The sequence below is a fragment of the Capricornis sumatraensis genome, chromosome 1 (assembly GCF_032405125.1).
Source record: "Capricornis sumatraensis isolate serow.1 chromosome 1, serow.2, whole genome shotgun sequence".
NCBI classification, from domain to species: Eukaryota; Metazoa; Chordata; class Mammalia; order Artiodactyla; family Bovidae; genus Capricornis; species Capricornis sumatraensis.
In genome coordinates this window covers 60,209,161-60,281,080 of record NC_091069.1, presented here as the reverse complement: position 1 = coordinate 60,281,080, position 71,920 = coordinate 60,209,161, and the positions used below count along the sequence as shown (strand labels likewise).

At 45.1% G+C, this 71,920-nt stretch overlaps 1 protein-coding gene, 2 non-coding genes and 1 pseudogene across 3 annotated transcripts in view; 2 read left to right on the top strand and 2 right to left on the bottom strand.

Annotated features, from left to right (window-relative positions):
• Window positions 1-37,219: 37,219 nt before the first annotated feature.
• On the bottom strand, window positions 37,220-37,491 carry LOC138088559 (large ribosomal subunit protein eL43-like; annotated as a pseudogene).
• Window positions 37,492-43,220: 5,729 nt separating this feature from the next.
• TRNAS-GGA (transfer RNA serine (anticodon GGA)) lies at window positions 43,221-43,293 on the bottom strand. Its single transcript has one exon. It is a non-coding gene; the product is annotated as a tRNA-Ser (tRNA).
• A 10,365-nt stretch (window positions 43,294-53,658) lies between these two features.
• Window positions 53,659-53,731, top strand: TRNAG-CCC (transfer RNA glycine (anticodon CCC)). Its single transcript has one exon. It is a non-coding gene; the product is annotated as a tRNA-Gly (tRNA).
• Window positions 53,732-67,333: 13,602 nt separating this feature from the next.
• Window positions 67,334-71,920, top strand: part of SLC20A1 (solute carrier family 20 member 1) — a 14,393-nt gene continuing 9,806 nt past the window's right edge. The window contains exons 1-3 of the mRNA XM_068964201.1: window positions 67,334-67,708; window positions 67,891-68,031; window positions 68,220-68,305. Coding sequence (XP_068820302.1) covers window positions 67,363-67,708; window positions 67,891-68,031; window positions 68,220-68,305 — 573 coding nt within the window. The 5' untranslated portion in view covers window positions 67,334-67,362. The remainder of the gene's footprint in view (window positions 67,709-67,890; window positions 68,032-68,219; window positions 68,306-71,920) is intronic.

The following is a 71,920-nucleotide window of genomic DNA, read 5'->3' as shown; positions in this document are numbered from 1 at the left end:
CTCTTTCATTTCCGTTTTTTTGTTTTTGTTTTTTTGGCTGCACTGCCTGGTTGTGGCATCTTAGTTCCCACCTGGGCTCTGGGTAAGATTTTTTTATGTGGACCATTTTTAAAGTCTTTATTTGTTACAATATTGCTTCTGTTTAGCCAAGATGCAGCTGGAACACACTGAGTGTGGGTTGAACCCACATCCCCTGCACTGGAAGGCAAAGTCTTAACCCCTGGACTATCAAGGATGTTCCCTTTCTGATTTCTGAATGGTTATTTATGCCCTCTTCCTTTTTTTCTTTGTCAGTCCTGACAGAAATTTATCTATTAATCTTTTCACAGAATCTACTTTGGCTTTGTTGGTGCCCACTTTCTATATTTGTTTTTAATTTAAATCTCTTCTTTATTATTAAATCCTTCTTTTCTTGGATTTAATTTTGTTTTCTACTTTTTAAATGTTTAGCTCACTGATTTTAAGCCTTTTCCATTTTCTGATATACACAGTTAAGTTTCCTCAAAGCATAGCTATTTTGCTTTTTTCACTGATATCAGATCACTTAGATGTTTAAAATTATGTTTTTAAATTTCTAAACATAGAGATTTTTCTAGTTACCTTGTCTAATTGCAGTTGAGCTGGGAACACATATGATTTCAGTCTTTTGGAAAGATGTTGGACTTTATGGCTTGGCATATGGTCTGTTTTTGTTATGTGCCATATGTACTTGAATCATAATCCTGGGTTCATGATGCATTATCTTAGCTTGGATTCCCCCAGAAACAAACTTTGGGACAAGGATTTGGGAGATGATCCCAGAAAGCACTGAAAAGAGTATGGGGAATGAAACGGATGGGAAAGCAGCTCATCAGAGGTGCATTAGCAAGCAAGTTACCACCGTGGACAACAGCTTCATCCTCTTAGAAATCTGGGAAGTGGTGGAAATAGGTTTCCCACTCAAGTGGTGAGGGTGTCTGTACACCGACCCCCACCATTTATTTGATTGAGGGCTGCTTAAAGGGATGGGCTTTGTTTTTATTTTTATCTTGGTTTGACCTGCAGAATCTTAGTTCCTCAATCAGGGATGGAACCCATGGCCCCTGGAGTGAAGTGTGGAGTCTTAACCACTGGGCCACCAACGAAGTCCCAAGGGTTGGGTTTTTAATTTCCTGCCACTTCCTGCTTGCCACACACTTGGTTGGGGTGAGCTCTGTAGAGAGTTCTCCAGCAAAGAGCTGCTGTCTTGGCTGCTTCACCCACTGAGTTCTCTTCAGTGGTCTCCACCTTGTGACCATGCACTTCTGTGGCCACAGCTGCTATCGCTCCTGTCTGTCATGGCTGCCTCATCAGCAGCTACCATTATCCTGACCACCTTTGCTGTCTGTCATTCCTGACGCCATCACCACATCACACTACAGCCTCTGTTGGTGGGAGTATTGAGATAGTAAGAATGCCTTCAAAATGCTTGACTCAGTTCACAAAGAACAGCTATAGTCAACCCAGGAGGCCAGTGAGAAATGTGGAAGAGTGTGGGGAAGGGCAGGCAACAATGTTGAGGGAACTTGTGTGGATGCTGAAGTGGTTGAGTGAGCTGACAATGCTCAGAATTCTGAGGAGGCAGAATTCCAGTCAAAGAAGTGTGAAGGTGATGAGGCAGGAGTATGTGAACCAGGAAGCAGCGTCTTCAAGGATCATTATTTTCATCTCTGATGGTTGAACTGAGCATTTTGTGCTTGTCACTGAACATACTTAGTTGATAATTATTCACTGTGTGAATGATAATAAATAGTTCAGTCAGTATTTATCTTCAAAGGATAAATACCTCATTTATACCATCAAAAACTTTCAGGAAGAATGTGTGCAAATAGAAGCCAGATCTCTCAAGAAATGGACAGTCTTGAAAGAAAGCAAGCTAGCTTTTATCATAAAATGTGCTGCTTTTCAAAAAAGTTCTGTTGCCACATCCTAGACCAGTTTAGTCGGAATCTCCTGGGGAAAGACCCAGACATTGATTTTTTTTTTTTTTTTTCTTTTTTTGGCTTCAAGGCATGTGGGATCTTAGTTCCCCAACCAGGGATCAAAGCCATACCCTGAGCATTGATAGCCTGGAGTCTTAACCACTGGACTGCCAGGAAAGTCCCTAAATAACCAATTTCAAAATTGATTTCAATACGCAATCAAGAACCACTGCTTTGGTGGAATTCCTAATTTTTGATGGACTACATTTTATGACACTAACTTGCTTGGAAATAAGGTTCTGAAAGTTTTTGACCCTATTCTGAACCCCCTGATAAAACAGAATTTGCAGATTCTGGGAGCCTATGAGTGTCACAATATGTATTTTTTTAACTTTATTTTTTTTTTGGCTGTGCTGGGTCTTTGTTGCTCTGTGGGCATTCTCTAGTTGCAGTGAGTGTGGGGATACTCTCTAGTTGTGGTGAACAGGCTTCTTTTGTTTCGGAGTGTGGGCACTAGAGCACTTAGACTTCGGTAGTTGCAGCACGTGGATTCAATAGTTGAGGCTCTCAGGCTCTAGAGCACAGGTTCGATAGTTGTGGCACATGGGCTTAATAGCGCCACAACGTGGGATCTTCCCGGATCAGGGATCAGACCCGTGTATCCTGCATTGACCGACAGATTCTTTATCACTGAGCCACCAGGGAAGCCCTCGATAGTATTTCTTTTTAACATAGTGAATATTTACCAGTGAGGTGGTGACATACAAATAAGGTCAGATTCAAATAACATCCTTTCCTCCTCCTCTGATGGGCCAGAAATTATGGGATGCAAGGTGTGTCAGTTCAACCAGTCAGAAGGAAAGGGTGTCACTCTAAAAAGCATTAAGCAGTAAAAAAGTGTCAAGAACATAGACAAGTTTGTGCAATAAGGGGAACCCACCCTCCTGAGTCTCCCAAGGGCCAAGGGCTGGACACCGTCTCTGGGCTGTGCTGGCTGCCAAGCATGGGTAGATAGCCCCAAAACAAAATCTCTGACTTCCCAGTAAGACAACACTGAGGATAAAGTGGTAACTGCGATGCAGCAGTGTGAGGTGCTTTCAAGGAAAAGGGGGAAATGCAGATGGGAAAAAGGAAAAAAAAGAACAACTCCAAAGAGTCTGTACCTGGCAGTGTGCAAGCCACAGGAAACCTGTCCCAGGGAAGCATGTGTGTTCTCAGCATATAGAAATGTGAGACTTTAAAAAAGAAGACGGCAAATAAAATAGTACTAATTGAAGTAGATATAGGACCTGCCTTATGGCACAGTGGATAAGAATCTTCATGTGAAGGCAGGGGACACGAGTTTGATCCCTGGTTCAGGAAAATCCCACATGCTGCAGGGCACCTAAGGCCATGCACCACAGCTACTGAAGCCCCTGTGCCCCGCATAAGAGAAGCCATGGCACAGCAATGAAGAGTAGCCCCCATGTGCAGCAATGAAGACCCAGCACAGCCAAAAGTAAATATTTTTTTAAAGTAGTTGTATAACCTATCAGTTCAGTTTAGTTCAGTCACTCAGTCGTGTCCGACTCTTTGCACCCCATGAATCGCAGCACGCCAGGCCTCCCTGTCCATCACCAACTCCCGGAGTTCACTCAGACTCACGTCCATCGACTCCATGATGCCATCCAGCCATCTCATCCTCTGTCGTCCCCTTCTCCTCCTGCCCCCAATCCCTCCCAGCATCAGAGTCTCTTCCAATGAGTCAACTCTTCGCATGAGGTGCCCAAAGTACTGGAGTTTCAGCTTTAGCATCATTCCTTCCAAAGAAATCCCAGGGCTGATCTCCTTCAGAATGGACTGGTTGGATCTTCTTGAAGTCCAAGGGACTCTCAAGACTCTTCTCCAACACCACAGTTCAAAAGCATCAATTCTTTGGCACTCAGCCTTCTTCACAGTCCAACTCTCTCATCCAGAAAAACCATAGCCTTGACTAGACGGACCTTAGCCGGCAAAGTAATGTCTCTGCTTTCGAATATGCTATCTAGGTTGGTCATAACTTTTCTTCCAAGGAGTAAGCATCTTTTAATTTCATGGCTGCAGTCACCATCTGCAGTAATTTTGGAGCCCAAAAAAATAAAGTCTGACACTGTTTCCACTGTTTCTCCATCTATTTCCCATGAAGTGATGAGACCGGATGCCATGATCTTCGTTCTCTGAATGTTGAGCTTTAAGCCAACTTTTTCACTCTCCTCTTTCACTTTCATCAAGAGGCTTTTTAGTTCCTCTTCACTTTCTGCCATAAGGGTGGTATCATCTGCATATCTGAGGTTATTGATATTTCTCCCGGCAATCTTGATTCCAACTTGTGTTTCTTCCAGTCCAGCATTTCTCATGATGTACTCTGCATAGAAGTTAAATAAGCAGGGTGACAATATATAGCCTTGACGTACTCCTTTTCCTATTTGGAACTAGTCTGTTGTTCCATGTCCAGTTCTACCTGTTGCTTCCTGACCTGCATACAGATTTCTCAAGAGGCAGGTTAGGTGGTCTGGTATTCCCATCTCTTTCAGAATTTTCCACAGTTTGTTGTGATCCACACAGTCAAAGGCTTTGGCATAGTCAATAAAGCAGAAATAGATGTTTTTCTGGAACTCTCTTGCTTTTTCGATGATCCAGCAGATGTTGGCAATTTGGTCTCTGGTTCCTCTGCCTTTTCTAAAACCAGCTTGAACATCAGGAATTTCATGGTTCACATATTGCTGAAGCCTGGCTTGGAGAATTTTGAGCATTGCTTTACTTTACTTTTGAGCATTACTTTACTAGCATGTGGGATGTAACCTATACAGAATAAAAATAATGACATATTCCTGTCTGATGATACAGTATTTAATAGTTTTACTTTTTCTGCTTCCTTTTCCAGTAATAATTCTGTAAACTGCCTGCAGTCTTTAGGGTATCTTGTTTTCTTTTACTGGTAAAACAGAATTCTCAAGATTCCATTTTCAAAGCTTTTGTTGAGAGAATGTTTAGCTTGATGTCATCACATTGGCCTGACACAAGGAATCAGTGTGATGTGGGCCTGTTGAGAGTAGAGTTTCGAGGCAAAGTGAATTTTATGTAATAGAAAAGTGAAAAAAAATGAAAAAAAATCATTTAATTCTTAACATTTTGAGGAAGTGGCAAAATGACAAAAATGTGCATTATGAAAGCCTTGATATCACAGGGAAGTAATCACATCTCTTTTTAGCAAAATATGTCCAGGCTACTTAGCAAGTTAACATCTTTTCATTTTCTTTGGTAAGCAGTTTATACACTGAATGGGATTTGCCAAAATTTACAATTGCATTTTCTGCCAAATATGCAGATTAACAAATAAAGTCTTGGTAGCTCAGTTGGTAAAGAATCCACCTGCAGTGCAGGAAACTGGGTTCAATCCTTGGGTTGGGAAGGTCCCCTGAAGAAGGAAATGGCAACCCACTCCAGTATTCTTGCCTGGAGAATCCCATGGACAGAGGAGCCTAGTGAGCTATAGTCCTTGGGATCCCAAGAGCTGGACATGACTTAGCAACCAAACCACCACCACCAGTTTGTATCTAATAAGAGATCAGCAATCTTTTTGTCTTCTGCAATTTCAAGGCAACCTTGGTAGAAATTAAAGAGATTATTTGAAACTCCAGTTTTCAAATCAAAGAATCTAATCACTAGGGGAACAATTGTTGTGGCTCTCCTGCCTTGGCCGAGTCTGTGTGCTACGTGGGATCATTGGGGAGAGCTGCTGGAATCAGTTTTGCACTGTAAGGATCCAGCACATCTGTTATGCTTTAGCATTTCCCCTTTTGTTCGCCCACAAGATATTTTAGTTGCAGTATCTGAATGAGGAAATGTAATTCTGCTCAGTTTCATAGAACAGCCAAGGGAACAATGCACTAATTGTGCTTGTTTGTATCAATTTAGTGGCTGCTGTTTTCAGCTGAGCTTTGATGTCTTTTGGGGAGAAAAACAAATGTACTTTTGCTAGATTTAGAAGAACTTGCCTATCTCATCTTGAACTTGTGAGTTTCAATTTCCACATGTGCTTTCATAGACTCTTTTCCACCATGTGCAATCCCAGATTCTTTTCTGTACAGTGTACAGTCTGATCTATTTTGATTAATTACTTTCCTAATTCAGTTATATGTGTCCTTCCATTTGTGCATCGTGCTTAGTCATGTCCGACTCTTTGTGACCCCATGGACTCCAGGCTCCTCTGTCCATGGGATTTCCCAGACAAGAATACTGGAATGGGTTGCCATTTCCTTCTCCAGAGAATCTTCCTGAACCAGGTATCGAACCTGTGTCTCCTGCAATGGAAGGTGGATTCTTTACCACTGAGCCACCTCAGAAGCCCACATAAACATTTAGTCTGTATTTTATGTGCTATTTGGATCATTTTGGCATTGTTGGGTTTTCTTTTCTTTTTTTTTTTTTCGGCTATGCTGTGCAGCACATGGGATCTTAGTTCCTGGATCAGGGATTGAGCCCATGCCCCCTGCAGTGGAAGAGAGGGGTCTTAAACACTGGACCACCAGGGAAGTCCATGGCATTGTTATTATGATCATCCTCATTTTCATTATCCTGACTCCTAGGAAACAAATTCACTATATTCACAATGTTAAAAATTAAACCATCACTGTCCCAGTGCAAAGCACAGCAATTAATCTGCTAAGACTGTTCACATACAACTGCAGTGTGCTGAAGTTACACGTTTAAGCTGTATTAGAGTGAGGCAGCAAAGGAGAATTCATTATTCTGAGTCACAAATTATCAATTGGGGGAGAAATAGCAACAGCAACCACTAGGGAATTTGGTCGTGGTCCAGTGGTTAAGTCTCCGTGCTTCCACTTCAGGGGGCATGAGTTCAGTCCCTGATTAGCTAAGATCCCCCAAAGAATATAGCCAAATCAAACAATGGCAGGTGGTCAACTTTTGAAATTTAATCTCCACTCAGGCATCTCTCCGAAACTCCAGACTTGCATATCCATTGCCTACCCACATTTCCATTTTATGTCTTGAAACATCTCAGTATTACAGTGTTCCGAGCTGAACCTTTGATTCTGCTCCTAAAACTGCTCTACTCCTGCTTTTCCTAAATCAGGCAGATCCATTCTTCCAGCTGCTCAGGTCAAAAGCCTTGGGAGCCTCCTTAACCCTGCTTTTGTCTCACACCCAGTGTCCGATGTGTTTGGAAATCTTGTTGACTCCTTCCTCAAAATATATCCACAATCCCACTACCTCTCAGCATCTCCTTTTCCCAAATCCAGCAGAGCCACCATCCCTCAAAGCTGGATTTCCATGTCCCTTCTACCCCAGTTTCTCCTTCCTCCTGCCCTGAGTGTGTTCTTAATACAATGGCCAGCCTGGAAAATCCCATGGACGGAGGAGCCTGGTAGGCTGCAGTCCAGGGGGTCGCTAAGAGTCAGGCACGACTGAGTGACTTCACTTTCATTTTTCACTTTAATGCATTGAAGAAGGAAATGGCAACCCACTCCAGTGTTCTTGCCTGGAGAATCCCAGGGATTGGAGGAGCCTAGTGGGCCTCCGTCTGTGGGGTCACACAGTCAGACAAGACTGAAACGACTTAGCAGCAGCAGCAGCAGCAGAGGGATCCTTTTATTTTTTACATTTTTTGGCTGTGCTGTGCATCATGTAGGGTCTTAGTCCCCCAACCAAGGACCCAACCTGTGGCCCCCTGCATTGGGAGTCTTAACCACTGGACTGCCAGGAAATCCCCAAAGGGGATCGTTTAAACATGTGAATCAGAATATCTGTCACCTCTCCATCTAAAACTGCAAATGTACATCATCTCAGAGCAAAAGCCAAAATCCAGAGTAGCCTCCGAAGCCCTGGGCCATCTGGGCACCCTTCTCCTCACTCACTCCTTCTGACCTCATTTCCTGCCAAGTTCCCAACCACAAGGTCTCTTTCCTGCTCTTGGACCGCTCTAGGCATGCCCCTGCCTCAGGGACTTTACTTCATTGTTTTACTGGGAACCTTCTCACAGAGAAACACATGACTGTCACCTCTAAGTCTCTTCTCAAATGTCACCTTCCTACCACCCTACTTAGCATGGACACCTACCTCTTGCCTTGTGCTTCAGATAACCAGCTCTTTTCCCTTTATCACCTCTTCACGTGTTTGTGCATGTGTGTGCGTGTGCTCAGTTGCTTCAGTCGTGTCCAGTTCTTTAGACCATAGCACTCCAGGCGCCTCTGTCCATGCGATTTCCCAGGCAGGAATACTGGAGTGGTTTGCCATTTTCTCCTCCAGGCGATCTTCCCAACCCAGGGATTGAACTCACGTCTCTTATGTCTCCTGCGTAGCAGACAGATTCTTTACTGCTGAGCCAATGGAGAAGCCCTATTACCTCTTCACCTATCTTACTTATTAGTGTTATTGCTTATTCTCTGTCTCTCTCACTTGAACAGGAGGGAATCTTTGTCTTACCTGTTCACTGGTATTTCGAAAAGCTTGAGAATAATATCTGGTAGATGCTCAGTAGATATTTTGGTGTGTTCTTTTTTGAAGATTTATTTGTTTTTAGCTGTGCTGGATCTTTGTTGAAGTTGCTGAGAGCAGGGGCTACTCTAGTTGCGGTGCTCCAGCTTCTCATTGCAGTGACTTCTCTTGTGGAGCACAGGCTTTAGGCACTCAGGCTTCAGTAACTGCAACACGTAGGCTCAGTAGTTGCAGCGCGTGGACTTCGTGGCCCTGTGGCATGTGGGATCTTCTCAAACCAGGAATCAAACCTGTGTCCCCTGCATTGCAGGTGGATTTTTAAGCACTGGACTGCCAGAAAAGCCCCAATATTTTACTTTTTTGATTTAATTTAATTTTAATTTTGGCCACACTGCAAGGCCTGTGGAGTCCCGCATGCACTAACCACTATGGACCTGGTGACCTCTTCTATGGAAACTTGGAGCCCTAACCACTGGACCATCAGGGAAGTCCCCCAATAAATATTTCAGAATGAATGAAGGAGGTGATCACCATGCTTTCACCTCCTTTGTTCAGGAATAGTATGCACAGATGGTGTAGGGCTTCAGAGACTACTCTAAGGACTTTAGCCTGAGAAATGTGGCCAGCGTTGTCCTGGTGAGGTACAGGGCCCCAGAGTGGTGGTGGAGTGGTGAGCTGAGGTCTTGGGGCCCAGTGTTTGACCACTGTTCTTCCTCACCTCTGCCCTAAATGGCTCCAGCCAGTTTTTCAAGGTTGCACCATCATCTAGGGAAGAAGGGTCATTGGAAGTGCAATTATCAGCTTACCTTGGAAGACAGCCATGTCCCTCAAAGTTGCTCAGATATATAGGGCAGGGGGCAGGAGGCTGAGCTAGGTTAGGTGGTGGGGAATACCCTTTGAGAAGTTCACATTTGAGCATAGACTTGGTTCTAGCTCCACGGCCTGGGATCAACTCCCAGGGAAGAGAGAGGGGAGGGGACAACAGTGAGAGATGGTAAAGTTCTTTTTAAACATTAATATATCCATAATCCCTTTTTAAATAATCATTTTTATTTATTTATTTGGCTACACCGCATCTTAGTTGCAGCATTCTTTGTTGTGATATGTGAGCTTTTAGTTGTGGCATGTGGGATCTAGTTCCTTGACCAAGGAGCCCACCTGGGACTCCTGATTGGGAGTGTGGAGGCTTAACCACTGGACCACCAGGGAAGTCCCCTGGTAAAAGTTTATTTCTCTGCTCAACCTAATGTTCTAGGGCTCGGAGAGCTCCTCACTTGAACTTCTGCACAGGTCAAGCAGATGAAGGAAGAGAGAGAGAGAAACTTGATCATGGGGAGGATTTTTAGAAGCCAGTTGTGCAAGTGCTGGTGTATATCTTTACTGCCACTAACCAGGACTCAGCCTCACCTCATGGCAAGGGATGCAGGGAAATGTGGCCTACTTGTCTGTCCTGGAGGCAAAGCAAGTGAGCACTCAGTATTGTCTTTGCCACAAAGGTACCCTGCACAACTTGTGAACAATGCACAGGGCTATAGAATAGGTACACTACTAGAAACACACTGGTGTGGAAGGGAGAGGTGTTTGGCCTGGAACAGCCTTTCTGGAAGGCAGTGTGGAAGTATCTTGTTCCATTTGTAAGCATTTATGCTTACAGGATCTTAAGTATACACAGACTTACCTGGTGGTCCAGTGGTTAAGACTCTGTGCTTCCAATGCAGGAGATGTGGGTTCAGTCCCTGGTCAGAGAACTAAGATCGATCCCACATGCCATGCAATGCAGCCAAAAAGGGGGGAAAAAAATCATGAGTGTACACATGTGAATGTACAAGAACGCATCTTGAAATCTAATTCACAATAATAAAAACTTAAAAACACTGGACAAAAAATGGGATGCATATAATTTAAAAACAAAGACAAGGACTTCCCCAGTGGTCCAGTGGTTAACACTCTGCACTTCCATTGCAGGGGGCACAGGTTCCATCCATGGTCGGGGAATTCACATCCCACAGGCCATGTAGCATGACCAAAAATAAATTAATAAATAAAAAAGGAGACAGATCTCCTTATATTGTCATCTGAACAGATGTCCAACAAAATGCAAATTGTACTATAATTATAGTATGATCTCAAGAAGAATATTTACACATTAATTTTAAATATACATAATACAAAAACTTGAAAGGTAGAAAAAGCTATCTACTGAAAAATCTCCCTTTAACCCTTGCTTCATCAAGTTCATTTCCTTAGAGGAAACCTACGCTATCAGTTTCTTGTGTATCTTTCAAGAAGCATCTTATGTATACACCAGTAAATGCGCATTCCCACACATATGTATGTGTATTTTTAAAAAATACTTGTTTGGCTGTGTGGTATTTAGGATCTAGTTCCCTGACTAGATCCCTGGTCCCCCTGCATTGAAAGCTTGGAGTCTTAGCCACTAGACCTCCAGGAAAGTCCCTGTAAGTGTATTTTGATCTTCTTTTTTTATGGAAATGCTAAATTATTAATATTATACATTTTTTTCAAAATAATTTTTATTGAAGTATACTTGATTTACAATGTTGTATTATTTTCAGTACAGCAAAGTGATTCAATTATATAAGAATATTTCAGATTCTTTTCTGTCTCAGGGTATCACAAGTTACTGAATATAGTTCCCAGTACTACACAGTAGGTCCTTGTTGTTTATGTATTTTGTATATAATAGTGTGTGTATGTTAATCCCAAACCTCTCATTTATCCCTCCCTCTCCCCCACTTTTCCCTTTGGTAACCATAAATTTGTTTTCTATGTCTGTGAGTCTATTTCTGTTTCGTAAATAAGTTTATTTGTATCATTTTTCAAGATCTACATATAAGTGATATCATGTGATATTTTGTCTTTCTCTGTCTGATTTACCTCACTTAGTATGTTAATCTCTACATCTTTTTCCACCTAAAAATTTAACTTGGTAATCATTCCATTATGAGTATCTAAATGAGAAATATCAATAACCTCAGATTTGCAGATGGCACCACCCTTATGGCAGAAAGTGAAGAGGAACTAAAAAGCCTCTTGATGAAAGTGAAAGTGGAGAGTGAAAAAGTTGGCTTAAAGCTCAACATTCAGAAAACAAAGATCATGGCATCTGCTCCCATCACTTCATGGGAAATAGATGGGGAAACAGTGTCAGATTTGATTTTTGGGGGCTCCAAGATCACTGCAGATGGTGACTGCAGACATGAAATTAAAAGACGCTTATTCCTTGGAAGAAAAGTTATGACCAACCTAGATAGCATATTCAAAAGCAGAGACATTGCTTTGCCGACTAAGGTCTGGCTAGTCAAGGCTATGGTTTTTCCTGTGGTCATGTATGGATGTGAGAGTTGGACTGTGAAGAAGGCTGAGTGCCGAAGAATTGATGCTTTTGAACTGTGGTGTTGGAGAAGGCTCTTGAGAGTCCCTTGGACTGCAAGGAGATCCAACCAGTCCATTCTGAAGGAGATCAGCCCTGGGATTTCTTTGGAAGGAATGATGCTAAAGCTGAAACTCCAGTACTTTGGGCACCTCATGCGAAGAGTTGACTCATTGGAAAAGACTCTGATGCTGGGAGGGATTGGGGGCAGGAGGAGAAGGGGACGACAGAGGATGAGATGGCTGGGTGGCATCACGGAGTCGATGGACGTGAGTCTGAGTGAACTCTGGGAGTTGGTGATGGACAGGGAGGCCTGGCATGCTGCGATTCATGGGGTCACAAAGAGTCGGACACAACTGAGTGACTGAACTGAACTGAACTGAACTGAAATGTGTGTGTGTGTGCTTAGCTGTGTCTGACTCCTTGAGACCTCATGGACTGTAGCCTGTCAGGCTCCTCTGTCCATGGGATTTTCCAGCCAAGAATACTGGAGTGGGTTCCCATTTCCTTCTCCGGGGGATCTTCCCGACCCAGGGATCAAACCTGGATCTCCCACTTTACAGGCAGATTCTTTACTGTCTGAGCCACCAGGGAAACCCAAGTATCTAAATAGTCTCTTATTCTTTTTATGGCTACATAATATTTCTTTGTATGGATATAAAAAATGACATTTAAAATTAAGTATTTTCAGTATGTATATACATATAACCATTAGAAAAATATCCCTACACTCTATACAGCTCTGGCTATGGCCACAGTGACCCCCACATGCAGTAAGTACCTTTCAGTCCTCGTCTTGGTCACTTGTGACTGGTTGTCTTCTGACAAAGACTCTCTCCTTAATCAAATTTGAGTCAGTTTCAGTTTGCATCTGCTAACCCCAAACAGGATTTCCCCTGTAGCTCAGTCGGTAAAGAATCTGCCTGCAGTGCAGGAGACCAGGATTCAATCCCTGGGTTGGGCAGATCCTCTGGAGAAGGAAATGGCAACCCACTCCAGTATCCTTGCCTGGAAAATCTAATGGACAGAGGAGCCTGGTGGGCTGCAGTCCATGGGGTTGCAAAGAGTTGGGCACGACTGAGTGACTAATACTTACTTGCTGCTGCTGCTGCTGCTAAGTCGCTTCAGTCGTGTCCGACTCTGTGTGACCCCATAGACGGCAGCCCACCAGGCTCCGCCGTCCCTGGGATTCACCAGGCAAGAACACTGGAGTGCGTTGCCATTTCCTTCTCCAATGCATGAAAGTGAAAAGTGAAAGTGAAGTCACTCAGTCATGCCCGACTTTTTAGCGACCCCGTGGACTGCAGCCTATGAGGCTCCTCAGAGGATTCTTTGCTATGAAAACCCACTGAATCAATGGGATTTTCCAAGCAAGAGTATTGGAGTGGGTTGCCATTGCCTTCTCCTTATTTACTTACTTACTTACTTAACCACAAACTCCCAGTCCAACCCTCCCCTTTTCTCTCCTCTCCCTTTGCAAACACAGGTCTGTTCTGTCTGTGAGTCTTTAGTATGGTAATTTCTAGGTCCATCCATGCAAATGGCAAAACAAAACAAAACTTAAGTCAGTTTCTCCCAGGCATTCTCTTGACTAAATCTTAACCTTGGCTGCCATCCTATGTCCATCCTGCACTGCCTAGTCTTAGCAAAGAATCCTCTGAATTAATTTAGGGAGAATTCCCTCAGGTGGTGCTAGTGGGTAAAGAATCTGCCTGCCAATGCAGGAGACTCGAGAGGCTTAGGTTCGATCCCCTGGAGAAGAGAACAGTAACCCACTGCAGTATTCTCACCTGTTAAATTCCATGGACAAAGGAGCCTGGCAGGCTACAATCTGTAGGGTCACAAAGAGTTGGGTGTGACTGAGCACTGCACTGAGCCCTCACTTTTGACAAGTGATCAACTTCCTCATCCCCCACCTTTGATACATATGTCCTTCACCTGCCTTAACAGCAAGAATTCTGCTGTCAGTTTAACAAGAATCCTTTGAAGTCTCCTCTCAGTCATTTTCTATCCACTGAGCCCTTCAAGCTGCCTTTTGGCTATAAATCCCTCTTGTCCTGGTGTGTTCAGAGTTGAGTCAGATATTTCTCCCCTATTGCAATACTGCTGTTGCAATAGTCCCGAGGAAAGTCTTTTTTTTTTTTTTTTTTACCATTTTAACAAATGTCAGAGTTAACCTTTAACCTTGCTCCTCATTCCCTGAAATTCGTATTCCCGTGTCTTTCTTTACTTCTTCTGCAGGCCTCCTCTTGCCTCTCTGGCCATCCCTTCACCTGCTTCCACCCTTGGTGATATTCTTCAAGGCTGAAACTAGGCCTCTTCTATCCTGTACTCTCTGCAAGGATGTAATTTGTTACAGAGAATTTCAAACAATTCATTAGGTCACAGATGGTTTCCTTGAGCCCAGATCTCTGCCACAGGCTTCCCCTGACTACCTGAATTTTTTTTTTAATTTATTTATTTTTTACTGTTACTGGACCTTTGATGTTCCACACGGGCTTTCTTTAGTTTCGGCGAGCTGGGGCTACTCTTTGTTTCAGTGTTTGGGCATCTCATTGCAGTGGCTTCCCTTGTTGTGAAGCACAGGTCCTAGGTGCGCAAGCTCAGTAGTTGCGGCTCGTGGGCCTTAGAGCACAGGCTCAGTAGTTGTGGCGCATGGGCTTAGTTGCTCCACAGCATGTGGAATCTTCCCAGACCAGGGGCCAAACCCGTGTCCCCTGCATTGGCAGGTGGATTCTCATCCACTGTGCTGCTAGGGAAGTCCTGGACTATATGGACTTCTCTTCAGATTTTTCAAAGGGAACCCTCGCCATCCAGAACTAAAGGCATCATCTTCCCCAGCCTGTCATTTCCTTTAGCCCCCTTGCTCTTTCTAGAGGCCATAACATTGTACCTGGGTGTGGAGCGATCTTGCTCCCAAAGGCCAGTATGTTTACTTAATTTCATCTCATCATTCATACTTGAGCTAAGCCCAGAGTCTCTTAGAGAGTCTGCTCTGTCCCCACACTCCTCAGAGTTCAGGTTCCACAACTGTATGTTTCCACAGCAGTACCATAAGCCTCTCACTCATGACCCCGCTTGAAAGAGGGAACCTCAGACAAATCCACATGGAGCATCTGCAAAACAACCATTTCAGACTCTTCAAAAATGCCAGTGTCATGAAAGACAGAAAAAGTTCAGGGACAGGTACAAAAGATGCATTGCTGGATTATCTCCAAGGCGTTACAATATTGGCGTGACTTGGAATATTTTAACATAGACTGCATGTGTGCATGCTCAGTCGATCAGTCTTGTCCAACTCTTTGTGACTCCTTGGACTGTAGCCCACCAGGCTTCTCTGTCCATGGGATTTCCCAGGTAAGAATATTGGAGTGGGTTGCCATTTCCTCCATCCAGGGGATCTTCCTGACTCAGGGATAGAACGCAGGGCTCCTTCATCTCCTGCACTGGCTAGCAGATTCTCTACTACTGAGACACTTGTATATAAGATAATAAAAATTAAATGTCTTGGATTTGATGATGATACTGAGTTAATATATGAGAATTATAGGGAATTTCCCTGTAGTCCAGTGGTTAGGACTCCAAGCTCTCACTGCCAAGGGCGTGAGTTCCATCTCTTGTCAGGAAACTAGTATTCTACATGACACATGGCTTAGCAAAAAAAAAAAAAAAAAATGTTGCTTAATATATGAGAATTATGATATATAATATATAAGAATTCTTTAGGAGAAAAACATTGAAGTACCTTGGGATAAATTCCAATAAGAAATGTAACTTATTCTCAAATAATTCAGAAAAAAAAGTCAGTGTATATATCTATATACCTATAAATATAGGTGTATACATATGCCTGTATTTATCATTCACATATATTTATACATATGTACATGTATATATTCATATTATATGTAATCAAGGGGCTTCCCTGGTGCCTTGGACAGTTAAGACCTGCCTGCAATGCAGGAGACCTGAGTTTGATCCCTGGGTTGTGAAGATCCCCTGGAGAAGGAAATGGCAGCCCACTTCAGTATTCTTGCCGGGAGAATCCCGTGGACAGAGAAGCCTGGCGGGCTACAGTCCAAGGAATTGCAAAGAGTCGGACATGACTGAGTGACTCACACAAACACACACACACACACAAACACACACACACATATCTAGCTATCTATAGAGAAAACATGTATTAAAAGCCTAAAAATAAAATCAAAGTAAAGGGTATATTGTATTATTTTTGCAACATTTATAGGTTTGAACGTTTCCAAAATAAAAAAAAATGAAGAAAATGAAGTAAAGTAATGCTCAAAATTCTCCAAGCCAGGCTTCAACAATACGTGAACCGTGAACTTCCTGATATTCACGCTGGTTTTAGGAAAGGCAGAGGAACCAGAGATCAAATTGCCAACATCCGCTGGATCATGGAAAAAGCAAGAGAGTTCCAGAAAAACATCTGTTTCTGCTTTATTGACTATGCCAAAGCTTTTGACTGTGTGGATCACAATAAACTGTGGAAAATTCTGAAAGAGATGGGAATACCAGACCACCTAACCTGCCTCTTGAGAAACCTATATGCAGGTCAGGAAGCAACAGTTACAACTGGACATGGAACAACAGACTGGTTTCAAATAGGAAAAGGAGTACGTCAAGGCTGTATATTGTCAGCCTGCTTATTTAACTTCTATGCAGAGTACATCATGAGAAACGTTGGGCTGGAAGAAGCACAAGCTGGAATCAAGATTGCCGGGAGAAATGTCAATAACCTCAGATATGCAGATGACACCACCCTTATGGCAGAAAGTGAAGAGGAACTAAAAAGCCTCTTGATGAAAGTGAAAGTGGAGAGTGAAAATGTTGGCTTAAAGCTCAATACTCAGAAGACTAAGGTCATGGCATCTGGTCCCATCACTTCATGGAAAATAGATGGGGAAACAGTGTCAGACTTTATTTTTGGGGGCTCCAAAATCACTGCAGATGGTGACTGCAGCCATGAAATTAAAAGACGCTTACTCCTTGGAAGAAAAGTTATGACCAACCTAGATAGCATATTTGAAAGCAGGGACATTACTTTGCCGACTAAGGTCCATCTAGTGAAGGCTATGGTTTTTTCTGTGGTCATGTATGGATGTGAGAGTTGGACTGTGAAGAAGGCTGAGTGCCGAAGAATTGATGCTTTTGAACTGTGGTGTTGGAGAAGACTCTTGAGAGTCCCTTGGACTGCAAGGAGATCCAACCAGTCCATTCTGAAGGAGATCAGCCCTGGGATTTCTTTGGAAGGAATGATGCTAAAGCTGAAACTCCAATACTTTGGGCACCTCATGCGAAGAGTTGACTCATTGGAAAAGACTCTGATGCTGGGAGGGATTGGGGGCAGGAGGAGAAGGGGACGACAGAGGATGAGATGGCTGGATGGCATCATGGAGTCGATGGACGTGAGTCTGGGTGAACTCCGGGAGTTGGTGATGGACAGGGAGGCCTGGCGTGCTGCGATTCATGGGGTGCAAAGAGTCGGACACGACTGAGTGACTGAACTGAACTGAAAGTGTAAAAGACTCTACACATGGACATCACCAGATGGCCAACACAGAAATCATACTGATTATATTCTTTGCAGCCAAAGATGGAGAAGCTGTATATATACCAGGAGTGGACTGTGGCTCAGATCATGAACTCCTTATTGCCAAATTCAGACTTAGATTGAAGAAAGTGGGGAAAACCACTAGACCATTCAGGTATGACCTAAATCAAATCCCTTATGATTATACAGTGGAAGTGAGAAATAGATTTAAGGGACTAGATCTGATAGAGTGCCTGATGAACTATGGATGGAGGTTCGTGACATTGTACAGGAGACAGGGATTAAGACCATCCCCAAGAAAAAGAAATGCAAAAAAGCAAAATGGCTGTCTGAGGAGGCCTTACAAATAGCTGTGAAAAGAAGAGAAGCCAAAAGCAAAGGAGAAAAGGAAAGATATAGCCATTTGAATGCAGAATTCCAAAGAATAGCAAGGAGAGATAAGAAAGCCTTTCTCAGTGATGAGTGCAAAGAAATAGAGGAAAACAACAGAATAAGAAAGACGAGATCTCTTCAAGAAAATTAGAGATACCAAAGGAACATTTCATGCAAAGATGGGTTCAATAAAGGACAGAAATGATATGGACCTAACTGAAGCAGAAGATATTAAGAAGAGGTGGCAAGAATACACAGAAGTATTATACAAAAAAGATCTTCACAACCCAGATGATCTCGATGGTGTGATCACTCACCTAGAGCCAGACATCCTGGAATGTGAAGTCAAGTGGGCCTTAGAAAGCATCACTATGAACAAAGCTAGTGGAGGTGATGGAATTCCAGTTGAACTATTTCAAATCCTGAAAGATGATGCTGTGAAAGTGCTGCACTCAATATGCCAGCATTCTGGAAACCTCAGCAGTGGCCACAGGACTGGAAAAGGTCAGTTTTCATTCCAATCCCAAAGAAAAGCAATGCCAAAGAATGCTCAAACTACCACACAATTGCACTCATCTCACACGCTAGTAAAGTAATGCTCAAAATTCTCCAAGCCAAGCTTCAGCAATATGTGAACCGTGAACTTCCTGATGTTCAGGCTGGTTTTAGAAAAGGCAGAGGAACCAGAGATCAAATTGCCAACATCCGCTGGATCATGGAAAAAGCAAGAGGGTTCCAGAAAAACATCTGTTTCTGCTTTGTTGACTATGCCAAAGCCTTTGACTGTGTGGATCACAACAAACTGTGGAAAATTCTGAAAGAGATGGGAATACCAGACCACCTAACCTGCCTCTTGAGAAACCTATATGCAGATCAGGAAGCAACAGTTAAAACTGGACATGGAACAACAGACTAGTTCCAAATAGGAAAAGGAGTATGTCAAGGCTGTATATTGTCAGCCTGCTTATTTAACTTCTGTGCAGAATACATCATGAGAAATGCTGGACTGGATGAGGCACAAACTGGAATTAAGATTGCTGGGAGAAATATCAATAACCTCAGATATGCAGATGACACCACCCTTATGGCAGAAAACAAAGAACTAAAGAGCCTCTTGATGAAAGTGAAAGTGGAGAGTGAAAAAGTTGGCTTAAAGCTCAATACTCAGAAGACTAAGATCATGGCATCTGGTCCCATCACTTCATGTCAAATAGATGGGGAAACAGGTGAAACTGGAAACAGTTTCAGACTTTATGGTTTTGGGCTCCAAAATCACTGCAGATAGTGATTGCAGCCATGAAATTAAAAGACACTTACTCCTTGGAAGAAAAGTTATGACCAACCTAGACATCATATCAAAAAGCAGAGATATTACTTTACTGACAAAGGTCCATTTGGTCAAAGCTATGGTTTTTCCAGGGTCATGTATGGATGTGAGAGTAGGACTATAAAGAAAGCTGAGTGCCAAAGAATTGATTCTTTTGAACTGTGGTGTTGGAGAAGACTCTTGAGAGTCCCTTGGACTGCAAGGAGATCCAACCAGTCCATCCTAAAGGAGATCAGTTCTGGGTGTTCATTGGAAGGACTGATGTTGAAGCTGAAACTCCAATACTTTGGCCACCTGATGGGAAGAGCAGACTCATTTGAAAAGACCCTGTTGCTGGACAAGATTGATGATAGGAGGAGAAGGGGATGACAGAGGATGAGATGGTTGGATGGCATCACCAACTCAATGGACATGAGTTTGGGTGGACTCTGGCAGTTGGCAATAGAGAGGGAGGCCTGACGTGATGCGGTTCATGGGATCGCAAAGAGTCGGCCACGACTGAGCGACTGAACTGAAAGTGTAAAAAGCTTTGGAAAAAGAAAATGAAGTTTTGGAGAAGAACTTCTTGATAACAGTCCTTCAGGCCCATGTTGTCATCCTCTTGTTTTCATATACAGTCCCAAAAGATGGACTTAAAAAAAAAAATTCTGAGATGCAATTTAATGATTTAAAATACAATCCAAAAAAATAAAGTAAAATAAAATACAATCCAATTGATAGCAATCTAATTGTTCAAAATCATAGAAATATAGCTTATTCTTTCCAGTTCTTACATTGGACATAGACTGTGCAACTGTTTGTTCTACTATATTTTATTTTTTGGCCATGTCTCACAACATGTGGGACCTTAGTTCCCCTACCAGGGATCAAACTCACACCCCCTGCTTTGAAAGTGCAGCGTTTTTACCACTGGACACTGAAGGAAGTCCCTGTATTATTTCAAAAAATAAATAAATAAAGCAGGCCATTCAAAAAATAATGATGAGAGTATAAAGGAAAAAAAGATTTAGTTTGGTCCAAGTCTGAGGTCTTGTGGTACACACACACGCACACACACAAAAGAGAGGATTAGTAAAATTAAACTCTGATGTTAATGAAACGGGAAATAAAAACAAAGCAATAAAAGGCTTAGAAGGGTTAGTCCCAAGTTGTTTCTTCAGAAGCCTGATCAAAGAAAAAGAAAGTAAAAGGTTAAAGGAGATGCATTAAAAATTAGAAAGGAAATGTAGCCAGAAATTGCCTGGAAAGTATTGTGTGCCAGTCTATTACAAAAATTTCCTGCTGAATATTTAAGGATCAAATCTGACATAAGAGGAAGAAAGCATGACTATCTCAATTACCACGGAAAAAATGGGAAAGGTGATTAAAAAGCCGTATAATAAACACCCGTATACCCTTACTCAACGGGCTTCCTAGGTGGCTCTGTGGTAAAGAATCTGCCTGCTAGGCAGGAGACTCGGGTTCAATCCCTAGATTAGGAAGATCCCCTGGAGAAGGAAATGGCATCCCACTCCAGTATTCTTGCCTGGGAAATCCTATGGAAAGAGAAGCCTGGTGGGCTACAATCCGTGGGGTCTCAAGAGTGAGACATGATTGAGTGACTAAACAAAAAAAACCGACTCAGATTTTCTTATTGCTAAGATTTTGCCTCCCTTGCCTTATTGTTTGTTCTCTCTCTATGTGTATTCTTAACATTTTTTTTCCAGAACAATTTGAGAATAAATTGCAAACATCATGGCCCTTTACTCCTTATGTGATACAAAGTGCACTTGTGGCAGTGAAAAATTCAGTGATGGGGTCCTTCATAGGCTGGGATGACAGTAAGACACGGCAACAGCGAACTGGACTCCCTGGCGTTACTGGGAATAATGAGATTCTGAAATAGCAGAGACAAGTGGGAGCACTTAACCATCAGAGGCAGGGTGGACATAATTACTGGAACAGGCAGGAGTCTTGCAGTGGCAACCAGGGTGTCTTGATATACAGAAACCTGGGGCAATGGCTAATGATCCATAATGTCTTTGGGGAAGAGATATGATGGCATCTGAATATTGTTTGGTTGTATAACCAGAAAACATGGAGAGCTGGGAAGCAAAAGACTGGTGCCCTTCACTTCAGTGGAAAATTACAAGTTTTCACCCGGTTTCTAGATGAGTCAGTTTTTAGACTGACAGACGGGCATTCCAGTTCCCTATGAGAAAGGAGCTGGTAAGGCCACTGCAAAAATGTACAATATTCCTTTAGTTTTTTTCTTAAACAGACCTGTGGCTGTTTTCTAGAGAAATTGTCTACCACAGAAAAGGGAATACAGAGGCTTCTTACAGGTGGCAAGGCCAGCAGAATACACTGACTGTCCTGCCACAGTGCTGTGTTAACTCTCCTGCTTTCTGTTACAGCATAATCCACAGGGATCTTGATCATCTTGATATTCTATGGAACATGATACTAATTGAATTTTGTTGAACAAAATATGGTAAGTACTCTGGATGCCCAGATGCCAGCTAGCAGGGGAAAAAAAAACTTTACCCAAAATTCAAAGTGTTTGCCATATTGGTGAAATTTTTATGAACCCACTGGTTTGTACCTCCATCACTATGGAAGATGCAGATAGTATTTAAAAAGAAAGAAATAGCATTTTGGGGAACTCTTTGAGACAAAATAGCACTGATTCATTTACTTTCTAATTCAAACAATGTCCAGAGCAAGGGGAAATTTCTCATAGATCCAAATACAAGGCAAATTGCCTGCCCCTTGGCCACTGAACGTAGCAGCACCTGTGGTGCCCAGGTGTCCATGATAGGTAAAGATACCATGTGGAGTCAGGAAGGGCCAGTAGGAGGTTTGCAGCACGGCCCTCTAGGGATCTGGAACAGTTGTCAATGTGTGTATGTGGGTTGGAGACCCCCTTGTTGTTCAGTCGCTCAGTCGTATCCAACTCTTTGCAATCCCATGGAATACAGCATGCTAGGCTTCCCTGTCCTTCAACATCTCCCATAGTTTGCTCAAACTCATGTCCATCGAGTCAGTGATGCCATCCAACCATCTTATCGTCTGTCATCCTCTTCTCCTCTTGCCCTCAATCTTTCCCAGCATCAGGGTATTTTCCAGTGAGTCAGCTCTTCGCATCAGGTGGCCACAGTATTGGAGTTTCAGCTTCAGCACCAGTCCTTCCAATAAATATTCAGGGTTGATTTCTGGAACTTCCCCAATGGCTCAGCAGGTAAAGAATTTGCTTGCAATGCAGGAGACCCAGGTTCAATCCCTGGGTTGGGAAGATTTCCTGGAGAAAGAAAGGGCAACCCACTCCAGTATTCTTGCCTGGGAAATCCCATGTACAGAGAGGAGTGGCAGGCTACAGTCCAAAGTGTCACAAAGAGCTGGACAGGACTGAATGGCCAAGCATACATAGTTGCTTTTATTTGGGGACCTTACTGAGGACTGTAGTATATGGGAGACAGCCTCTCAGATTCTTAGGCACTCTTCCAAAGAGGTAAAGGAGAAGACAGTATACATAGGAGTTTTTGCTGAAGAAGAACAAAACCCGTGTAGTTGAACATCAAAAGACTACTGCTAATCAAAAGAAAACCCAAACATCTCAGGTTAATAATTTTAGTGCTTTTCCATACATGAGAAGATGCAATAATCCAGGCTCATTGAAATTATTCCTTTGATATGCATCTTAATTGTCTAGGAACAGTATCTATTTTTCTCCATCCTGAAGAATTCTCCTTAGGGAACATGGGCAGTAGCTGATGGCTCTATGGAAGGCAACATTCATAGTTTACTGGAATGGCAGATGGTTTTTTTTTAAGTAGTATTTTATTCTAAGAGTATACAACATTAGAGACAAAGGGACTTTTTTTTTTAATTGGAAGACAATTGGTTTACAAAGTGTTGATTTCTGCCATATAACAACTTGAATCAATCATAGTAATATATACATCCCCTCCCTCTTGAGCCTTCCTCCATTCCCCACATCCCACTTCTCTAGGTCATAGCAGAGCTGGGATCCCTGTGTTATATAGCAGCTTCACACTAGTTATCTATTTTACACACTATAGGGTATATATGTTAATGGTACTTTCTCCACTTATCCTACCCACCTCTTCTCCCACTGTGTGCACAAATTCCTTCTCTACATCTGCGTCTCCATTTCTTCATCATAAATACATTCATCCGCAAAGGGACATTTTAACCAAATACAATTTTTTTCCCCTTGGAATAGCAGTTTTTGTCCATGTATAATTTGTATTTTGAGAGAAGAGGCCTGAAGTAGGTATGTGTATGAACTCCTGAGGTGTGGTGAGTAGCTTGGCTAGGAGGTCGGGGACCTAGAAAATGTAAGACGGGAAGATTAGAGACAAAGGGGTATGAACCTGTGTGCATGAGCACAGGATGTGTGTATCTTTGTGTTTCAAGTCAGGGCCCACCAAAAGCATCCACCTCAGAAGATACAGTCAGCAGCCATGTGAACAGGGTGACATAACAGGTGAATATCAGCTTGCCTCTGTCTTGCATAACCCTATTGTTTGTGTGATTGACAGCTGGAGAAACACTGTGGACTCCTTCTGTCCAAGATTGATCAAACAACATTTACCATTGTCACCAACTGGGCCGTGTGGTCCCATCCCTTAGGGGAAAGCAGCCAGTCCCTTGGTGGCAGATTGATTACATCTAATCTATTCTGGACATGACAGTGATTAATTTTGTTTTTAGTTGGGATATAGTTGCTTTACAATGTTGTGTTAATTCTGCTGTACAACAAAGTGAATCAGCTATAATATGCATATATACCCTCCCTCTTGAGCTTCCCTCCCATCCTCATCCTCCATCCCCCCCATTCTTTTTATTTATTATTTATTTTTTTTATTTGGGCCTCAGGTAGCTGAGTGGCACAGAATCCACCTGCTATTACAGGAGACATGGGTTTGACCCCTGGTTCAGAGAAATCATCTGGAAAAGGAAATGGCAACCCACTCCAGTGTTTTTGCTTGGGAAATCCCATGGATAGAGAAGCCTGACGGGCTACAATCCATGGGGTCACATAGAGTTGGACATGACTTAGCTACTAAACAACAACAAGAGTTCATTTATTTAATTGGCTGTGTTGGGTCTTGGTTGCAGCATGTGAGAACTGCCATCTTTGTTTCATCATGGAAACTCTTTGTTGAGGGCTGTGGAATCTAGTTCCCTGACCAGAGATTGAACCTGGTTCCCCTGCATTGTGGGGGAAGAGTCTTAGCCACTAGACCACCAAGGAAGTCCCCCAGCCATTCTTACTAAAGTTTATTCCTACTGCACACCTGGTTGTAATTCACTGCCTGCAATGAACGTCTCTACCAGCACCACTGTGAAAGGGTCATGGAAGGCTTGATTATCTTTGAGTGTGAATGAGACATAACAATGGGTACTAATTATAATAATGGGATTCAAAATAGATCCCATTTTGAATAAATACAAAAAAGATCTTCACGACCAAGATAATCATGATGGTATGATCACTCACCCAGGGCCAGATATCCTGGAATGTGAAGTCAAGTGGGCCTTAGAAAGCATCACTATGAGCAAAGCTAGTGGAGGTGATGGAATTCCAGTTGAGCTATTTCAAATCCTGAAAGATGCTGTGAAAGTGCTGTACTCAATATGCCAGCATTTTGGAAAACTCAGCAGTGGCCACAGAACTGGAAAAGGTCAGTTTTCATTCCAATCCCAAAGAATGCTCAAACTACCGCACAATTGCACTCATCTCACACGCTAGTAAAGTAATGCTCCAAATTCTCCAAGCCAGGCTTCAAGCAATATGTGAACTGTGAACTTCCTAATGTTCAAGCTGGTTTTAGAAAAGGCAGAGGAACCAGAGATCAAATTGCCGACATCTGCTGGATCATGGAAAAAGCAAGAGTTCCAGAAAAACATCTACTTCTGCTTTGTTGACTATGCCAAAGCCTTGGACTGTGTGGATCACAACAAACTGTGGAAAATTCTGAAAGAGATGGGAATACCAGACCACCTGACCTGCCTCTTGAGAAATCTGTATGCAGGTCAGGAAGCAACAGTTAGAACTGGACATGGAACAACAGACTAGTTCCAAATAGGAAAAGGAGTATGTCAAGGCTGTATATTGTCAGCCTGCTTATTTAACTTCTATGCAGAGTACATCATGAGAAACGTTGGGCTGGAAAAAGCACAAGCTGAAATCAAGATTACCGGGAGAAATGTCAATCACCTCAGATATGCAGATGACACCACCCTTATGGCAGAAAGTGAAGAGGAACTAAAGAGCCTCTTGAGGAAAGTGAAAGAGGAGAGTGAAAATGTTGGCTTAAAGCTCAACATTGAGAAAACAAAGATCATGGCATCTGCTCCCATCACTTCATGGGAAATAGATGGGAAGACAGTGGAAACAGTGTCAGACTTTATTTTGGGGGGGCTCCAAAATCACTGCAGATGGTGACTGCAACCATGAAATTAAAAGACGCTTACTCCTTGGAAGAAAAGTTATGACCAACCTAGATAGCATATTGAAAAGCAGAGACATTACTTTGCCAACAAAGGTCCATCTAGTCAAGGCTATGGTTTTTCCTGTGGTCATGTATGGATGTGAGAGTTGGACTGTGAAGAAAGATGAGTGCCGAAGAATTGATGCTTTTGAACTGTGGTGTTGGAGAAGACTCTTGAGAGTCCCTTGGACTGCAAGGAGATCCAACCAGTCCATTCTGAAGGAGATCAGCCCTGGGATTTCTTTGGAAGGAATGATGCTAAAGCTGAAACTCCAATACTTTGGGCACCTCATGCGAAGAGTTGACTCATTGGAAAAGACTCTGATGCTGGGAGGGATTGGGGGCAGGAGGAGAAGGGGACGACAGAGGATGAGATGGCTGGATGGCATCACTGACTCGATGGATGTGAGTCTGAGTTGGTGATGGACAGGGAGGCCTGGCATGCTGCGATTCATGGGGTCACAAAGAGTCCGACACGACTAAGCGACTGAACTGAACTGAACTGAACCATATACCAGATCTCCCAAAAGCAGCCAACCAGGTAAATATTTGGATGACCCATTAAAACCTCAGCCCTGGTGACATTTTAGGAACAACATTTAGAGTTAAGACATTCTTCTTTCTCCAAGGATGCAGCCTATGCATTGTATCAATGACCAGAATATGCAGGTTCTAGAATCAAGGGGAAGAATCAAGTGTGCCTTTTCTCATCTCATCTCATAATAAGCAGGTTGTCAACCTGAGGCTGTACTGGAACCAAGGGTCTGGTTTACAGAAAATGAATTCCTGTTCCAGGGGATGAAGTAAGGTTTCGACTCTTTTGGGTTTCTTTAGTCTTTTTTACAACTTCTTACATCAGATATTTCTCCAGTATTCTTGCCTGGGAAATCCCATGGACACAGGAGCCTTGCAGGCTACAGTCCATGGTATTGCAAAGAGTCAGACACAACTGAGCGACTAAGCTTTATTTACATGAGTCTCTAATTTGCAGCTTTTATTTTTCTGTAACTGGAGTATCTAAGACTATGAATATCTAAAGAGTGTTTGTGGGGACTTCCCTGGTGGTCCAGTGGCTACAACTCCTTGCTCCCAATACAGAAGGCCCAGATTCAATCCCTGGTCAGGGTACTAGATCCCACATACTGCAACTAAAGATCCTGCGTGCCTTAACTAAGACTCAGCATGTCCAAATGAGTAAATTAACTAATTAATTTTAAAAATAGTGTTGGTGATATGGTAGCATATTGTCATTATTTCTGCATACTAAGTGATTTCCACAATAGTTTCTTCTTTGACATATCAGTTATTTAGAGTTTATCTCATGAATTTCCAAATATAATATTCTTCTAATTTTCTTTCGGTTAATACTTTCTAATTTAAATGGATTACAGTGAAAGAGTGACATCAGTCTTTTAAGATTTGAGGAAATTAGCTCCATGAGATCTTTTTTCATAAAAGTTCCATGTGAGATTCCAAATAATGTGTATTCCACAACAGTTGTTCTACTTCTGCTTCAAAGCTAAACTTCCTGGCTGCAGAGTTTAGTTAATATAGTAACGTCTTGATCTAAATATTGCAGAAGGTAATGTGTAAAATATTTCATGGGTGGTAGCTCTGTAAATTTCTCCTGGTAGTTCTTTCATTTTTTATTTACATACAGTACTTTGAAGTTATTTAGGTAGGCTCACATAATTCTACACTTCGGTACTAGTTTTATGTTCCTGGTGTAATAAACCTTTTATCATAATGGAGTGATCCTTTTTATCTCTTGTAGTGCTTTTTGCCTTAAATTCTATTTTGCCTGATCATAACATGGCTGCATCTGCTTTCTTTCCCTTAGTCTGTCCGTATGCCCTGTTGTATTCCTTTGCTTTGTTAATTTTATTTTTTTTCCTTTTGGCCATGTCACATGGGGCATGTGGGATAGTTCCTGGACTAGAGATGGAACCTTTGGCCCCTGAAGTGGAAGCACTGAGTCCTAACCGCTAAATCTTCAGGGCATTCCCAATCTTTGTTTTTTTTTAAGTGAAAATGTTCAGTTATTTGTATTTTATATACTCCTTTTAAAATTATATGATAATCAGCTCTTTATTATCTCTAAAGATTATTTATAATCTCTAAAGAGATTATCATCCCTTTAGATTATTTTATCCATTTTATTTTGTGCTTTATATTTGGCTTCTTTTCTATTTTTATTCCTCTCTGGTGGCTCAGATGGTAAGAATCTGCCTATAGCACAGGAGACCCAGGTTTGATCCATGGGTTGCTAAGATCCTCTGGAGAAGAAAATGACAACCCACCCAATGTTCTTGCCTGAGAAATTCCATGGACAGAGAAGCCTGGTGGGCTATAGTCCATGGGGGTCACGAAGAGTTGAACATGACTGAACTACAATTCTTAAAGAGATGGGAATACCAGACAGCTGACCTGCCTCTTGAGAAGTCTGTATGCAGGTCAAGAAGCAACAGTGAGAACTGGCCATGGAACAACAGACTGGTTCCAAATCAAGAAGGAGTATGTCAAGGCTGCATATTGTCACCCTGCTTATTTAACCAGTATGCAGAGTACATCATGCAATATGCCAGGCTGAATGAAGCACAAACTGGAATTAGGATTGCCGGGAGAAATATCAATAACCTCAGATAGGCAGATGACACCACCCTTATCGCAGAAACTGAAGAAAAGCTAAAGAACCTCATGTTGAAAGTGAAAGAGGAGAGTGAAAAAGTTGGCTTAAAACTCAACTAAGAAAACTAAGATCATGGCTTCCGGTCCCATCACTTCATGACAAATAGATGGGGAAACAATGGAAACAGTGACTGACTTTATTTTTTGGAATCCAAAATCACTGCAGATGGTGACTGCAGCCATGAAATTAAAAAATGCTTGCTCCTTGGAAGAAAACCTATGACCAATCTAGACAGCATATTCAAAAGCAGAGACATTACTTTGCCAACAAAGATCCTTCTAGTCAAAGCTATGGTTTTTCCAGTAGTCGTGTATGGATGTGAGTGCCAAAGAACTGACGCTTTTGAACTGTGCTGTTGGAGAAGACTCTTGAGAGTCCCTTGGACTGCAAGGAGATCAAAGCAGTGAATCCTAAAGAAAATAAGTCCTGAATATTCATTGGAAGGACTGATGCTGAAGCTGAAACTCCAATACTTTGGCCACCTGATGTGAAGAACTGTCTCAATAGAAAAGACCCTGTTGCTGGGCAAGATTGAAGGCAGGAGGAGAAAGGGACAACAGAGGATGAGATGGTTGGTTGCCATCACCAATTCTATGGACATGAGTTTGAGCAAGCTCTGGGAGTTGGTGATGGACAGGGAAGCCTGGCGTGCTGCAGTCCATGGGGTCACAAATAGTCAGACACAACTGAGCGACTGAACTGAGCTGAGCTACTAACACACATTGGCTTCTTTGGAATCGATTAAGTATTTTTTCTAATTCCTTTTTAAGTTTTTACAAGTATGAGATTTATATATTTTAGCCTAATAATTTTTACCCCAGGTATTTTGACATTCATGATTAACTTGGTAAAATCTAAAATAAATAGCTTTATAGCCTTCAAACCACACAAGGATGTTTAAATACATGAACCTCAGTTCCTCCCCTGTTTACCAGTTCATTTTGCTGTTTTAAGCCCAGCAGATGATTTTCTTGTTTTACAGAATCAGTGTTCTTTATTCTTTCCTGTATTTCTGATCTTTTTTGTGGATTGCTTCCCTTCTATCTAAAGTACATTCTTTAGGGACTTCCCTTGTGGTCCAGTGGTTAAGACTCCTCACTTCCAATGCAAGGGTTAGGGTTTGATCCCTGGTCGGGGAACTATGATCCCACATGTGGTGTGGCCAAAAAATAATAAATATGTAAAGTACATTCGTTGGAATTTCCTGAAGTTCTGTTGGGGACATACCCTTTACAGCCCAATACCCATGGGGAGCATGTTCCTAGAGCTGCCGGGGGTACTCAAGTACCTTATATAAAGTGGTGTGGTACAATGAATACAGTTGGCCCTTGTATGGGCATGCTTAATCAACTGGTGATGGAAATATTTGTGCACAAGACTTCAGGTTGTTAAATAACGGGAGAGACTTTCCTGGTCAGGATAACTTGTGACCCAATTGCCTAAAAGATTACTCAGGCCTGAAAATGAGCAAGAAGCTATCTCCAGGAATAAAAGTTAAAATGTTCTTTTAGAGGAAATTGGGCAACTCTGTAGCATCTGCCTGTATCTGCTGGACTTAGATTAATGCCACAGGGCAGGTTACATGTGGGAGGCACAGGCTGAGCCTCAGAAGCTAAGGGTCAAGACATTCTGGAAGTAGGGGGAGGGAAGCTTAAGGGCCCACAGGTAGGAAGACAGGGAGGTCCCAGCTTTATTTTAAGGTGGAACAAGTTTCCCCGTTTAGAAAGGCTGGGAAGGAAGTTTTATTTTATAAACACAAATATCTGAGGTGTGCGGTCAGGCCCCAGGGCATGAGAGAGAGCTGGATCTAGAGAGAGAGGCAGAAAAGCTTGCAGAACTAACCCCTCTCGTTGCTGTCAAGGTCTTTCGTCCAGTCCATACTTCGGGAGGAGAGAGGGTACAGGAAGTGAACACAGATTCCCAGAGTTTGTTGTTCCAAAAAGGTGGCTTGGTGAATGCAATTCCTTATATGCACTTTTAGTTGTTCTGCTTGTGACATTGCAAGAATTTTTTGTTTAAACCTAACCCAGACATGCTCTCAGGGAACCTAATTCAACTCCAAGCCCTCTCTGACCAGAACCAGAGGGTGGGAGAGTTATGCATTGTGGTAAGATGATAAATGTCTGGTAGGGGTGCAAAATGGCTTCCCAGGTGGAGCTAGTGGTAAAGAATCCCCTTCCAATGTAGGAGATGCTAGAGATATGGGTTTGATCCCTTTGTCAGGAAGATCCCATGGAGGAGAAAATGGCAACCTCCTCCATATCCTTGTCTGTGAAATCCCATGGACTGAGGAGCTTTGCAGGCTACAGCCCATGGGGTTGCAAGGAGTCGGACAAGAGTGAAGTGACTTAGCATGCATTTATTATTTAGGCTGTCCCGGCTTTCAGTTGCAGCACTCAGGATCTTCACTCTTCACTGAAGTGCGTGGGATCTTTTAGCTGTGGCACAGAGGATCCAGTTCCCTGACCAGGGACTGAACTCAGGGCCCCTGTATGCGGAGCTTGAAGTCTTAGCCACTGGGCCACCAGGGAAGCCCCAAAGTAAGCTGTATTTTGTCCCATAGGAATACTAGGTTCCATCACCAGCTCTGCAATTCTCTTTGGGAGGATATTCCTCCGACTGCCATGTATTACATCTGCTCTTGTCAGGTGGTAAGGTCATCTCACCACCTTCCTTCTGGCAGTGGAGTGTTGCCCCCTGGCCCCTATTTCAGGACCCCATCAACCCCATTAGTAGAGGAGCACAGTTCTGCCTCCCCCACCAGCCCCGGTCTAGTGAGGGCAGCCATATCTGATTTTCTCACTGATGCTGCTGGCCCTTCTCACCAGTGCATCCTTTCCTTGGGTAATTAGAATGCTCTCCAGGTCCTCCTGTTGGTTTTCTGTCCTCAGTGATGTATCTATTCCAGTATGCCCACTTCCCTGAGCCTTTGAGCTCTTCACCCGCTCTTTGCCATGGTGGTTCTGGCAGTTCTACTTCACTTAGTGGAGGCCATGGCTTTTCTGAGCTTCCATGAACCAGGGAAATAGAGCATCAGCACCATCTCCAGCTCCTTGCCAGGGTGTAAGTCCTATACCATATGGCAGGGCTCCTGAATCAGCAGCGTGTTCTCCTTTACCCAGCTTTATGTTTCATCTCACCCAGTGCAGCATAAGGAGAATATAGTCCCAGATCTGTCCCCTAGCTCCTGCTGGGCACACTTGGGCCATGTCCTGCAGTTCCTTTGATAGACAGTTCTTCCTCCCCTCAGCAGACCCAGTATCATTCCGTCAAGTAGCGAGCGATCCCTAAGCAGCTGTAAAGTATCAGGTACAGGCAAGGCCTGGCTGGTAAAGAAGGAAGAGGTCACTAATAAGGACCTACTGAATACCACAGAGCTACTCAACGCTCTGTAATGACCCATATGGAAAGAGAATCTTAAAAAGAGCGGATATATGTATATAAGGGCAGGAGGAGAAGGGGGCAACAGAGGATGAGATGGTTGGATGGCATCACTGACTTAGTGGACATGAGTTTGAGCAAATTCCAGGATATAATAAACGACAAGGAAGGCTGGCATGCTGCGGCCTGTAGGGTTGCAAAGAGTCTGACATGACTTAGTGATGGAACAAAAATGTAACTGACTCACTTTGCTGTACACCTGAAACTAACACAACACTGAAAATCCATTATACTCTGATAAGCATTTTAAACGGACTTCGCTGGTTGTCCAGTGGTTAAGAATCTGCCTGCCAATGCAGGAGACCTGGGTTTGATCCCTGATCTGGGAAGATTCCATATGCTGTGGAACAACTAAGCCCATGCACCACAACTACTGAAGCCTGTATGCCGTAGAGCCTGTGCTCCGCAAAAAGACGCCACAATGAGAAGCCTGTGCACTGCAAGGAAGACCCAGTGCAGTCAAAATAAAGAAATAATTTTTAAAAAAGGAGCCCATTTTCTGATTAGGCCGTTTATTACTCACATAGAAAGTGAAGTGTGAAGGTCAGAGGTCCCAGATCACTGTGGTCCTTATGCAGGATGACAGCTAAACAAAAGGGGCCCAATGCAGTAACGTGGATGCTGCCTGGTACACAGCCTGTGTGGCAGCAAAGCAGCTTAGAGCTGCATCCATGCTCCAAGCAGGAGGAGGGATGGTGGGCAGAATTCCAAGTGGCCCCAAGAGTCCCACCCCCTGCTGTACTCGCCTTCCCTGTGTAACCTCCTCCCCTTGAGTGCGGGTGCCCCCTCTTCTTGCAGAAGTGCTCTGGGCAGGGTATGCAGAGCCCATAGAGGGTGTCTGTGTTGACTTACCCTCATTCTCCAACACTGCTGGCCTGTGACACTGAGCAGATAGGTAAGGTGAATGCAGATGTTGTAGAAATCCCTAGACTGCATCTTTCAAATCTTTTTGGAACTAATCTCTGTAATATCCCCAGGGGTACACAGTTATTTTTAGGTTACTGTCTTGGCCATGGGAGGCCCTTTCCAGGACTCTATTTGGCCATTCCTCCCAACATACACCTTATTCCTCTTGCAAAGGATGAAAGGCTGGCAAAACAGCCATAAGTTGTGTCTAGGATCCCGCTAGACACACTTGACCCTCTGTGAGATGGATGAACTCTGGCCAAGACTTATCTCCCTCCTGACCTCTCAAAGCCTCTCTCTCTCCAGAGACTCCTAGTCCTCCAGGGATTAGGCTCAGATAAGCACTAGTATCTACAAATGTGCCTTTCAGTAAAATGAGCACAGACTGAAATTAAAGAATCCAATTCCAGCTCCTCTCATCTGCTAGACATATACCAGACAAGATCCTGAAGCTTCCCAAGCCTGTTTGTTTATCTGTAAATTAAAGCCCCAAGTGTTCTTCTGATCATTTCTTGTTTGTGCTGCTGTTATAAAATTGCATACTATGTGCTTTCCACACTGCCTGGAATATAGCCTAATGACCATTACTACCGTTCACTTCTTTTGGAAAGGGCTTCCTGGGTGGTGCTAGTGGTAAAGAACCCACCTGCTAAGGCAAGAGACCTTAGAGATGCGAGTTTGATCCCTGGGTCTGGAAGATCCCCTAAGAGACTCGGGTTTGACCCTAGGTTGGGAAGATCCCCTGGAGAAGGGAATGGCAACTCACTCCAGTAGTCTTGCCTGGAGAATCCCATGGACAGAGGAGCCTGGTGGGCTACAGTCCATGGGGTTGCAAAGAGCTGGACATGACTGAAGCAACTGAGCACCCATGCAGAGAGGAATAAAAACTTATATTACTATTTATCTGTATTTTAACAACCCACATCATCAGTTTTTAGTTATTCCTCATTTATTTCCAACTTTTGTTGCTTTTTGATTACATGGGATTTAGGACTAGGTCACCCATCCAGTTGGCTTCCCTAGTGGCTCAGATGGTAAAGAATCTGGCTGCAATTTGGGAGACCCAGGTTTGATCCCTGGGTTGGGAAAATCCCCTAGAGAAGGAAATGGCAACCCAGTCCAGCATTCTTGCCTGGAGAATCCCATTTTTAGGGGAGGGCTACAGTCCATGGGGTCACAAAGTCGGACACAACTCAGTGACTAACACAAACATAAGACAGATTGGATAGATTTAAGTCCTCAGGAATCACATGAATTATTCCTCATTTTCAAATAACTGAGCTATAAGATTTATATTTTACTTATCCTATTTTTTTTTTTTTTAGAGATGTTTTTGACATGGACCATTTGTAAAGTTTTTATTGAATCTGTTACAATGTTACTTCTGTTGTTTATGTTCTGGGTTTTTAGCTGTGAGGCATGTGGAATTTTAGGGCTTTCCAGATGGCTCAAAGGTAAAGAATCCGCCTGCCAGTGCAGGAGACTCAGAAGACACAAGACATGGGTTCAGTCCCTAGGTTGAGAATCTTCTGGAGTAGGAAATGGCAACCCACTCCATGGTTCTTGTCAGGAAAATCCCATGGATAGAGGAGGCTGGCAGTCTACAGTCCATGGGGTTGCAAAGAGTCAGACACCACTGAGTGACTAAGCATGCACACACATGTGGAATCTTAGCTTTCTGACCACATCTCCTGCACTGGAAGGCGGATTCTTAACCAGCGGACTGCCAGGGACGTCTCTACTTCTGCCTTTAGTGGTTCATGGTTCTTATAGTAGAAAAGTTTAAAGTAGACTTAACTTTTACTTGTTAACATATAAGCTAGTCTAGGATTTCATCTGGGAAACATTTTTTTAACTCTACAAAATGTGTGCTTATGACCATAATTGTTAGGAATGTGAATTAGTAAAGTATTTCTGTAGAGCAGATGTGTGTGTGTGTGTTAATCACTCAGTTGTGTCTGATTCTTTGTGACCCCATGGACTGCAGCCTGCTGGGCTCCTCTGTCCAAGGAATTCCAGGCAAGAATACTAGAGTGAGTTGCCATTTCCTCCTCCAAGGGTTCTTCCTGACCCAGGGATCCAATCCAGGTCTCCTGCACTGCAGGCAGATTCTTTACCATCTGAGTCACCAGGGAATCCCAGAGCAGACCTTATAGCTAGTTAAAACAAATTTAGGGACTCCCTAGAGTCTAAGATCCAGTGGGACTGGGGGAGGGAAGTTAAGAATTTGCATTTCTAATCAAAACCACAATGAGTTACCATTTCATGCCAGTCAGAATGGCTGTGATCCAAAAGTCTACAATCAATAAATGCTGGAGAGGGTATGGAGAAAAGGGAACCCTCTAAAACTGTTGGTGGGAATGCAAACTAGTACAGCCACTATGGAAAACAGTGTAGAGATTCCTTAAAAAACTGGGAATAGAACTGCCTTATGACCCAGCAATCCCACTGCTGGGCATACACACTGAGGAAACCAGAATTGAAAGAGACACGTGTACCCCAATGTTCATTGCAGCACTGTTTATAATAGCCAGAACATGGAAGCAACCTAGATGTCCATCAGCAGATGAATGGATAAAAAGGCAGTGGTACATATACACAATAGAGTATTACTCAGCCATTAAAAAGACTACATTTGAATCAGTTCTAATGAGGTGGATGAAACTGGACCCTATACAGAGTGAAGTAAGCCAGAAAGAAAAACACCAATACGGTATACTAACGCATATATATGGAATTTAGAAAGATGGTAATGATAACCCTGTATGGGAGACAGCAAAAGAGACACAGATGTATAGAACAGTCTTTTGGACTCTATGGGAGAGGGTGAGGGTGGGATGATTTGGGAGAATGGCATTGAAACATGTATAATATCATATAAGAAACGAATCGCCAATCCAGGTTCGATGCAGGATACAGGATGCTTGGGGCTGGTGCACTGGGATGACCCAGAGGGATGGTATGGGGAGGAAGGTGGGATGGGGTTCAGGATGGGGAACATGTGTATACCCGTGGTGGATTCATGTTGGTGTATGGCAAAACCAATACAATATTGTAAAGTAATTAGCCTCCAATTAAAATAAATAAATTTAAATTAAAAATAAATAAATGAGAATTTGCATTTCTGACAGGTTCCCACATGATGCTGGTCCTGACGCTGCCAGTCCAGAGACCACTTTGAGAACTACTGATGTAGAGAATTCTAATAACATTTAATTAAAGACAGAAAAACATTCATAGGGAGTTCCCTGTAGTCCAGCTGTTAAGAATCTGCCTTCCAATACAGGGGTCACAGGTCTATTCCTGGTTGGGGAACTAAGATCTCACATGCCTCATGCCCACATGGGCAGCTAAGCCTGTGTGCCTGCACACCACAATGGAGAACCTTTGTGCCACAATTAAGATGAAATTCAGCCAAATAAATAAATAAATATGAAAAAAATATTCATGAACTCTGATCAAGGATAAATGAAGATGAGCAATCCCAATCCCAACAGCTACTTTGGAGGTTCTCCAGCTGACCCCTGAGGACCTGCTAGAGCCCCACTTGATCAGGGCAAGCACCCCAATGCCAAGGAGTGTAGTGAAAGAGTGATTTGGCCAGTGCAGCCCCAGGTTCTCAGGGTGTGGCCAGGATAGCAGAGGAAAAGTGCAGTCAGGACCAGCTCTCAGACCCTGGTTATGTTTTTTCTATAGGACTTCCCTGGTGGCTCAGATGGTAAAGAATCTGCCTGCAATACAGGAGACCCAGGTTCCATCTCTGGGTTGAGAAGATCCCCTGGAGAAGGGCATGGCAACCCATTCCAGTATTCTTGCCTGAGAATTCCATGGACAGAGGAGCCTGGCTGGTTAGAGTCCATGAGGTCACAGAGTCAGACACGATTGAGCAACTAACACTTTCATTTTTCAGTTTATCAACATATAACACACCATGGATTTGACAGATTTATCTCTTTTGTTGCCTGATCCCCTCACCTCTCATCAGAATGCAGGTTTACTAGGGTAGAACTTTTGTAAACAGTGCTTGGATCATAGCAGGTGCTCAATAAGCTTTGACTGGCAATAACCGTGTCTCTGGATGTTCGCAGCACTACTTTCAAAAGTGGCAGTCTTTCTGTGGGCAAAGGACATGGGAAAAGAAGTAGGAGAGAGCACAGCTTTCTACTGACTCACCTCAGTCCTTTGAATTTTTCCTACCAGTTGTTAAGAACAAGATGACAGGTCCAAGATGGAGTTGCTTATGCTGAACACCACGTCACCAAACTAAACCTTAATTACACTTTTGGCTCTCCCAGCAGTGGAATCTTAACCCAGCCAATCAGGGATCACCTGATTAGCACTAGTGAGGTTATCTGCCTGTGAGACCACTGCCATCCCCTAAAGTTACCTTACAATAATCAATCTGCTATTTTTTGCCCAGTATAATTTCTTGTTCCTGTTCCTCTCTGCCTATAAAAGGTTTTCAAAGGAGTTCCTTGGGGCTCCTTTCTGTTGGCCAGACTGAGTGCTGCTGGCTTTGAACAGATTTTTTTTTTGAAATTTTTGTTACATAAATTAACCCATTTACTATAGACTATCAATGTTATCAAATGGTGGCACTTTTACTTGTCCTTCAATTCCTTCCCTTTTCTGATGGCAGACTTTACTGTGACAGCAAAAAAGGCACCCCAGCTTCACCCACTACCATTTTCATGCAGGAACCACAGAGCCAAATGCCCACAGTTCATCTCTGCATCTTGGTTTTGCCTCAGAAGGAGCAAGTGTACTTGGTGCACTGGATGACTTCAGTTGTCTTCACCATTTTCCTGAGGGAGGCACTGTAACAGGTCCCGTGTTTGCCCACTATCCCAACCTTCTTGGTGCGTTTCACCATGTCACCACAACCTAGGTCTGAGCCCAGAAAGAGCTAAATTGATTTTTGCTCAAATAACTTCTTGAAATTCTTAATATGCCTCGGTTTCTTTTTTAACACCACATATGTCACCTAGCTTTAAAAAAAGTTAGATCCCTATTATTAACTAGGAAAAATAAGTTGTAAGAGAAATAGGCATAATAGGATAAAAACTTAAGAAGCACACACACATTTAAGTATGGTTTGGTTAGTTAGCACCTGAGACAGGCTTGACGAACATCTTCCCAAGTGGCCTGGACCTGAGGACCTTCCACAGGCCTCTAGGAACCTGGCCCTCTCCAGGCTGACTCCAGGGGGTCCCAGAGCTCTTTTCCAGCCCTTTCTCCTGGCCTATATTATTTACAAGTGTCAAGTAACAACAGTTAATAATCAATGGACAAAAGAAGCTCCATTAAAGGCCTGGGGCTGCTTCAGGCAGAAGAGACTATCTCAATGTCCAAATGAAGAATCCTGGTGTCCAAAACAGAGACAGAGGAAACATTTAAAGAAAGCGAGAAGGAAAGAAGCTATGAACTAGACCCAGCGTGACTGGTGGCTCAGATGGTAAAGCGTCTACCTACGATGAGGGAGACCTGGGTTCAATCCCTGGGTTGGGACGATCTCCTGGAGAAGGAAATGGCAACCCACTCCAGTATTCTTGCCTGGAAAATCCCATGCATGGAAGATCCTGTTAGGCTACAGTCCATGGGGTCGCAAAGAGTCAGACACGACTGAGCAACTTCACTTTCAATTTCACTGCTGGGAATGGAGAGCTGGATTGAGGGGATTAGAAGAGAGATGCCTGGTGTGAGTGTTTTAGTTGATCAGTCTTGTCCGACTCTTTGAGACCCTACTGTGGCCAACCAGGCTTCTTTGTCCATGGAATTCTCCAGGCAAGAATCCTGGAGTGGGTTGCCATTACCTTCTCCAGGGGATCTTCTTGACCCCCATGGCAGGCAGATTCTTTACCACTAAGCCACCGGGGAAGCCTAGAAAGATGCCTCCGGGGTCCCAAAGAAAGGAGGCAGGGTTGGATCTGCAGTAGAAGCAGCTTGAAACTGGGAGAGCTGGGTAGAAGGATCTATCTTTTAGGAATTTCAGAAAGACGGCCAATACACTGGACCTGCTCTCCTGGACAAAGCCAGGAGCAGTTTCCTTATTTTTATTTTTAAAAATATATATTTACTTATTTGGCTGCACTGGGCCTTAGTTGCAGCGCTCGGGGTCTTCGATCTTTGTTGCGGCACGTGGAGTCTAGTTCCCTGACCAGGGTTCAAATCCAGGCCCTCTGCATTGGGAGTTGGAAGTCTTGGCCACTGGATCACCAGGCAAGTCCCTCAGAAGTGGTTTCTATGGTGGGTAACTGGTGAGCTAGTTATTTATTCCATTAATGTTTAGTGGGCATATCATTGGGTCAGACCCTATGTCAAGAAAAGTCATTCTGATTAAAGGCAGAGGACTTAAGTGACTTGAGACTTTTACTAGAGATTTTTCAGGAAGCACTGATACCTTCTCCGTCTTTTCTGGGAAGGTGGTGGAAAAGCAGAATGCCTTTCCCACCTCCCAGATTCAGGGGGCTCCAGGAGAGAGGGGCACCTCTTTCTCTGGGAAGCAGCTTCTGTACTTGCCCAGCAGAGGGCGGCCAGAACCTGGACACTATGGTTCCAGCCACCAGCTTTAGGACACCAGATGGGAACCTAGCCCCCTCACTGCCCACTGCAGGTTGGGCGTGATGCCCACTTGCTGGCAGCGATACCCTAGAGAGACAGGAGGCACTGGGAGGTGTCAGAGATGCTGTTTTGAATTCTCTCTAAGCTGTGTCACTTCTGCCTTGTGTAGGCTCAGTCCTGGTGCCTTGCCAGGCTTGTCCTCTCTAGCCTGCTGAGCGAAGGATCATTTCCTTCTCATCCCAGGGCACGCTGCTCACCCTGTTTCTAGCCACCTTTGAAAAATCGTTTTGTTCCATGACACAGACTCCTAGAACCCCAGAGGTGGGAGGAACTTGCGGTGCTACTTGTTCAGGAGTTGACATTTCAAATAATTTCAGAGGCAGGTGGGGAGTGGAGCCTCAATTTGTGATGCCAGCTTAGGGTGAGATGGTGGCCATGATGAACTGGAGAGCCCAGATTTGTGCAAAGTCACTTCTATTCAAGTATTTTTCTTTTTTAAAAAAAGAAACAATTAATTGTTATTATTAATCATTTTTGGAGACACCATGTGGCATATAGGATCTTAGTTCCCAGACAAGGAATTGAAACCGTGCCCCCTGCATTGGAAGTGAAGAGTCTTAACCACAGGACCACCAGTGAAGTCCCCAAGTGTTTTTCAAATTACAAGTAAAATAAAGCATGGCTTTGGGCTGTGTCAGGATGCTGGCTGCCAGGTCTTCCCCAGCTTGGGGAAAGAAAGGTGGAACTATTTGCCCAGAACAGGGCCCGATTCCCTTTCCCAGGCAAATCCACTCTCTTCCATGATGTTTGTCCCTTGGGGGAGCAGGGTAACAATATGGAGTGGCAGCAGTTGGGGACAACTTGGGCTCCCAGCTCGGGTTGCCCCAAGGCTACTCATCAATCCTGGATTGCTTCATTTCCTTCCTTGGCCACCGCTCCCCTGTTTGGAGCAGGCAGCCTCCCCCAGAGCACAGGGCACTCCTTTTCCTTGTGGTGAGTCACAACCTCAGAGCTGACTTGGGGCCAGCCTGACTCCTCAGAGTCAGGAGCCTCTCCGCCCACTGCTTTTTCCAATGAATACCTCTAGCTGTGGGCCTCTGAGCCTCCGCTTCCTCTAGCCGCCTCCCTATGGCTGGGCCCTTTTATTTACTCAGGGTGGTTTTTTTTTCCCTCCTTTAAACGAGGTCCTATGGAGAAGTGCCTAGGAGCTTTTCAAACTTGATCCCTCAGATCCCAAGGAGAAATAAGGATTAGAAGCGTAAAGGGCTGCTTTCCCATCATGAGCAAGGGTCACTACACATGCTTGGGTGTGGATTTTTTTTAAATGCAATCATAGGGACTTCCCTGGTGAATCAGTGGTAAAGAATCTGCCTGCCAACGCAGGACACACGGGTTCAGGTTCAATCCCTGATCCGAGAAGATCCCACATGCCTCAGAGCAGCTAAGCCTGTGTGCCTACTGAAGCCTGCCTGCCCTGAAGCCCATGCTCTGCAACAAGAGAAGCCACCGTAATGAGTAACCTGTGCACTGCCACTGGAGAGTAGCTCTGGCTCTCTGCAGCTAGAAAAAAGCCTGCGTAGCAAGGAAGACCCAGCACAGCCAAAAATAAATAAATAAATAAAATTCTTTAAAGGGACTTCTCCGGTGGTGAAGAATCCACCTTGCAATGCAAGGGACACCGGTTTGATCGATCCCTGGTCTGGGAAGATCCGACGTGCGGTGGGGCAACTATGCCTGTGTGCCACGACTACTGAGCCTGTGCTCTGGAGCCCTTGAGCCACAAGTACTGAGTCGACACTCTGCAGCTACTGAAGCCCACACACCCTAGAGCCCACATTACACAAGAGAGTCAGCCCAATGAGAAGCCCACTCGCTGTAACTAGAGAGTAGCCCCAACTCTCCACAACTAGGAAAAGTTCCCTCTCTGCAACGAAGACTCAGTACAGCCATAAATAAATAATCAATTATTTTTAAAAATCCAATCATATACTTTTGAGTCAGGCCCTGCACTCTATGGGAGGATTGACAGGCCACCTGGGCTCTGTGGGAATACTCCGTTAGGGTGTGACACTTTCCCTTCAGCCTCTGGGAGTAGCAGGAACTCCCAAATAGCAGGAATGGGGCTGTGGTCCCTTCACCAGTCACAGAGATATATTAGGACCTGGGGCAAGTATTTACAACAGTCCAGTGAAGAATGTCAGCTCTTTCTCACCATGACTAATCCCTTGAGGATTAGCCCCAACTAACCCCATTGTCATGGAGTGCCTGCTTGCAACACCTCCCAAGCTGAAGTGTAAAGATGACTAGGGTCCTGAGAATCAGGTCTCAAAAGAACACAGTCTTAAGAATATCATTTGAGAGGAGGAAATAAGGACAAAAAAAAAAAAAAAAATCCCTAATGAGATTAGTTACCTGCAGGGCATAGTGGGAACAGGATAAAAGGAAGAAGGAAATTGAGAAGAATGACACTTCTCTGAAATAGCTTTTTGTTCTGACTTGCTTTTGGAACCATTGTAATTATTTTGAAAAAATAAGTAAAAATGTAATAAAACTCACAAGGATGGGGAAAACCCTAAGACTGGATAGAGAAATAAGCAAAGTCCTTTGACTTCTGTCTTACCAATTTATAGTAAATAACCTATCCTGTGCTGTGTGTTAAACATTTACCTATAGTTTTGTTTAACCTCTGAAGCATCTCTAAATTGTAGGTACTATTACCATCCTAGTTTTACAAGACAGGAAGTCATACCCCAGTGGCATTAAGGAAGCTCCCGAGGTCCCAGAGTCTTGAAATCAGATTTTGTATCAGATTTGTGACAGATCTCAGTTCTGATGTCCTATTATATATTCAGCTCCGTGCCAGGCACAGAAATATAAGTTGGTGTCTTTGGGGTTCCAGGAATGTGTGATCTCAGTGATAAACATTTAACATGACAAAGCTATAAAAATAGAGAAATGAATGAAGATTCATAAAGATTTAAAAGGATAAAAAATTTTAGGAGTGCTAAGTCCTCCTTGTGGATTGACTTCCTAGAGGAGATGGGATTTGAACGGCATTTTGGAGGCAGAATTCAAGTAGGTGTAAAACAAGGGCGAACGAATTGCAGGCAACGGAACCCACTGGGAGCAGAGGTGTGAAGAGGGACTTGGCGTGTGGAGAGCCAAGGAAAAGACCGGCCTTTGCACAAGAATAGACAACACAGAAGGGCGCTTTACGACACTCTAGGGTACCTCTTAAAAAGAGTTCAAAGTAAAAAAAAAAAAAAAAAGTTCAAAGTATAATGGAAAGAAAGTGGATTCCCAACCCCCCAAAATTAGCCCTTTGCACTGGTAATCAATTGTGTTATTATTCAATCGTGAAGTCGGGTCCGACTTAGCATCCCCATGGACTTCATGCAGCCCGACAGGCTTCCCTGTCCTCCACAGTCCATTGAGTAGGTGATGCTACAATGTTTCCCAGCATCAGGGTCATTTTGTACTCCAATATAAAATAAAACTTTCTTTTAAAAGTTAGCCCTTTGGTTACTGCATATTAATATTGCCTAGCTCCTTTCTAATTACTGGGCTCAAAGAGATGACTAGGAAACTGCTGCTAAGTCACTTCAGTTGTGTCTGACTCTTCGACCCTGTGGACTGTAGCCCACCAGGATCTTCTGTCCATTCGGGATTCTCCAGGCAAGAATATCAGAATGGGTTGCCATGCTCTTCTCTAGGGGGTCTTCTTGACCCAGGGATCAAACCAGCATCTCTTAGGTCTCCTTCATTGGCAAGCGAGTTCTGTACCAGTAGTGCCACCTGGGAAGCCCCTGACTAGGAAAAGGCACACAGTATATTCTGGATCTGCAGACAAAAACTGTTTTTGCTTTAAGGGGAAATAGAATCTTAGTCCCTTTGGTTACTTTTGCTTTTCTAGTGGTGAAGTCACTCAGTCGTGTCCAACTCTTTGCGACTCCATGGACTATAGCCTACCAGGCTCCTCCCTCCATGGGATTCTCCAGGCAAGAGTACTGGAGTGGGTTGCCACTTCCTTCTCCAGGGGATCTTCCCGACCCAGGGATCGAACCTGGGTCTCCAGCATTCCAGGCAGATGCTTTAACCTCTGAGCCACCAGGAAAGCCCATTGCTTTTCTCTTTATACTTTTTTTTTTGAAACTTTATCTTACCTTTAAATTAACTTTTATTTGTGTAAAGTTGCTTTTTCCATTTCTACTTTTACAAGCAGAAAGAGAGGCCAGTCCCTGTATGCTGAGCTGAAAATCAGACCATCAGCCCTGCTGCATTCTTCTCAGCTAGTTTGCAGGCAGCCCCCTAGGTGTGTAAGGAGGGGTGTTAGAGGGTAGGCTTGGGTTTCCCTGGGGGTTCAGATGGTAAAGAATCTGCCTGCCGTGCAGAAGACCAGGGTTCGATCCCTGGATGGGGACGATCCCCTGGAGAAGAAATGGGTACCCACTCCTATATTCTTGCCTGGAGTATTCCATGGATAGAGGAGCCTGGCAGGATACAGTCCATGGGGTTGCAGACTTGGGATTGAGTCACGACTGAGCGACTAACACATTTTTTTCCCTGAACCCATCCCCTGCTGGAGGGTTTAGTGCTCAGCAGGGATAAGAGAAGAAAGAAGCCTGGCAGGCAGACACCAATGCTGGGTCTAGCTGGACCGCAAGGCAGAAATATGAAGAAAAGCAAAATATGGATAGTCCTATCAGACTAATAAATGGTTAACTGTAGACTAAGTTTTCCTCTGGACCAATGTTCACGTAAATTTGAAAAATCCTTGAACCAGGGACAAACGCAACATCTGGTCCTCAAACTGCTGCCCCACCCCCACCCCCCAGCTCCTGCCTGGAGCCATCCCCTTCTAAACAGTAGGGATAATTTCACATCTCCCAGAGGGGAAAGTCTTCAGCTCTCCCCTCAGATCCTTCCACTCTTGCCCAGCCGCACTGACCCTGCTTCCCTCCCCACCTCCGAGCGAGCAGCCCCTGGCTCTGAGGGGCCACACCAGCCCCTGCAGGTCTGTGTTCACACACCCCCACCGCCAGTTGGGAGCACCGGGACCCTGGCAAGGCCGTGGGCTGCCTCCCCTGGGTACACCCCTCTGTCGTTGTGGTTTTTTCTCATCCTGTCCTACTGGTGTGTTTGTCTTTTCATCCCCAAATTCAGAGCTTAATTACTAGAGTCAAGTCTTGCTTTTTTTCTCTACCTAGAACAAGATTCAATTTTTGATAGTTTTTGTTTAATAGTTGATAGATGAATGCATTCCCTTAAAGCAATGGTTTCTTCAGCTTTTAAAACCACAAACCTCAGTAAGAAATGTTTTTTTACAGGGACTTCCCTCATGGTCCAGTGGCTAAGGCTCTGCATTCCCAATGCAAGGCACCAAGGTTTGATCCCTGGTCAGGGAACTGATCCCAGATGCCACAACTAAAACTTGATACAGCCAAATAAATGATCTGAAAAAAAAAAGTGTTTTTTTCATTAAAACCCAATTTACACATTCATCCACACACACAACCACAATTATGTGTATATATTAATATAACCATAAATAAGAGTTTCAAGAAATAGCACTTAACTCTTCTTGGATGAAAGTGAAAGTGAAGTCACTCAGTCGTGTCCGACTCTTTGCTACCCCATGGACTGTAGCCTACCAGGCTCCTCCGTCCATGGGATTTTCCAGGCACTAGTACTGGAGTGGGTTGCCATTTCCTTCTCTGATATTTTCTCCTTTATTCCATTTTATTCCTAAGTGCTTTGTTGGGACTTGCAGGTAGAAAGCCACAGTCTGAGAGCAGAAGAGAAGGGCTTCCCTTCCAGCCAGGATCACATTAGGATTAAGCTGTAACAAATGAGGGTCTCTGCCAACTCTGATGTGTAGATAAGGGTCTTGGCCTCATTATGAAGCAGGGGCCCGGCTTAGTGGCTGCTGCTGCTGCTGTTGCTAAGTCACTTCAGTCGTGTCCGACTCTGTGTGACCCCATAGACAGAAGCCCACCAGGCTCCCCCATCCCTGGGATTCTCCAGGCAAGAACACTGGAGTGGGTTGCCATTTCCTTCTCCAATGCATGAAAGTGAAAAGTGAAAAGGAAGTCGTTGCTCAGTCGTGTCCAACTCTTAGCGACCCCATGGACTACAGCCCACCAGGCTCCTCCAACCATGGGATTTTCCAGGCAAGAGTACTGGAGTGGGGTGCCATTGCCTTCTCCATGGGCTTAGTGGCCACATGTTGCAATCATGCTCTGGCCTGGACCTGCCCTTTGCAGCTTTCTCATCCAGTCTTTTCTATCTTCCCTTCATTCCTTTACCAGAGTCACCTCCATGGACAGAGGAGCCTGACAAGTTGCAGTCCATGGGGTGGCAAAGAGTCAGACACAGCTGAGCACAAGCATTCCAGCTCACAAAGACTTCCTCTTATGGCACTCAGGGCCTCACCTATATTTTGTGCATACCTCTGTGATTGCCTTTTATCACACGGGCTTGTGAGGCAATTCTTTTTCACATGGCTTGTTGCTCAGCTGAGTGCCTGGAGCAATGCTGGCCTAATAAAGCGGGAGCACAGGAGAGCGATGTGTGAAGGAGTTGAAGGACTGCTTTCGGGGTCCCCTGGTGTCATCTCTTCCTGATTGTTACTGGGCCAGGAGTGGCCTGAGGACTCAGGGCTGCAGTGGGGACAGGCAGGTGGGGGCAGGCTGCTATGAGTAGGTTACCAGGAGCTGCCCAGGGCAGTGAGTGGAATTCAGTGGTGAATTTTCAAAACTCAGTTATCTCCTCACTTTGCACAGAAAGCTCATAACTTGAATCAAGACATCAGCCAGGGGTGCAGAGTGAACTTTGGCACTCAGAGGCACCTCTGAGGACTGACATTCCTGCAGCCCTGATTTCAATGGTGGGTGGATGACCACCAACTCGAGGCCAGGCATCAAGAGTCTGAATGTGACCCAGGTCCCTCCCTGCTGGTATAGTCAACCCTGGGGCCTTGGAGCTTCCCTGTCTCTTGCTGGGCCTTACCCTGAGCAGATCATGAGTATAATCCTATGCAGGAGGCAGTTAGTGCTGGGTTTCCACCTCCCACTCCAAGGTACCAATATTCCCGGTAGAAAATGTTTTGGCAACTGTCGGAAATGACAGAGATCCTGAAACATAAATAGTACATAAATCACATGATGTCGGAAAATGTAAGTCATGGTTCTGCTGGTTCAGTGTTCCAGGTAACCACACAGCTTCTCTGAAGACAGAAACCACAAACACAGAGCTCCACTACACAGAGGGTCTGCCACCTCCGAAAGGAAACTGGATCAAAACATTCCAGAACATTCCAGCAGGCCGCTGCCTTCGTCTGGGCTCCACTTGCTTTGTGTCTTTTGCTCTTTCAATGTCTTTCAGGGGGAGCAGCATCATGCAGCCTGTGATGCCGGGGGTGGGGGGGGAGGGCGGGGAGGAGTTCAATTTATTTTAAATGAATTTCAGCAACAAGATAGATTATAAGCAAACACAAAACTAATGAATGTTCCTCTTAACTGTCTACCTGGCTCTGCCCTCTAGTTGTTGTTGCATTGTTTGTCACATGAAAAAGGGAACCTGCACCTCGTTCTTCAGGAGCTCATGGTGCTCATTTAAGGCAGGTCTGAGTGGGGAGGCCTCCAGGAAGGAGCATAGGAGGGTTAGCTGCTCATAAGCCCTGTAGTCTCAGGAATGGACTGCCACCTTCTGAACTCCAGTTTCTTCTTATTCGTGGGTTTAGAATTACTCCACTGTGCTCTTGGGCTTCCCAGGTGGCACTAGTGGTAAAGAACCTGCCTGCCAGTGCAGGTTGACGTAAGAGATGCAGGTTTGATCCCTGTGTTGGGACGATCCCCTGGAGGAGGGCATGGCAACCTACTCCAGTATTCTTGCCTGGAGAAACCCATGGACAGTAAACTACAGCCCATACGGTTGCAAAGAGTTGGACATAACTGAAGCGACTTAGCATGCACGCACTACTGCACCTGGTAAAGAATTCGCCTGCCAATTCAGGAGACGAGGGTTCATGGGGTCAAAAAGAGTCAGATACGACAGAGTGACTGAACACACACGCTCAGGCACACATACATACATTACTGCACCCAGGCCTTCTGGGAAGAGGGAACTGATGGGATGTAGGTGGCAGCTAACGTTTGTGAGGAAGTCAGTAACTTTCTCAAGTGACCTTTGAGGCTGCTGCCTTCAGAGCAGGGAAAGGAGGTGGTGGGAAACAGCCAGACTGGGCCGACTAGATTTTTCCCATGGTGACTCAATGGACAAGAAAGCAGGATGGACAGAGGAGAGTGCCAGGCAGCCAGAACCTTCTGGATTGTGCCCTACTGTAGGCAGCAGTCATTGAGGGAGTCTTCATGAAAGTCATGGTCTAGCTGATTACTCTGGGCACCTGTATAGCTTGGTTGGAAGAGGGGTGAGGCTAGGAGCTGGGGATGAGTGGCTAGACTTAGGGAGGAGGGAGTGAGAAAGGAGTGGGTGTGAGAGAGTGGCCACAGGAGGAGTCAAAATTGGGTTTCAGGACTTCCCTGGTCATCCAGTAGCTAAGACTCTGAGTTCCCAATGCAGGGTGCCAGGTTCAATCCCTGGTTGGGGAACTGAATCCCAGATGCCACAACTAAATACCCCATGCGCCGCAACTATGACCTGGTGCAGCCAAAGAAAAAAAAGTATTTTAGTTGGGTTTCTACACGTGCTTTGCCAAGCCCCCACCCCCACTGTGGCCCCTCCCACCCCATCTCCCACCACCTGTCTTCTTTCTGCCTTTGCCTTTCCCCTCCAGTCCTTCTGTCTGCACCCCACCCCCTCTCCCCACACCAGTCCCATATGTCCTGCCCCCTAAGTTGGGGCAGATAGGAGGCTCAGCCAAGGCTTCAGAGGATGTTCATGCCGCCTGGGAGGTGCTCCCAGGGTGCACTTGGTCAGGCTGGCTCTGATTGGGTCATGAGCAGCGGGAGGGGCAGGCGGCTCTTTCTTTAGTCTGTGAGTGAGAAAAGCTTCTGCTGCTTAGACCTCACAGGAAGCTGGAGCCAAGGGGTAGCACCTGACATCGGGTGCGGCACTATGGGCTGGGTGAGAAAGGGAGGTGACACCTCTGAGCTGTTGAGGCCGGCTGCGCCTTCTATGCCAGGCCAAGGAAATCAGGTCACCCTTCCCCTCTCTTTGCTAGATGCTGCTTCAGAGAAATAAAAGAAATATGCATAGGCTAGCTAGCTCAGGCAAGGCATCTAGGTGAGGGTCTCAAACCAGTGGACCACAGGGCCATCCCCCTGCATATGGGCTTTGCTTGGTCCACAGTGGTGGTTTAGTCGCTAAGCTGTGTCCAACTTTTGCGACGCCATGGATGGTAGCCTGCCAGGCTCCTCTGTCTATGAGATTCTCCAGGCAAGAATCCTGGAGTGAGTTGCCATTTCCTCCTTCAGGAGGTCTTTTCGACCCAGGGATTGAACCCAGGTCTCCTGCATTGCAGGCAGAATCTTTACCGACTGAGCTAAGAGGGTCCACAGGGATCCTCCTAATCTTTTACACATGTCCTTCGTCCCCTTTCTGCCTTCTTTATTTGCCTTCCTTGTCTTGCTCCTGAGTTTATGAATTTACTGGCCTCATCCTAAGTAACACGAAGATGCTCCAGGAACTTCTGACATGGCTGGGAAAACAAGACTAACACACAGGCCAAGAGGGCTGAGTGTGCCAGATCCAGATATATGGGAGTTTAGATGAGCGATCTCCCATGGAGATCACCATAGAGGAATGTGTAGGGGAGAGTTGCATACTGAGCCTCGATGGAAGAGGAATGTCAGGATGGAGGGCAGGGAGGAATGTCCCAGGACTGGGAAAGACAGGAGGGGCAGCCTGGAGAAGTTTCGCTGGGTTGGGCTTCATTCCACACACAGCAGGGGGCACCTCTGAGATGTTAGCATAAGGGATTGATGATGGAGGCACAGAAGAATCCAGGAAATGTGGGTGGGGCGGGGAGCTGAAAAGAGGTACCAATTTGTGAGAAAGTCTGAAGGAGGTAAAGACTGGGTGTTGTGGAAGCTGAAGGAGGATCCAAGAATACTAAGCTTGAGGCTTCAGAGCATCTCAGAAACAGCTGCATACTAAGTCGCTTCAGTTGTACCTGACTGTTGGCAACCCCATGGGCTGTAGCTCGCCAGGCTTCTCTGTCCCTGAGATTCTCCAGGCAAGAATACTGGTGTGGGTTGTCATTGCCTCCAGGAAATCTTGCCCACCCGGGATCGAACCCCAGTCTCTGTGTCTCCTGCATTGGCAGGCAGGTTCTTTACCAGTGCCACCTGAGAAAGCTATTGAGTCATGAAGTCGTCAGAAGGCGGCTGCTTGGGGTAGGGGTGAGAAGTTGAGAAATTGTGGTTGAAATTCATTTGATCGATGAAATGGGCAGCTGGCATTTAGATCTGTGGACCTGGAGATGGAGGTGGTGATTTAGGGGCTACACTGAGATTTCGAAGGGAGATGTTGGGAGAAGGAGGTGTGCAGAAAAGAGAGAGGCCCTGGAGAACAAGACCGATGTGGAATTGGAGAAGGAGAGGGCACACTGATGTCAGCGGAGAGGACAATCAAAAGAAAAAGGTCCACTGACATCATCAAGTACAGAGGATTCAGGGAGAGCAGAGCAGAGCAAAGGCTGGGGTTTTAGAGCTAGGGCATGGCAGAAATTTTGGCGGGCGTGGAGAAGATGACCGCATATTTCACAATTAAACAGACAGCATGGTGGAGAAGAGGCTCTTTATCTCTAGGAGCGCGTGGTAGATAGAAGTGATGTCACCGATCTGCTCACCCACAGCACAGCAAAGCCAATTTACCCAGACACAGAGTTGTGATGAAGGAAGGAACAGCATTCATTTGCAGGGCCCCAGGCTCAGTGGGTAAAGAATCTGCCTGCCATGCAGATGTAGGAGACGCGTGGGTTCAATCCATGGTTTAGGAAGATTCCCTGGAGGAGGGCATGGCAACCCACTCCCATATTCTTGGGAAAATCTCATGGACATAAGGACCTGGCAGACTACAGTCCATAGGAAGATTCAGACCTGACTGAAGTGACTGAGCGTGCACACACACACACACACACACACACACACACACACACACAGTAAGACCTGAACCCCGCATGCCACTCTACCCCATACCTGTGAATTTCAGGGAAGGATTCTCAAAGGCAACATTTGGGGTGAGGGCTGCAGGGGACATGACTTTCTTTTGATTGGTTTGTGATGAAGTAACCAGGTGATGTTTCAGGAATCTAAGTCATCTACCTTCTGGTTCCAACCGGATCTGGGGATCTAGTGCCTAGCCTCAGCTCAGCCTGTAGCTGTCATCCTCCACTTGGGTCGGGGGTGGGGGGTGGGGTCTTAGTTTCGGCAGAAAACTAAGATAGTGTCAGATTGTGATGCATATCCCTTGAGGAGGAACTAGGACCTTGTTTTTATCACTGAGCTATTGTTACTTTTCTCCTCTAACTGCTTCTCCTTTGTTTCTGCATTTCCTCACTTCCCTGCTAAGTAATGACTTGTTCCTGCTCTGGAACTCAGGGATGTTCTAGTAGACTAAAACCTTTTTCCTACAAACAAGAGAAAGAGGAGGAGATTTTGTACCCAGGAGAGCCCTGCAGGTCCTGCTTGGTGTCAGTGACAGTAAGAGCAAAAGGAGATTTACGAAAGTTTGAAGGCAGAGGGAGATGTGGTGAGAAAAGCACTGAATCTACTAAGGAGAGAGGATGAAATGAAGAAAGGACTCAGATGCGGTGGAGGGGGTGGAGATACCAAGCTTGGATTTCACAATAGGCTGCATTCCCCCATCCCTCATCTTGGGCCCTGTCCTGGGTCCCCTCCACTGTCCATGGTTCTCACTCTTGGGCTTAGGCAGCAGAGGGAAGTCAGGCGGCTGGTCAGGTGATGTTGCAAGTCCAGGCTCGTTCTGCTTGCTTCACAATAGGTCAATAAATCGGAAGGTGTTGAGGCAAGGAATAACAACTTTATTCAGAAAGTTGACAGACCGAGAAGATGGTGGACTAGGGTTCCCCAAGGGTCTCCTAAGGGCTTCCCTGGTGGCTCAGACTGTAAAGAATCTGCCTGCAATGCAGGAGAACCGTGTTCGATCCCTGGGCCGGGAAGATCCCCTGGAGAAGGAAATGGCAATCTACTCCAGTATTCTTGCCTGGAGAATCCCATGGACAGAGGAGCCTGGCTGACTACAGCCCATGGGGTCACGAAGAGTCATACACAACTGAGCAACTAACACAAACAGGGTCCCCCAAAACCATCTTACGATGTCTGAATGCCAGTTTCTTTTCTAGAACAGAGAAGGGGAGGAGGTGAGGAAGTGGAGTAAAAAGTAGAGTAAAAAGTAAAAAGGAAGTAGAGTAAAAGTCTTGCAAAATACCTCTTGGAATGGCTAGCCTCGGGGTAGGGATGTGTTCAATTCTTCTTTTCGGCAGCCATTCACAGGTAGGCAGGGTCAGGTTGCCTCTTTGTGAGCCGAACAAAGGCATTTTAATATTCAGGCAGAGGAACAGAGTTCCCTGTGACAGGCCATTCTATATGCTTACAGGTAGTGATGATCAGAACAAAAGCATTTAGAAGCAAAGGTTAAAGTGAAAGAAACATATTCAACTTGGAGTCCGAATTTGTTCTTCCCTGTCACAGTGAGGCACTCTTGGGGATAGCAGTGTGTGTTAGTCGCTCAGCCATGTCCGATTCTTTGCGACCCCATGGGCTGTAGCCCACCAGGCTCCTCTGTCCATGGGATGTCCCAGGAAAGACTACTAGAGTGGATTGCCATTTCCTCCTGCAGGGTACCTTTCCCACCCAGGGATCAAACACCCGTCTCCTGCATCACAGGCAGATTCTTTACTGTCTGAGCCACTAGGATAAGGGAGGGTGTTCTTAGTTCAGGACTGGGACCCAGAGCAGACCAGCAATGATTCCTTTTCCATCTTGCCCTGGATTCCTCCCTCCTTTCTCAGAAGCTCCCATCAAAAACAGTGCCTAGATATTGTCCAAAGGTTTGAAAACATCAGTAAAGCCCTCTGATTGGCCCCTGTTTTAGGCACCCCAGGCACAGACAAACAGGAAGTAAAAGTGGGTAACCGCGAGGAAGGTGGGGGCGAGGCCTGGGTTAATCATCAGAGTTCTTGGCAGCAAGTTCTCAGCCAGCCTGGGCTGAGGCAGCAAGTAGCTACAGTTCTAAAGTTTTCAGTGGCAGAATCTGTCTTTTCAGAGCCTGGTTACCCATACTGACCCCATAACAAGCACCATGCCAACAGGCCCCGCGGTCAAAGGAACATCAACAAGCAAGGCGGTGACTGTGAGGATGACCTCACTGGAAAAGCAAACACACATACCCTGAGGGGAAGGAGACGAGTGTGTTCACAGCTGGGCTGGGCTGGGGATGCTGTTCTGGAGAGTGCAGGGAGGGAAGGAAGGACGGACAGATGGATGGAGAGTGGACTTGGTCTAGATTGGAAGGGACAGTGTGAAGGAAAAGACAGATTTGTGCAGGAATTACAAGAGCCAGAAGGGGAAAAAAAATTTAACTGCTGAGGATGACAGTCTAAAGGTTTCATTCTTACTGCGAGTTCAGAGATGCTAAAGAGGGAGGTCGATATTGATGAAGGAGATGTAGATGGGCTATTAGGCCACTGACCACATGTAACCCGAAGGAGATCTGAAACATCCTGAACCTTGAAACTGGCATTTTCTCTTACAGGCTCACAGGTGGGTGTCTAAATGGTACAGTTTGGCAATACCATATAAATGAGAACATTCACATAGCCTATGACCCAGCTACTCCACCTGTGCTAGAATACACACACACACACACACACACACACACACACACACACATTATGATCAATTGTTACTCAGCTTTTAAAAGAATCAAGGAGTTCCATATCTAGGTGGTGCTAGTAGTAAAGAACTCGCCTGCCAAAGCAGGAGATGCAAGAAACATGGGTTCAATCCCTGGATCAGGAATATTCCCTGCAGTAGGAAATGGCAACCTACTCCAGTATTTCTCCCTGGAAAATCCCATGGACAGAGGAGCCTGGTGGGCTACAGTTCATAGGGTTGCAAAGAGTCGGACACAACTAAGCATACATACATATATGATGACATGCAGAGGTAGCTAAACATGTTAAGTGAAAAGAACCAGTTGTATAGCTGTGTGTGGTAGGATTTCATTTGATGAAAAAGAGAAAAATGGGGGAATTCCCCAGCAGTTTAGTGGTTAGGACTCTGCATTTTCACTGTTTAGGGCCTGGGATCAAACCCTTGGTTGGAGAACTAAGATCCCACATGCTGCATGGAAAAAAAAAGAAAAGAAAAAGGTATATATTTTATATCATAGAAAAACACAAATACTTTCTATGTTTGTATTACAAGGAATTTTTTAAGAAACCATCTGTTTGAGGTATGACTGACATACAAAAAGATGTATATACTTAGGAACTTCCCTGGTGGTCCAGTGGCTAAGATGCCACACTCCCAATGCAGGGGGCCCAGGTTCAATCCCTGGTCAGGGAACTAGATCCCATGTGCTACAACTAAGAGTTCAAATGACACAACTGAAGATTCCTCACGTTGCAACAAAGATCCTGGTGCAGCCAGGTAAATAAATAGGTTTTTATTTTTTAGGCTGTACATATTTAATTATATTAAATAATGTCATGAGTTCACAACAAAGTAGTTACTTTGGGGGTTAGATTAGAAAACTGAGGTTTCAAGCAGAAGCACTTTTTAACTCAAAACTCTTCTGTAGGGTGTAGTGTTTTTAATTTAATTTTTAAATTTCATGTTGGAGTATAGTTGACTAACAATATTTTAGTACAGCAAAGTGATTCATTTACACATATAAATGTATCCTTTTTCAAATTCTTTTCCTATTCAAGTTATTATAGAGTATTGAGCAGAGTTCCTTTTGCTATACAGTAGGTCCTTGTTGATATTCCTTATAAAATAAAGCAGTGTGTACACGTCCATCCCAAACTCTGTAACTATCCTTCCTCTCTACCCTCCTCCTCCCACCATAAGTTCCTTCTCTAAGTCTGTGGGTCTGTTTCTATTATGTAAATAACTTCATTTGTATCATTGTTTTTAAGATTCCACATATAAATGTCATATGATATTTGCCTTTCTCTGTGTGACTTCCTTCACTTAGTAGGATAATCTGCAGGTCCATCCACATTGCTGCAAATGGTATTAGTTCATTCTTTCCAATGGCTGAGTAATATTCCATTGTATATATGCACCACATCTTCTTCATCCATCCCTCTGTTGATGGACATTAAGGTTGATTCCATGTCTTGGCTACTGTAAACAGTGATGCAATGAACATTGGGGTGCAGGTATCTTTTTGAGCTATGGTTTTCTTTGTATATACACCCAGGAGTGGAACTGCAGGGTCACATGGTAGCTCTATTTTTAGTTTTTTCAGGAATATCCATACTGTTCTCCATAGCGACTGTACCAATTTACATTCCCACCATGTACGGTATAGTTTTTAACGTGTGTATGTATTATTTAGCCTGATCATTTCAGTGACCACAGTTTGATAATGAAAATCTGATAAACATGAATTCTCATGGGTACAGTGGAGAAGGAAATGGCAACCCATTCCAGTATTCTTGCCTGGAGAGAATCCCCATGGACAGAAGAGCCTGCTGGGCTGGACTACAGTCCATAGAGTAGCAAAGAGTTAGACGACTGAAGCGACTTAGCATGCAAATGGGAACAATGGAACAGAGTATTTCCAACTGAGGTCTCTCTTTTTGGTCTCTCTCTATTGTCTGGCCTGAAAGCTGTACCCCTAAAAGTCACTCCTCTGGTTTACATTGGAGGCAAGCCTAAGTGGTGGGAAGAACACTGGGTCTGGAGTCATTCATTCATTCCCAGCCTGCCAGGGCTTCCTGTGCCAGCCAGCATTCCAGGTTCTGCTCCCCTACTCACTGTGTGGTCATGGGCTCTCAGGTTCTCATTTCCTTGTACAGTAAGGTATTAATACTGATTCTCAGGACTTCTCTGGTGGCCAAGTAGTTAAGAATCCTCCTTCCAATGCAGGGGACTCGGGCTTGATCCCTCGTCCAGGAACAAAAATATCACATGCCGAGGGGCAATTAAGCTCTTACTCCGGAGCTTGAGAGCTGGTGCGCTGTAACTACTGAGCCAGCATTCCAGAGTATGTGAGCTGCAACTACTGAGCCCACACACCGAAACTTCTGAAGCCTGTGTGCCTAGGGCCCCAACTCTGCAACAAGGGAAGCCATGGGAATAAGAAGCCCGTGCACTGCAACTAGAGAGTAGTCCCGACTCACCACAACTAGGGAGACATCGCTGGCAGCAAGGAAGACCCAGAAAAACCAGAAATAAATCCGAAAGAAAGAAAGGCAGAAACAAAGTTTCTGAAGGTACCTGGAACCAGGAGGGTAAGAGCCCTATATACATATTCAGCTCAGTTCAGTTCAGCTCAGTCTCTGAGTCGTGTCCGACTCTTTGCGACCCCATGAACCGTAGGCCTCCCTGTCCACCACTTCTGGAGTTTACAGAAACTCATGTCCATTGAGTTGGAGATGCCATCCAACCATCTCATCCTCTGTCATCCCCTTCTCCTCCTGCCCTCAATCTTTCCCAGCATCAGGGTCTTTTCAAGTTAGTCAGCTCTTCCCGTCAGGTGGCCAAAGTATTGGAGTTTCAGCTTCAACATCAGTCCTTCCAATGAACACCCAGGACTGATCTCCTTTAGGATGGACTGGTTGGATCTCCTTGCAGTCCAAGGGACTCTCAAGAGTCTTCTCCAACACCACAGTTCAAAAGCATCAATTCTTCAGTGCTCACCTTTCTTTGTAGTCCAACTCTCACATCCATACATGACCACTGGAAAAATCATAGCCTTGACTAGACGGACCTTTGTTGACAAAGTAATGTCTCTGTTTTTGATATGCTGTCCAGGTTGTTCATAACTTTCCTTCCAAGCAGTAAACATCTTTTAATTTCATGGCTGCAATCACCATCTGTGGTGATTTTGGAGCCCCGAAAAGTAAAGTCAGCTACTGTTTCCACTGTTTTCCCATCTATTTGACATGAAGTGATGGGACCAGATGCCATGATCTTAGTTTTCTGAATGTTGAGCTTTAAGTCAACTTTTTCACTCTCCACTTTCACTTTCATCAAGAGGCTCTTTAGTTCTTCTTCACTTTCTGCCATAAGGGTGGTGTCATCTGCATATCTGAGGTTATTGATATTTCTCCTGGCAATCTTGATTCCAGATTGTGCTTCATCCAGTCCAGCATTTCTCATGATGTATTCTGCATAGAAGTTAAATAAGCAAGGTGACATTATACAGCCTTGACATACTCCTTTTCCTGTTTGGAACCAGTCTGTTGTTCCATGTTCAGTTCTAACTGTGGCTGACCTGCATACAGGTTTCTCAAGAGGCAGGTGAGGTGGTCTGATATTCCCATCTCTTTCAGAATTTTCCACAGTTTGTTGTGATCCACACAGTCAAAGGCTTTGGCATAGTCAATAAAGCAGAAATAGATGGTTTTCTGAAACTCTCTTGCTTTTTCCATGATCCAGCAGATGTTGGCAATTTGATCTCTGGTTGCTCTGCTTTTTGTAGATCCAGCTTGAACATCTGGAAGTTCACGGTTCATGTATTGCTGAAGCCTGGCTTGGAGAATCTTGAGCATTACTTTACTAGCATGTGAGATGAGTGAAATTGTGCAGTAGTTTGAGCATTCTTTGGCATTGCCTTTCTTTGGGATTGGAATGAAAACTGACCTTTTCCAGTCCTGTGGCCACTGTTGAATTTTCCAAATTTGCTGACGTATTGAGTACAGCACTTTCACAACATGATCTTTTAGGATTTGAAAGAACTCAACTGGAATTCCATCATCTCCACTAGCTTTGTTCGTAGTGATACTTCCTAAGGCCCACTTGACTTCACATTCCAGGATGTCTGGCTCTAGGTGAGTGATCACACCATCGTGATTATCTGAGTCGTAAAGATCTTTTTTGTATAGTATTTTCTGTGTATTCTTGCCACCTCTTCTTAATATCTTCTGCTTCAGTTAGGTCCATACCATTTCTGTCCTTTATTGAACTCATCTTTGCATGAAATGTTCCTTTGGTATCTCTAATTTTCTTGAAGAGATCTCTAGTCTTTCCCATTCTATTGTTTTCCTCTATTTCTTTGCACTCATCACTGAGAAAGGCTTTTTTATCTCTCCTTGCTATTCTTTGGAATTCTGCATTCAAATGGCTATATCTTTCCTTTTCTCCTTTGCTTTTGGCTTCTCTTCTTTTCACAGCTATTTGTAAGGCCTCCTCAAACAGCCATTTTGCTTTTTTGCATTTCTTTTTCTTGGGGATGGTCTTAATCCCTGTCTCCTATACAATGTCACGAACCTCCATCCATAGTTCATCAGGCACTCTATCAGATCTAGTCCCTTAAATCTATTTCTCACTTCCACTGTATAATCATAAGGGATTTGATTTAGGTCATACCTGAATGGTCTAGTGGTTTTCCCCACTTTCTTCAATTTAAGTCTGAATTTGGCAATAAGGAGTTCATGATCTGAGACACAGTCAGCTCCTGGTCTTGGTTTTGCTGACTGTGTAGAGCTTCTCCATCTTTGGCTGCAAAGAACATAATCACTCTGATTTCGGTGTTGACCATCTGGTGATGTCCATGTGTAGAGTCTTCTCTTGTGTTGTTGGAAGAGGGTGTTTGCTATGACCAGTGCGTTCTCTTGGCAAAACTCTATTAGCCTTTGCCCTGCTTCATTCCATATTCCAAGGCCAAATTTGCCTGTTACTCCAGGTGTTTCTTGATTTCCTACTTTTGCATTCCAGTCCTCTATAATGAAAAGGACATCTTTTGGGGGTGTTAGTTCTAAAAGATCTTGTAGGTCTTCAACTTCAGCTTTTTCATACACATATTCAAAGTATTCATAAATTATCATCAGAGTCATTATCCAAAGTCACAGCAGAAAAGTTCAATTCCCTGCAGATGGTAGGGATGGAATAAATGAAATGGATAGTCCTGAAATGAATATATTTGGGGGAGGGGTACCAGTAGGTTGCCTCCAGAAATAAAGTCGCTTATAGAAAACTGTGAAGCATCTTTGCATAATGGATGAGACCACCAAGTCCAGAAGCATTTCATCCTAACAGATGGTAAGTGGAGCATATAGAAAACTGGGGGACACCCAAATCCAATTAGTATCCAAGCATATTTCATGCTCGCTAAATGGCAGGTACACGCCAAGCACTTTATTTATTTAATCCTCTGTGTGTGTGTCTGTTTAGTTGCTAAATGGTATCTGAATTTTTTGTGACCCCATGGAGTGCAGTCTGCCATGGGATTCTCCAGGCAAGAATACTGGAGTAGGTTGTAATTTTCTTCTCCAGGTGATCTTCCGGACCAAGGGATCGAGCCCGTGTCTTCTTCATTGTCAGGTAGATTCTTTACCACTGAGCCAGAATGGAAGCTCATTTAATCCTGAGAACAACTCTATTATCTCCACTGTAGAGAAAAGAAATGAGAGGCAGCGAGAAGTAAGGGAATTTGCCAAAGTTCACAGCATGAAAATGGTACAGTGGGATGCTCATTCCATATAGTGTGACCCCAGAGACTATGAAGTCCTCCTTAGCTAAAATGGTCTGAGTGCTTGCTGAGGAAAATCAGGCTTATGAAACAGTGGTGGCTTTTCAACATCTGACTGAAGAAGGTACTACCATATTGTTTCCTAAACTTTCCAGATAACAAGTCATTATTCTTGTTGTAACTGCTTCTTAAAATGTAACGTGCCTATGAGTCCCACAGGGACCTTGTTAAAATGCAGATTCTACACAGAGAACAGATTTGTGGTTGCCAAGGGGGTTGTGGGTGAGGGAAGGAATGGGAGTTTGGAATTAACAGATGCATACTATTATATATAGAATGGATAAACAAGAAGGTTCTACTGTATAGCACAGGGAACTATATTCAATAACCTGTGGTAAACCATTATAGAAAATAATATGAAACATACACACATATATAACTGAGTCACTTTGCTATACAGCAGAAATCAACACATTGTAAATCAACTATTCTTTCATAAATTTCTTTTTAATATTTATTTATTTGGCTGCACCAGGTCTTAGTTGTGGCATGTGGATCTAGTTCCCTGATCAGGGATTGAACCCAGGTCCCCTGAATTGGGAGCATGACGTCTGGATGACTAGACCACCAGGGGATAAAATTTAAAGAAAAAAAAAGCAGATTATGATTCTACAGGTCTGGGAGGGTCTGAGATTCTGCCAGCTCCCTTGTTACTGGTCTGAGGACCACACTTTGAGGAGCAAGGCTCTAGCCAGAGGCCAAGAGAAATGGATTTCCCCATTGAAAAATGAACAAACTGGACTCTGTTAGAACTTCAGTCTCCTACGAAGCCGTTCCCAACAGCTGAAGCCCCTTGGAGCCCCCAGACACAGGCCCAGGCTCTTGGTTGCTCTTCCAACAGACAGCTTTTTCTCCAGCTTCACCCATGGAGCCCTGGGAGTGGAGGGGGGGGTGGGGCGGTGCTCTTCCTGGAGCAGTTTCTCTTGCTGAGCGGATCAGGTGAGTGAGGGTCCCTGAGTCGGTTTAGGGGGCGCCCATGGAGGGCAGGGGACAGCCTCCTGTGCTCTGTAAATGTTTGCTTTCAAGCAGAATGATGAATGAGAGTGACCTGGATGATGAACTAACTGTGTGGGTCAGTACAGCCGCTGAGGTGGGTGGAAGGTCGACTTTGACCGTCGTTTTCAGGGCCGGTCCTCAGTATAAAATTCTGGGTGTGAGAAGCAGTTTGTGTTTTGTGAGGGCAAAAGGTCTAGTCAGTCTTGTTGCTCTGCCAGACCCTCGCTAGACTATTTGTTGCCTGAGTGAAGCGATGAGAAGCTGGGGGAGCAACGGAGCGACTGACACCATTACCAGCTACCCAGTCTGTGGCACGGCACTGCCCTGTGGATGACTCACATCCTGCTGCCCACTCACCCTCTCAGACTGAAGGCACATCTGTCTGGCAGCGGTGGCGAGGGGCTGACCCCTTTCCCCTTCTGCCATGTGAGCATCATTACACACAGTTCCTGAGTTTCCAGCAAGTTGCCTTTCTTCCCTGCTTTCCTGGCAAGAGCTGAGAAAGTTGGGTCTTGGGGAAAACGGAGTCCTGGTTGTGGTCTCCAGAAAGGCCTTGCTGAAGAAGTGTGCAGGCACACCTGGCTGTCCAGAAGTTTGTTTCGGGACCATTTCAAGCTTTGAGAACTGTGTTTTTCTGCCCTCTCTGTCTGGGTTGTATGCCGCATCTTGCCCAAGTGCAAAGATCTTCCCTTTCAAAACCAAAGGGAAGAGACCAGGGGTGGGAGCAGTCAGGAAGGAGACATATAAAAATCTAGAGTGGGTGGACCAGTCCCCCACCCCTTGTGTTGGCAGAGGAACAGACTGACCTGTTTTCCCAACACGACCAAAATCCAGCTCTTTATTGCTGTGAGTTGCTGGTTTGAGGCCACTCTAAACCAATGAGTCTCCACATCAGAGCCTGGCTGTGCGGGTGCTTGAAAGCACTCTTCCCCTACCTCCCCTTTCTGTCTGGAAGTTTCCCTGGAACTTGTCAGGGCAGAGCCGAGGATACTGGGTGGTCAGTGCTGTTGGGTGGGGAATGAGGAAATGTTTGAAGACAGAGGCCAGCCACACGCAGAGCAGGTGGGAGAGTAGTGGTGAGGATGGTGATGTGTGGTCTGTACTTGAATTGTTGTTTTGAACCTATTTCTGGAGGAAGTGACTAGGTCCACAGCAGTGAAAGCCTGGAATCCTAACAACTAGGCCATCAGGGAACTGCCTGGTTTTCTTTCTTGAGAAGTCTGAAGAGAACAGGGTTTTCAGTAACTCTAAGATAAGGTCAGGCCACTGTATCAACTTTATTTCTGGGAAGAACATGTGCTCTGATTTCCTGCCTCTTCTTACTCTGGGGAAAGGGCGGGGCCAATCTTTTTTCAAAATTTATTTTATTTTTAAATTTATTTTTTAATTGGAGTATAATTACTTTACAATGTTGTGTTGGTTTCAGCTGTACAGCAATGTGACTCAGCGATAAGTATACATATATCCCCTCTCTCTTGAGCCCCCCTCCCACCACCCCCATCCTATCCCTTCAGGTCATCACAGAGCATGGAGCTGAGCTCCCTGTACTATACAGGAGCTTCCTACTAAAGGGGAGCAATCTTGAAGTCAGGTCTCCTAAAAGTGCCTTGTTCTCTTCTAACAGGGTTAGAAGAGGCTTAAAATACAGGCTGTAAAAGCAACAGACTTAATGAAAAGAAAGGGGAAGTAGATACATTAACTTAAGTGCAAAGAAGAGTTACCACATCAGGGTATCCTATTTGCCTCTGCACTTACTGACAGCCAGGGAAAACGCACTTAGACTCCAAGTTTGTGGAGTTCTTCTGGTTTAACTGTTGCTTCATTCTCTGTGCCTCAGATTCTTTGTAAAATAAGGTAAACGGGGGCTTCCCTGTTGGTCCAGTGCCTAAGACTCTGTCCTCCCAGTGCAGGGGGCCCAGGGTTTGATCCTTGGTCAGGGAACTAGATCCCACATGCTGCAACTAAGAGGTTCGAATGCCACAACCAAGATCTGATGGAGCCAAATAAATAAATAAAAATAAGTATTACCAAAAAAAGGATAAGAGTGATCAAGATGGTGGAGTAGTAGGAGGTGAAGATTCCTCTCTCAAAAATGAAAGAAGTTTAAAAAAAAGAGAAATTAAGGTAAAAGTACACCAAGAGAGGTTTACTGGAGCGTCATATGAGATAATGCATGCAGAGCTCTCGATAGGGTGCCTGGCTTTGAGTAAACACGGTAGGTACTACTTCACTCATCTGTGACTGCAGCCAAGCCCAGGGGAGTGGTGGGTAGGGAGGGGGTGGTTTTCCTTTACCCTAAGGCTCCCACCTTCTCTTTCCTGGATATCTCCCCCCTACCCCCCTGCCCATGCCCCATCCAAGTCCGAATGAATGGAATGAATGGTCTCTGGAACTTCCTTGGACTGGGGCCTGGCTCCACAGTGCTCCCATCCTCCACTACAGATCCCCCCTCCTCTGAGCAGATCATTTCCTAGATGCTTCCTTCCTGCCCAGTGAATGGTGACCTCAGACTGCAAGTCTCTCTGAGCTCAGAGAGTACACAAGGGGCCTTGCCTCTTCCTTTTGTCTGTCCCTCTGCACATCTGGTGAGGCTGGTGAGTCAGATTTCCCAGCTCTCAACAGTTCAACTCCACTCATGTGGAGTCAGTGAGAGGGGGAATCATCTCCAAGAAAACTCCTAGCCCACAGTGCCCAGGCTGGTGTTCATTGGCACTCGGCAGGCTGCCTTATGCAATTCTTTTGGAAGTGAGGGTGAGTGATGGATCCTTAGCTCCTGGGCGATGTGGCAGGGATTCACCAGAGATCCCGGGGGGTGGTCAGAGCCTGGGCCAGGCCTAGGCTTCTTATTCCTAAGCCAGCAAGCCCATTCACCTGCCCTGAGCCACATACCATACCCCATCTTGCCATCCCTAGGTTCCTGGCAGTGGGCCCGTTTCTCATGGGTCCCATTTTTTTTTTAACTTTAAGTTCTTTTAATCTCTTTAAAAAATTATTTATCTTTAATTGGAAGATAGTCAAAGTGTTAGTCGATCAGTCGTGTTCGACTCTTTCAACCCCATGGACTGTAGCCCATCACGCTCCTATCCATGGAATTCTCCAGGCAAGAATACTGGAGTGGGTTGCCATGCCCTCCTCTGGGGATCTTCTGGACCCAGGGATTGAACCCGTATCTCCTACATTGCAGGCAAATTCTTTACTATCTGAGCCACCAGGGAAGCCCAATCTGAGGAAAACTGCTCCACAATATTGTGCCGGTTTCTGCCATATATCAACAGAAATCAATCATAGGTATACATGTCTCCTTCCTCTTGAAGCTCCCTCCATCTCACCCTCTAGGTTGTCATAGAACACTCGGTTTGTGCCCCTGCGTCATACAGCAAATTCCCACTGGCTATCTATTTTAAAGATGGCAGTGTATATGTTTCCATGCTACTCTCTCAATTCATCCCACCCTCTCCTTCCCCTACTGTGTCCACAAGACTGTTTCCCTTCTACCCTCATTCTTTATCAGCAGTGGGAGAAGTCTGAAAGAGCTTGGCTTGGATGGCAGCTCTGACGTATGACACACACATCTCTTTAAATATGAGCTCTGCACAGTAGGCCTTCAGCTAGTTGTTGAATTTTTTAAATATTTACTTTTATTTATTTATTTGGTTGCTCCAAGTCTTAGTTATAGCACTCAGGATTTTCTAGTTGTGGCGTGTAGGATCTAGTTCTCTGATCATGGATTGAACCCAGGCCCCCTGCCTTGGGAGTGCAGAGACTTAGCTACTGGACAATCAGGGAAGTCCCTATTTGTTATATTAAGAGTTCGGAGATTGAACTAGCCATGGATTAGACATCCTTTCTAAGGACTTTACATACGTTGATTGAGTCCTCACAACAACCCTACAAAGTAGCAACTCTCAAACTCTCCACTGTGCAACCCTATGGACGGTAGCCCGTCAGGCTCCTCTCTCCATGGGATTCTTCAAGCAACAATTCTGGAGTGAGTTGCCATGCCCTCTTCCAGAGGATCTTCCCAAACCAGGGACTGAACCCACATCTCTTATGTCTCCTGCATTAGTAGGCAGTTTCTTTACCACTAGTGCCACCTGGAAGCCCTAAACAGATAAGGAAACAGAGATAGAGAAGGTACTTGTCCCTGGTCAAGAGACTAGTGAGTAGCAGAGCAGGTAGCTCGGGTTAACTGTCTACACATTTAACCTCTAGACCAAATGGCCTTGCTAGGTTCAAGAGAGCATGTCCAACACCTTGATTCTAACAGAAACATTATCCTTGGGATCTCTGCCCTCTTTCCTGTGTTCAGCCATAAGGTCAGAACCAGTGCCATTTGTTTGTGAACTGGTGATGCTCACACCTCCTCTATTTTTCATTTCAAGGCCCTGAAACTTTTCTCCACAGAACCCTACCTCTCCTCCCCATGAGAGGATGAGGCGTTCCAGCCAAGAGAAGTCCAAGTCTCTAAGGGCCACACCCTACTGATCCTCTCCCCAGATGAGATGGCCAGGACCCACCCCAACCCTCACCTCTCCTGACAGCCCCATTGGCAGAGGCGCCATGAATATTGTCCTGAGGAGGAAGGGTATAGCCCTTCTGCAGCCTGAAGATGCTCAGAATTCACATGTATCGCAAGGGGAATGGCCTGAATCTTTGCCCCAGCACTCTCCTCAAATCCCACCAAGGGGCTTGGCCTGTGCTCCCAGCTTGCTGGATATTCACCATGGCTGCCCCGCCGCCTTCAACAGGGGTTGGCCAGTAAGTGTTTGCCAACTTAAAGGGCTAGTAGCACAGACTGGGTACTAGCAGTCCATGGGCAGAATGAAAAAACAAACAAACACAAACCAGGGAAAGTTCTAGGTAATTGCCTTAATAACTTGCTTTGGAAATTATTGTTTTAAAATGGCAGAACAGTAAAGACCTGTAACATGTCAGTCCTTTATTTTTTCATAGCCTTGCAACGGAGTAAAGGCGGAGGGAGGTGTACAATTTTAGGGGCCAGAATTACACCAGATTTGCACTCCAGGGTCAGTGTTCCTGGACATTGCCCACTTCCTTTTTTTGGCCACGACCTTGGGACTCAGAACTTTGTAAGTTACTCGTATAACTCCACCAGATTTTCTAGGTAGGTCAGAGGAAACTCAGGTGGAGTTTTAAGCCTCCATAGATGAGCCAGACTTAGCAATGATTTACGTCTTTGTTCCTGCTATTCAGTGCCCAGCTGCTAGAGATGGCTAAAGGCCAGGAGGGCTCCAGAACATTCTAAGCCTGGTAAATATTTTTGTTGGGAATTCTTTAATCTCACTACAAACCCCGACAAGAGACCACGACCATAATCTCCCCCTGCATGAGTGATTAGTCTTGATCTTAGGCCGAATAATGAAATGCCCCCAAATGTGCAAGGCAAATCTTATTATAATGTCAACACTACATTATATATGCCACGTAGGGGCACCAGAAATCAATTTACCTAAAAATAGGAAAGTTTCCGGGGGTCCGAAGAGAACACCACAGACACCCTTTTCTACATCAGAAAACAGGAATATTCACGGAAACCACAAAACGGAAATTAGCATTCACTGAACATCTACTGAGTTCTAGTTCCATTCACACTCGTTAACTCGTTTAATTCCCGCCACTAGGTAGGTATAATTGTTAACAATTTACATTCCCGATTACGCAAGAGATCTGAAAGTCGCTCAAGGTGACACACTGCAGCAAGCAAGAATCAGTATTTGAATCCGGAGGAGTTCTTCCCCAGGCACCTCAGCCCGGGCGCAGAAAACGGTCTGCCGCGGGAAATTAATGACCCACAGCCACCCTGTGGCTCTGCGCCATAACTGGGAGACAACCTGGTTCTCGTGACTCCGCAGCAGTACTGTTTTCACCCAAGTGCATGACTGCGGGAGTAAAGCGGCCACGTGAGCCCTCTCCCTCCCCGGGCAAGGGACAGTGCTTGTCTGGCCAAGGGCAAGTCACAGGTGCGACAACGTGCCGGGACCGGATCCGGAGCCCCAGGGCGCGAGCTCCCCTGCAGCGTCACCGGGATGACGGGAGGGAGGGAACCTGGCCAGGTGTGGCCTCCCGATGCAGCAAGTCACAGGTGCGCTGAAGTGCGGCTCGAGACTCGGACAGCTCCGTAATACTGCGATCGCGAGGGAGGAACTATGACCTTGGTCGTGGCCTCCATAACCCCCGCTTGATGACCTCCAGGGACCGGGTGAGGGTCCCCAGCGGCCTCCTCCGCTGACTCCAGGCAGTGCCAAGACGCAGAGGCAAGGCCGCAGGGAAGGGGCTGGCCCTCCCCACGTGGACAAGCTTCCCTCTGGGGGCGTGACCACAGTGCGGGGCGGGCCAATGAGCGCCGCTGTCTGGCTCATCCGGCCGAGCTGGCGGGGTCTGCGTCATCCCGGGGGTGGGACTCCTTGGCCGGCGCGAGGCGCGGTGGGTCACGCGGGGCGCGGCGCCGGCTATAAGTAGGGGCCGGCGGCGTGCGCTGCCAGAGTGATGGCTGCCGGCGCGCGCTGCGTGCTTTCTCTTCGCTGCTGAGGCGTCAGCGGCTGCTTCCAGGTTCTGTCGTCAGCCCAGCGGAGCCATCCCCAGAGCCTCCGCCCCAGGTCGTGTGGTCTTCGATAAAAGGTGCGTGCGTCCGTGGTTCTAGCCCGCCGCCTGGACCTCGCCTCCCGTTCAGCTCCTCGTTTTCTTTGGTGAGTGGAGGCGCCACCTTGGAAAGGCTCTTTCTTCTCCCCGGGGCCCAGTGTGGGCGCGGCGGCGCTGGGGATGGCCGGCTGGGCCGGGGCGGGCGGCGCAGTGGGGTTCTGCTTTCGTCGCTGCCCGCCTCCCTACCCCACCCCACCCCACCCCCCCGTCCGTCCGTCCGTCCGTCCGTCCGTTCGTCCGTTTGTTCGCCCGCCCGCGGGCCTTTTTGGCGGTCCGCTGGTGGCGCGCGCGCGGGAACGGCCCTTTTCCGGTTTTCGCGGGGAGGGCGCGCGGGGGCCGGCTGCTCGGGGGCCCGCTGCTCTGGGGCCGGGCCGGGCCAGGCCGGGCGCGCGCGGGCGGAGGTGGTCCCCGGCGCCACGTGCCCGGCGCGTTCTCTCCGGGTCGGGGGACAGCGGATCGCGGATGGCGGGCCCGGCCGGGGCCCCCGGTCCCAGTGGTTCGGCGCGGAGTGCGGGACCGGCCCCCAAGGGCGCACTATTATTGTTACTCCTCTCCCTTCTTCCAGGATGAACTTGCGTCCTTTCTCTTCTCCGCCATGGAATTCTGCTCCGTGTTCCTAGCCCTCCAGAGCCAAAGAAACCCCAGACAACAGATGCCCATACGCAGCGTATAGCAGTAACTCCCCAGCTCGGTTTCTGTGCCGTAGTTTACAGTATTTAATTTTATATAATATATATTATTTATTATAGCATTTTTGATACCTCATATTCTGTTTACACATCTTGAACGCCGCTCAGTAATTCTCTGATTCATTCAAGAACCACTACTCTAGAGAATGGCAACGACCGTGGCACCGCTCATTACCACTGCTATTGCTGCTACTGCCGCTTCTGGTCCGTTGGTGGACTACCTATGGATGCTCATCCTGGGTTTTATTATTGCGTTCGTCCTGGCATTCTCCGTGGGAGCCAATGATGTAGCAAATTCGTTTGGTACAGCCGTGGGATCAGGTGTAGTGACCCTCAAGCAAGCCTGCATCTTAGCTAGTATCTTTGAAACAGTGGGCTCTGTCCTCCTGGGGGCCAAAGTGAGCGAGACGATCAGGAAGGGCTTGATTGACGTGGAGATGTACAACTCGACCCAAAAGCTGTTGATGGCCGGCTCCGTCAGTGCGATGTTTGGTGAGTTCTCCACCACCACCGCCCCCGCCCTGATTGTCCTCTTGGAGGGCTAGTGAATTCCTGTCATGGGTAGTTCCATTCTTGTGTTCTGAAGCTTTTCAGATGGTTACCTTCAGTAATATGCGCTGCGTACATTACTGGAATTCTGCCTTTTGTCTTAATCGAACTTGACGTGTTTTCAGGTTCTGCGGTGTGGCAACTAGTGGCTTCCTTCTTGAAGCTGCCCATTTCTGGAACCCATTGTATCGTCGGTGCAACCATTGGTTTCTCCTTGGTGGCAAAGGGGCAGGAAGGTGTCAAGTGGTCTGAACTGATAAAAATTGGTACGTTTCATTCTAAATGTCTTTTTATTGTCGTGTTACCACAAGGAGGAGGCATTGTGTGTGGGAGTAAGTAGATGGTGTCAAGTTGGAGGGATGGATTAAAGTTTTGAAAAGGGAGGACTGAGGGAGGAGCGTTTGGGTTTCTGATTTTCATTAGCTGACGTTTCTTTTAATGTGTTTTATTCCAGTGTTGTCTTGGTTCGTCTCTCCTCTGCTTTCTGGTATTATGTCTGGGATTTTATTCTTCCTGGTTCGTGCATTCATCCTCCGTAAGGTAATCTTTCTTCCCCCACCTCCACCCCTCACATGACCTGGAGTAGGTCACATTCAGTGGTATTCAAACCGATAGCATTTTTACAAGTGTGATGGGTGTGTAGGAGTGTGACCTTGGAGAGTTAGAAACATTGTTTTGTACCTAACTTCTTGGAAAGAAGAAAGTTTTCAATACCCAAGAAGGCATTTGGAAAGGAGAAATTAAATGAACAGTGAGGGGTGCCAAGAAATTGAAGAGATTGAAAGCAGGAAAAAATTAATGTATTTGGCGTGACTTTGTGTAGTTGTATGCAGGTTAAAACCGCCATCATAGGCAGACCCACCCTTTTTTTTTTAATTGGAGTATAATTGCTTTACAATATTATGTTGGTTTCAGCTGTACAACAACTTGAATCAGCCATAAGTTGTTACTTATGTCTCTTCCTTAAGCCTGGATCGCACCTCCCCACCCCCAGGTCATCACAAAGCCCTGGCCTAGGGCTATTCAGCAGCATCCACTAGCTATTTTACACATGGTAGTTTATATATGTCAGTGCTACTTTCTCAATTAGTCCCAACTTCCCATTTTCCCCCTGCTGTGTCCACAAGTCCATCTGCTTCTCTATCTCAGGCCAGTTTGAATTGTAAGCTTGAGTGCCCTGGATGGCTTTTTCTTAACTGCCAGTTAAAATGGAATAGTTTGGGTCCCTACCTAATTATCTGTGTAGTGTTGATTATTGAAACCAGTTCATTATTGAAACCAGTTTATGAACATCATGGTGGGGACTCATACCTCTCACAATGACTTGACTTTAATATCTCAGAATAGGTAAAAAGGAACCAGTGAAGGTAAAAATCACAAAAGTCTGTTTAGTTTTTCTTGGCAGAAAAATTCCAGATAGCCATTTAATTTCCTGTCCCTTTGAAAATCCCTTTTGAGGGACCCGATAGCATTTCTTTTATCATGAAGTCTGATGCTGCCTCCAGAATAAATATAAACAACAAGGGATATTGTTGAACTGAGTTACAGTAAAAATAAATGCATTTTTTTCTCAGTAAACAAAGTTGTCCTTTTCCTGAGGTGAATGACTCTTTCAACAGTCCGTTGTAAGTGCTTAAATTCTTCTAAACTGAAGAAATCTGAGTGAAGGGAGACAGGTAGTTTAATCTCAAGTGGTAAGAATGTACTGAGCCATTTGTTTGGTCTAGTTCTAAGCTTCTCTTGGGAGGATTTGTACTTTCTATAGAAATTCTATGATTGGTATAAAGTGACTCACTAATCTGTTTACCATGGCTTGAGTCTGGCAAAAGATAGCAATGTAGTACTTTGAAAACTTGAAACGTCTATAGCTTAGTATAATTTGAGAGTAAAAATTGTCTTATTAAAGAAGCAGGTAATGATTTGCACCTACCCCTCCCACTCCCCACTGCTGTAGAATATAATAGGATGCTTCAGTTTGAGGGCAACTTAGCCAGGGATCAGAACGCAGAATTCATAGAACCCCCTGTTAGGAATTCTTGCACATAAAAGTTTTTTTCCATAATATTATTTATCTTTGGCTGTGCAGGGTTTTCGCAGGTGCGAGAGCCTTTCTCCGGTTGGAGTGTGAGGGCCCCTCTTTTCTGCCATTGGGGCTCCTGGGCTCTAGAGCACAAGCTGTTGTGGTGCGCAGGCCCAGTTGCTCCTTCTGGCATGTGGGATCTTCCCAGGCCAGGGATTGAACCTGTGTCTCCTGCATTGGTACACCACTGAGCCACCAGGGAAGGCTTTGTGCATAAAGGTTTTACACAGGGGTCTGATTCTTTTGATTCTGCAGAGGCTTTGTGTGTCTCAAACCAAAATAGACTTCTTTTCTGGAGGGGGAATGGTCATGCTCTCAGGTACAGAGTGAGATTTTCAGCTGCTCATACCTCTCATTTGGGGAACACATGCCAGGTATTTTTACCCTAAGTTCCTGAGAGCTTAAGTTAGCTATATTAACTTCTATATATTCCTCATGGGGTATGAGGATGGCCATGATCAAGAAAGACTGGAATTGTGTTTAAAACTATTCAAGGTGAACTTGGAGAATCGCCACTGGCCCTCCCTCCCCCTCCCCAGGGGCAGGCACATGCCCTTGTTTCTAATCTACCAATGAGTTTTTAGGTGATGAGACTGAATATTTCTGGTTACTGTTAGACTTTAACATCTCTGAATGATAACCTTTGGTGGTCCTGGCTGTTAAAATCTAAATATTTGACCATTAAGATACTTTTCAACTAAAAATTCTGTTTTGGAAATTAATAACATTACAAGGGCTTTTAGACATTTTCAGTCTTCTGAATGTTCCGAGGGTATTGGTTAGGGTGTTGGTAGGGAAGAGCAGAGCAAAAGTTAAGGACTGGGACAGTAAACAAGGGATGGGGCAAAGAAGCTTTCCTGTTGAGTGTTTGAATTCCAGTCAAAGAAGATGGGTCTTTCAGTATTCCTCCCTTCTGTCAGAAATCATGTTAAATCTATCTAGGGCATCTTTTCAGACATGTCCAGTGTATAAAAAAAGAACTGTCCTGGTTGAAAATGAGTTAGGAAGACGCCCCCCTTTCCCATCCCATATAGCGAGGTGATGAGATGTTTACTTCGAGGTAAAGTTTTAGGTGTGTGTTTAAATGAGTCAAATGTTGGTAAACATTCTCATAAAACAGCCCTGGTTACCTCGGGGGAGTGGTTGAGTGGAGTTCGGAGGTAACAGAAGGGAGGGAGGAAGAGAAGCCTCTACATAATTTCTGGAACCCTCATGGGTTTTGATGTGGGTGTGGAGCAGGGGGAATCTTAAGTTCCTTGAAGAATTTCTTAAAACCACAGATTATTCTTAGAAGAAAAAGGTATATACAGCTCAGGTTCATAACCTTACTACCCTTGGGGTGGGGCCCACATCATTGAATGGCTCAGTGATGCATAGGTTTTACTGGCTCATATTTTGTCAGGTCCCTTATCTGTAGCATTCTTGCAGGCTGCAGACTGGGGAAGATTGGGGAGCTGATGTTCAGGTGGTTTTCATCCAGGGCCCATCATCTCTGCTGATTGGGAATGGCACCTCTGCTTTCTGGTTACTTAATCTTAAGCCATTAACTCAGTCTTCCCATTAATTATTGATGAGTCTTTACCTTGTCTCTACCTCTCCAAGATTTTCCATTGGATCTAAGATAGCATTAAACCTTTAGGCTGACAACATCTTTGAGGTTTAGCCTTCCCATGTGTTAAGATCTGTGCCCCTTTTTTTTTTTCCTTAGAATTTATTTTTGGCTGTGCTGGGTCTTTGTTGCTGTGCGTGGACCTCTCATTGGGGGTGACTTCTCATGGCAGAGCACAGGGTCTAGGCACTCGGGCTTCAGTAGTTGTGGCACATGGGCTCGGTAGTTGCTGCTCCCAGGCTCTAGAGCACAGGCTTAGTAGTTGTGGTGCACATACTTACTTGCTCCTAGGCCTGTGGGATCTTCTAGGAACCAGGGACTGAACCCGTGTCCCTTGTACTGACAGCTGGATTCTTAACCATCTGCGCCACCAGGGATTCCCTGATGGCTAAGCGAGTAAAGAATCTGCCTGCAGTGCAGGAGATGCAGGTTCAGACTCTGGGTTGGGAAGATCCCCTGGAGGAGG